Source organism: Melitaea cinxia, chromosome 22, assembly GCF_905220565.1.
Source record: "Melitaea cinxia chromosome 22, ilMelCinx1.1, whole genome shotgun sequence".
Lineage (NCBI taxonomy): Eukaryota > Metazoa > Arthropoda > Insecta > Lepidoptera > Nymphalidae > Melitaea > Melitaea cinxia.
In genome coordinates this window covers 11833033-11905121 of record NC_059415.1, presented here as the reverse complement: position 1 = coordinate 11905121, position 72089 = coordinate 11833033, and the positions used below count along the sequence as shown (strand labels likewise).

The window sequence follows — 72089 nt, the reverse complement described above, 5'->3', positions numbered from 1 at the left end:
AGTTCGATTATGAGCCTATATTGGTTTTGTGGAATCTGTGCCACATCAGCGACAAATACTGTTCAAAGAGACCCACTGAACACTGTTTGATATAACACGATTTACGCTTATTTAGATAAATAGGAACAAAAACGTTTTTCGCCATGTTTTTTTTTATTTGGTAAACAAAATCAATTCTTTTATGATTTGGTTGACGTAATAATTGTAGTGGTTTTCCAATCAAAATAAACCGACTTCAATTAACATCGACAAGTATAGTACAATACGCATTATTAGGCATAACTCCTAAATTACTCGTCAAAGATTTGACTCGCTCGAGTTTAAATGGTATCACATTTCAAGGACCAGTTTTTTAAGAAGGTATCAAAGTGCAATAAACCATCATCTATGTCTTCAAGATATGCAGGGTTTTTCATGATGTCATCTTTCACCTCAACACACACGATTTGTTTATTTAAAAATGGCCTGGCAAAAAACTGACGATATTTTGGTTGTAAATTACACGTTTCATCCACTCAGCTATTATCACGACATTTCTCTAAATTATCCAGAGATTGTTTGCCTTCCATGATTAATAGTCGACAAAAGACTTCCAAAACGTTTGTCTTCACACAATTCATTCAGGAAAGGGAAATCTCACGCAGTGTTTATGTTAATTTCATTTAAAAAAATCTAAGACCTCTCACATTAGGCGACGTTCCCCTCAATGATGAATGAGGCCGATAAGCGAGAAAATGGGAAAAGGCTGCAGTTTTTTTTCGACGAAATCTCGTTGATGTAAGCGTTACTAATTCATTGTTTTTAGGGTTCTGTATAGAGTATCGAGGTCAGGTCTCTTGCCCTAAAGAGTCAGAGGGTAAAAATTACAGATTCCTCAAGAATCTGTAATAAAAGTGTACTGAACCGAATCCAACTAAGCGTTCTACTAACGGGTAAGAACCCGCTGAAGTTTAATAAAAACTGCAATGCGAAAGAAAGAGATTTAATGACTTAACTGTTGTTATTGAATTGACTTCCACTGTTATTCTTCAATTTGTACTTTTACAAATGGTATGAATAAATAAATAGATAATATCTTCAAATTATAAATGTGTTTAATGCGTTATTTGTTTTGAACCGACTTCCAGAGAAGGAGGAGGTTCTCGATTCGATTGCAATTTTTTAATGATTTTCTTGGACTTTGGACCGTTTTTTATAATTTTTTTAATCGAATGGTGCTGCGTGTATTACTTGTCGATATAATTGAAGTTTTTTTTTTGTTTGCGAGCAAACACAATTATAGAAAATAAAGTATTTAGAATAAACTACTATACGGAATATCCTTTGTGCATTTAGCGTAGGCCTATTCGGAGTTGGCGCGTTTCTTTGTATTTGTCTTTGGATTTTCTTTCTGAATACTAAATTTGTAATAATCTGACAAATGGTTGTCCCGGTTACCGAGATCTGTTGTGCAGAAAAGAATTTTTAATCTATATTCTTTAATTTTATACTTTTACTTAAGGTATTTTTTATATATATTTTTTTTTTTATGTCACTAGGTCGGCAAACAAGCGTACGGCTCACCTGATGGTAAGCGATTACCGTAGCTTATAGACGCCTGCAACACCAGAAGCATTGCAAGCGCGTTACCGACCCAATCCCCAATCCCCCCAGGAGCTCTGGTCACCTTACTCACCAACAGGAACACAATACTGCTTGAAAACAGTATTATTTTGCTGTGGTCTTCTGTAAGGTTGAGGTACTACCCCAGTCGGGCTGCTCCATATTTTGAGCAGGAAATTCCTGCTGTGCCCTACCTCAGTTAATAAGATATTAAGAATATGTTTATATTTTCGAGGCATCATACCGATATTTTCAGAAAGTAAATAGTTTTTTGAAATATTTAAGTATCGTTAAAATTAATAAACAATCACTCTGGTGTAGTAGTGTGAGCAGTCGCCTAAAAAAAACGCGGTTTGCGGGTTCGATTACCGCTTGGGTTTTATATTTGTATTTGTACAAATATTTCTTTCCAGTTTGGGAATCTATTTTTGTGAGTCTCCTCACCGTGCCTCGGAGAGCACGTCAAGCTGTCTGTCTCGGTTGTTATCATGTAACTCAACTGAAGTGAGCTGATTTATACAATGCTACCTACGTTAATGTGATTTTTACCGATTTAGAATGTAGAGTCTGCGAAAAACTCATCAATTGCTCACATCGTGAGGATGTAAGTGTCATCATCAGTAGTATAGTTGAATAGTTACGGGTTTCTGTAAAGAGCTCACTATAGACGGCACTACGGTCGCTTAGACCGAATCATCATAAAAATTTCGATTTAGCGAGTGCATCGTTCCATAGCTTAATTGGCTAGAGCGCCGACACGGTCAGCCGGAGATGCAGGTTCGATCACCGCTGGAACAGTCGATTTTTGATATGGTATTAAAAATGTTTAGAATATCCTAACGTGTGGGTAACACAAAAATAAAATCGTACAAATTAAAGATTATATGTAAATATTTAAACTATTTACCAATATTTTAAATTGTCTTCAAACGTCGTCCTCGGCAGAGAGCCGCGTGGCATCGACGATGCTACGTTGCAGTTATTGCTTCTCGCACCACCATCTTGTCAATGCTCTATTTATAGTCAAGGAATACTTTTTAACAATAACTTTTAGATAATTGACTTTTGTTAATAAAGTTTTCGTGCCTTAGTTGTCGCTGAAAATAGCCGAAATACAGACTATGCCTAGTACGGCTACATATGCTAATCTCATTACTTTTAATATTGTTGCTACATTGTCATTGTAATAAAGGACACACACACACACACACACACATACATAGTATATTTTAATTCCAACAATAATCGATATTTAATATAGAACATTATTATATAAATTTATTATATAATTGTTGTTTTTTTTTTAATTTACGCATCACTATATGTAATAGTTAAGTTTTTTAGTAACAAGAAAAATACTAGCGAAATAAAATTTAATACTTATTTATGAAACTAGTTGTGATAGGTATTTATTCTGTGATATATTTTTTTGGATAAACGTAAAATAACAATTAAATTCAGAACCAAGAACAGATCAGGTCAAATTTTTAAAAATGTAACAGAATATATTATTTAAGTTTGGTAGAAATTAAATAAATAATTAAATTAAAACCTTAAAAAATTCGACGAGCCTATAGATAATTCCCTCATATCTATGCAAGAATGTCAGCAAGTGGGACAAAGCATTTTTCTCCGAAGCCGATAAATGAAATTTTCCGGTTGAATGTAAAAATAGCATTATATTAGTTTTAACGTTCCAATATGGCAATTATTTTGCTGTTTCTGGAATCTCTTATAGTTTTATTTTTTTTATTTTTATTTTATTTAAGTTAACTTCGAGAAGCTTAATTTTCAGAAGTTTAATTTGTTTCTATTCTTCATTAAATACTATAAAATTGTTTTGTCATGCTTTTTAACCGACGTTCAAAAAAGAGGAGGTTACTCAATTTGACGGTATATATAAATATATATTTTTATGTATGTTCGGGGATAACTTCGTCGTTTATGAACCGATTTTGATAATTCTTTTTTTGTTGGAAAGGAGATATCTTAGGTGTGGTACCATGATAAGGAAACCAGGATCTGATGATGGGATCCCAGAGTAATCGAGGGAAACTGTCGAAAATCCGCATAACTTTATACTGAGTGTACCGATTTTGATGATTTTTAATTTAATCGAAATCGAAAGGCGATGTTTATCATGTAGTCACATTTAAATTTCATCGAGATCTGATTACAACTATTGGAGTAATCTTTGATAATGCGTATTTACTTGACTATGTTTTCGTCTACCTACGTTTTTATTTCTTGTCGATGTAAATGAAGTCAGTTTTTTTTCGTTTGCTGGCAAACACAATTATTAATATTTTGTTTCAATGTGTTTGTTTTACGTCGCTATTTTTATGTTATTTCGCTTTTTTATATCTTAAATTACTGTATTAAGCAGAAATGTATTTTTTATGGTTAGGTAAAGTTCATATTAATATATTTTTAATTAGTAATTCTTACAATAGCTATTGAGTCCAAATTATTCAATTGTCAAAATCAATTACATCATACCAACGAAGCAAGATGGCTATAAATCGAATGATCATAATTTGACCGCAGGCCAGCAATCAGAGATAAGGCATAATCTAATATAGCCTACTTCATTATACCGCACATATTAACAGGGCTTTCGTTATCTGGAAACATGGGATTATTTGGAATATCGAGATTATATATAATATCTTTTATTAGTTTCTTTTCTGCTGAATATTCCTTTACATTAATTATGTGTCTTCAAGTAAAAAAACGAACGATTTTGGAAGTTTTGTTTGTCTGTCTTTCTTTTTGTCCGATCTAATCTTCAGGATGGCTGAAATGATTCTTGTAGGATTATCACTAGAAGATAGAGGAGGTTGTGGGGCAACATATACAGTACTTTTTAACCCGGAAATACCCGCAAAATCGCGATTTACGAGGGAAAAACAGTGTTTACCGCGCCCGAATACTTACCGTCCAGATATATATATGAAATAACCACGTTTTCTATTAAATACGACAATTTTTTCAAGCATATTTGTACATCTCTACTGACATTATAAAGCTAAAAAGTTTGTTTGTTTGTTCAAACGCGTTAATCTCAGGAAATACTGGTTCGAATTTAAAAGTTATTTTTGTGTTAGATAGCCCATTTACCGAGAAAGCCTGTAGGCTATTTTTTACTAAGCCTATAGTTTTAATTAAAATTTAAACTTTAGCATTTAATCAATACATAGTGTATTGGTATCAAATCTTTAAAGCATCTTAATAACCATTATTTACACCCTTAGTTTGTTAAGTTGTAGGGTATGTTTATCATTAATTTCATTACCGTTCCTCGTGATAACCGCTGTAATATCTAAGACGGAGCAGAAATTCAGTTTCGTACGTGAGTGAAATTTAATAACAGCAGACGATGCTGGCATCCATACAATTTCCTATAGCTGTCACATTGGGTTCATGGTAAACAATGATTTTGGACTGCCTAAAATGTTAAAAGTTTAATAGAGTTTATAATGAGGTTTTAATAATGAGGTTTTGTAATTTCGTCAATAAATTTCAGGATAGATGAATGGACGGGGTTAAGTGGTTGATGGACGTGCGAACTTAAAGTACGCGGTTTTTAAGATCACGAACTTCGACGTCGGTGAAACACGTGAAGCTTACTCATTCTATATTGCGATGTCGTCGACAGAAGAAGCTTTGTGTTATTTAAGAATTGTATCGTATTACATTTTAAAAACCAAAAAAAGACGAAGTTCTGAAATAATTCATTTTGAGTTATTTCTCAATCAAAAGTAACAAAAATTACAAATACCTACACTACAAGCGTTGCGCGTCCCCGGACTGGCGATACATAACTGTGTTTGCTCGTAAACAAAAAAAAAAAAAACGACTTTAATTACATCGACCAGTAACACACCGTAGGTAGAGGAAAAAACAGTCAAGTAAATACGCATTATTAGATATAACCCAAAAACGACTCGTTAGATGGCAATCAAATTTAAATGGGACCACACGACATGCACGACCTTTTGATTAAAACAAAAATCATGGAAATCAGTCCACCCATTCAAAAGTTCTGAGGTAACATACATGCAGCATCGAATTGAGAACGTTCTCATAAAAATCCTCCTCGTTAAAAATGGCGGCTCGCGGCTCGCAGTGCTGCCACACGTACGAGCGGAGGCGGGTTACGAGCAAAATTTCAAACTTGTCGGATCGTCAACGAACTTACTCGGCGATTTTAAAGTACGTGTACTTAGGTTGACACACTAGCGAAAAAGGTCGTCGAGCCAGAAGTTCGCGGACTTACTCGCACGTCTATCACCCCTTGCTTATTCTTTTACTCCGTATTCGTTAAATAATTAATTTTGGAAAATGTTCTTTCTTATGATACCGGTGGTTCAGGCCTACAGGCTGAAACTTAGATTATTTAGAAAAAAACTGCAAAGACTCGATAAAAAGAGAGAGGCGGAGAGAGGTTTTACTCTAAAATTATATTTTTAGCTTTTTTTTTCACTTACAGAATTTTTTTATTTGTTTTTCTAAAAGAAACATTGAAGATGTTTCCATATACTGTTCGTAATAAATATACTTTATACTCAGTAAATTATTCAAATTTTATCTTTATTAGTTGAGCATATCTGAGATATTTTTAATTACAAAAAATGACCTTAATTTTGTAAGTAAATTTGAATTCCATTTTCTAGCAATTGCTTAAAAATTAAATATAAAAGCGAGATACAATAAACAAAAGATTAAATTCGAGGGCAATTGAGTTTCTAAATTAATTGAAACAAGCTCTTATTTGGGCAACGTTTTCCTTTCGAGTATTCTCAAAACGAATTGATCTCCGTATTTCGAGATCAAATGAGAAGTAGCGCGCCTCAAAGGGTTTCAGTTGAAAATTTCTAAAGGGTCCCTTGTGAACATTGACGTGTGTAAAGGTTGTGATGCTATGGCTCATTTCTGATAACCCAGTGATTAAATAAATAACTAAGTAAGTAATTTTTGTAATAATAATTGTGCTCACAAACGAAACGAAAAAAATTTACAAACGTAAAAACTAGTCGTCAAAACGATTTTTGAGGGTTTCATTCGATTTCGCTGGGGTTTTATCATCAGATTCTGGTTTGCAACAAAACAAACAAAATTTTTTTTATCAAAATCGGTTCATAAACGACGAAGTTATCCCTGAACATCATACTGAACGTTTTTGCAATACTTACGATAACGATGCAGCCTTTAACATCCCACTGCTGAGCTTCTTTTTTCATATAGGAGATGGATTGCAGATTTGATGCTTAATTTTGTCTAAATTTAATTAACACAAGTGCAAAATATGTTTTTAAAATTTTGACCATTCGAATTTAAAGGTTGCATAATTGACACACTGCACACAATTGTTGCTCTAGAAATACGCCCATAATTATTAAACGTGTGTCAAATTTTTTCGAATAAATTTAAAAAAATCTAAAGACGATATATATTACCGCTGAGTATAAAATGAAATTTGAAAAGAGTAACGTACATTTGAATCTGTGGTATTGGCAGTTAAGATTCACGTATTCATCTTAGAGCTTTTGTAACTTTTCCAAATTAAAAAAAAAAAAAATGGACACAAGGGAAAAAGGAAAAGTGGCCATCGCAAGCTCACTTGGCGAGTGACAGCGTTATTGAAGGCAATCGGGATGACGTGGTACGAGGCGAAGCGAAATGGTCAGAACCGAGAGCGAGGGACCATGGGGCCATAGCTGAGGTAGGACACAACAAGAATTTTCTGCTCAAAATATGGAGCAGCCCGACTGGGGTAGTATACCTTGACCTTTACAGAAGACCACAGCTAAATAATACTATTTTCAAGCAGTATTGTGTTCCTGTTGGTGAGTAAGGTGACCAGAACTCCTGGGCAGATTGGGGATAGGGTCGGCAACGCGCTTGCTATGGTTCTGGTGTTGCAGGCGTCTATAGGCTGCGGTAATCTCTTACCATCAGGTGAGCCGTATGCTTGTTTGCCGACCTAGTGATATAAAAGAAAAGAACATTAAGCCAAGTAAGTCAATAACTTTTCTGTGAATCATATCTACTAACAAAGTCAAATTTCTCTGTGTATCAAAACCTTATTTCTCACCTGAGCTCGCATGGATGGACACAAGTAAAATTCTTTGAAATCCACTGCAGGCTCGTACGGCTTTTAAACTCGTTAACAGTAATGAAATTACCACGTTTTAGGAGAAAATACAGTGATGTCGGAAGTTAGTTAACTAAGTTGTATATTTTAATTTAATTTTTTTTTTAACTGAGGTGGGGCAAAGCAGGAAATTTCCCGCTCAAAATATGGAGAAGTCCGACTCGGCTAGTAAATCGACCTTACAGAAGATCTGATTTATTTATTTTTACTTGTTAAATAATCTTTAAGTTATTTTAATTTATGCCTATTTATTTGGATTGTAATTGTTGATTTTACTGGCTGTTTTCAAGTATTTTTTTTACCGAGTCGTTGTATCTGTGAATGAAGTGTAGCTTATAATAAGACTCATTAAACAAATGTACATATATCATTGAATAATTTTTATTTTATGCTCTGTTATGCTGTTTCAATAAATAATCGTACCACTGTCATCTAAGGTTAATATAAAAAACAATATAATTTTAGAATATATTTATAAAATATATATTATAACAAAATTAAATAGTCGAGATGTTCATTGCGTTCAGTGAACTTATCAGGGAAACGTTTTACACTGAGCGCGCATTTGCGGTTCGATTGTCTAGTGATGTGCTAGCATAGATTTTATAGATCACGTCGATAACTTATGCAGAGAGTATACAATTTAAAAAGACAGAAAACAAGTATTATATTTTGATGATTTGCCGATTTTTTTATACCTCTAGTATGGCAAACAGGCATATATATACGATCGCGATACGCATATATATATATTCAATAGAAATATGTGACAAAATTGTCCTGAACTATAAAATATTTTATTTATTCTAGATGTCAACGATAAAAAAAAAAATATTTTCTTATTTTTATCCTTAAAGAATAAACTTATATAAGCTTCCCTAGTCAGGCTGCCTCGAATTCGAGCAAAATATTTCGTGCTGGGCACTATCTATGCCTTTTTATTTGTACTTTGACACACAATTATTTTAAATCAATTATGTTGTATACTGAAAATTAAATAAAATTAATAAAATAATTTGAAAATTAAAATAAAATAATAAAATAATTGAATATAAATATTTTCATGACATTTCAAGCAAGTAATGTTTTTAAGATTTCATGGTCATCATTAATACTTTGTTTTACTGTTTACTTACATCGCCAAAATATACATGATCTCAAAATAACAACCGCAACAAGTTCCATTTAAGTGGTAATAATAAAAGCAAGAGTATTTTTTGTATATTTTGTCAACTTATCGATAAATATGACATCAAGGACATCACTACAAGACAGTCAGTGCATAAGAGTCCGTTGGGGCATGTGATCGTTTTTGTCCCCCGGTATATTACGGATGCTGCAATTTTCCAAATTAGTTGATACATACAAATATTACGTATGTTCTGATGTCGTTGAATTCAAATACCTAAAAACTACCTATATTACCTACCTATCCTAACCTAACCTTCACTAATAATACTACCCTATCTATAGTATCATTAAGTACCGTTTTATGTAATTTATATTTTATTGAAGTGATGACTTAATGGTGTACTTATTAAAAACTTATATTTATTTCAAATTGCCGAAAAATATGATCTAAGATTCAAACTAGACACGACCTAGCGCAAAATTTTTGTTTGTCAGAACGGAGTTTGTATGAATTAAATTTAAAAAAAATGTATATTAAAAAAAATAAACGGAACAACATTTGCTTGGTCAGCTAGTAATATATACGTATTAAAAACTTTTATTTTAAAATTCTACTCACTTTCCCTGTGGTTCTATTCTTTCTTAAATAAAAGATACAACTAAAATATTCTTATATCATTCATATTTATATATAGTCTGTCATACGCCCACTGCGTTTGTGCTAAAAATAATTTCCAGTAAAACACTTGTACATGACAAACAGAGTTAACATTCTCAACTTTCTTGTCCCCCGAGGCTCTTACAGCGAATTTCGCGCTGCGGTCACCCTTTGATCACTATAAATGTAACAGAATAACTGTTTACCTCTTTGACTTTACTTGTAATATTGCTGTGATTAAATTTCTGTGAGAACTATTTTAATCACGGACCCGCGAGGCATTCCGTTGATGTGATTATTTAATCAAAAACAGGCGTTAAATACCGTGTGTGATTTAACAATGTTCGGATTAGTTTGACGTACGGGTATTAGAAATTTTTAGTCAAAAACAATATTAATAACCTGTAAAAAATTATCTAGCGAATAAAGCGGTATGAAAAGGATTAAATTTTTTTTCTATTAATCTGCTTTTGTGTGGTAGTGTCAGTCTATGGAATTAGAATTAAAAAAAAATAGTTGATGGACTCAAGTGAAATTTTCAAATTAATCCATATAAAAATTTGCGTGTATGTTATGTCTTTTTTTAAATAAATTTTTCATTTATTGTTGTAAAAACAAGCTAAATAAGAAGACTTAGCTGGGGCAGGGAATAGCACATATCCTGCTCTAAATCTGGAGTAATGCAACTGGGGAAGTGCTTCGACCTTACAGAAAATCACAGCTAGGTCTGGTTACCTTACTCACCAACAGGAACACAATACTAGTTGAAAACAGCATTATTTATCTGTGGTCTTCTGTAAATGTCGAGGTACTACCCCACTACAGGAAATTTCCTGCTGTACCCCACCTCAGTAAAAAGTGTTATAATTATCGTATAGTGAGGATTTATTATTCTTTGTTCAAAGTTTTAAATAACAAATAATAAAGTTTTTAAACGTAAGTTAACGTAGCACTAATTTGCAGCATTGTAGGTAGTCATTTAGAACTTTACAATTGTTTTAAGGAACGATTAATCGAATAAGTGTCCAATTACGTACAATTGCTTGTAAGAATTCAATAATATGTTTAGAAATAAAATTAAAGACTTTAACGGTGCCCTAAATGAAGGAGACACCGCCGGAGGAAATACAAAGATTTTACGTGACTGAAATTCAATACTATGGCTGCTACGTGTTAGGTCTTATATTTATATAGAAAAAAAAAGTATTTCGAAGGGATCGTTTTATTGTATTGTTGCGAATACATATAAAATAGCTTCGTCCTATCAATACTAATATTATATATTAAGATGAGTATATAATGAAGTGTTTTTAAGAAACTTTGTAAGTAAAGTAAGTGTAGTAAGTTTGCTGTGTGGTTACGGCATTAAGAATTTAGCCACCCCCTCTCTTCTCGTGGGTGTCGTAGGAGGCGACTAAGGGATAACACAGTTCCACTATCACGTTGTAACTAGAAAAGCTGACTGATGGCGGGATAACCATTCAACTGCTGGCTTTGAACTACACAGGCCGAAGACGGGTAGCAGCGTCTTTGGTGCGACAAAGCTAGTCCTACGATCACCAATCTGCCTGCCCAGCATGGTGACTATGGGCAAAACACATGAGTCCATTCCATTGTTGTGCGAACTTGTGGAGGCCTATGTCCAGCAGTGAAAGAAAGTGTTATCTCTTATTAGATTGAGAATATTAATGTTCTTACTACTTTTTAACCCACTTCCAAAAAAGGCAGAGAGTCTCAATTAAACTGTATTTTTTATCTATGTTACTTAAGAACTTTTTACTGGGTGGGCCGATTTCGATGATTCTTTTTTAATCGAAAGGCGATGATTATTATGTGGTCCCATTTATAATCAATCGAAATTCACCAACTGATTTTCGAGTTATATTTAATAATGCGTTTACTTGACTGTTTTTCGTCGACCTACGCCTACGTTGTATTACTTATCGATGAAATTGAAATCGGTTTTTTTTCGGTTGCAAGCAAACACAAGTATAATTTGATGTATTCTGGTCTTTTGCTCCTTAACTAAGGTAGGGCAAGGCAGGAACTATCCTGCTCAAATTCTGGAGCAGCCCGACCGGGGAAGTATCTCGATCTTACAGTAGATCACAGTTAAGTAATACTGCTTTCAAGCAGCGTTGTGTTCCTATGGTGGGTAAGGTGACCAGAGGTCATGAAAATTGCGGGTAGGATTGAAAGCACGCTTGCGATGCTTCTGGTGTTGCAGGTAGTTGGTTTAAGCCACGATAACCGCTTACCATCAAGTGAGCCGTACGCTTGTTTGCCGACCTAGTTGTATAAAAAAATCTTGTATTGTAGCTGAAAATTAAATTCCTGGCTAATTAAATCATACGATAATTAAAAGAGCATAAAATTATCTACTATTAAGGACAAGACAATGTCACGAGGTTAACTTTACGTAGGAGTATAATTATAACTTTTAATTAAATAACATTTTTGTAGCGTGTAACGTTGCTGAAATATCGGGAGTTTTAAAACAATGATAATCTGAAACAAGTACAACACTTTTACATACACTTTGACAGTGAATTCTGCAATGATATTAGGGTTTTTGGTTCCTTGCTCTAAAGGCCGGCAACGCAAATGCAATTCTTCTGATGTTGTAGATATGTATGGGCTGCGGTAGCTATTTAACATCAGATGGCTCCGTCTACTCGTTTGCCTCATTAATCAAAAAAAAAGAATGATCAGGTAAGCTTTCTTCTAGAAGAGAAGTAAAGCTAAATATATCCGGCTGTATCTCATAGATTCTCTTCGCGACCTAAGTTCGTGTACGTTCGTTGACCGTGTCTAATACGAATCTATTGAAAAAGGGAATCGTCAAACAACGTTAAAACTTCATTTCCTTTCCGAGATTTTATTTTATTCGATATGGCTTCTGTGACAATTATTTTTCGTAAATAAATAGAAAATATTTTTATTTTGGTAACGAAACTGGGTGGGTTTTTTTTTTAACCTTGAACTGTGAACCTCTAAAAAAATATATTATAGACAAACTTCAGATCATAGCAAGAACAGTAGACCACCCCTGCATGCAGACACTCGTGTGAGCCACGATGTTAATATCTGAACGACTAATTCACTTTAATGCTAAGTTACTCGGCGAATATGTAATACTTTGGTTATATTGATGCTTAAAATACTGTTATCGTGGGCCCACTTTGTTATATTATGAAAGTCAAAACAAAAAGTAGATCGCAAAAACTATTGTAATCCCAAGAAACATAGAAGTATAAATTACAAGGTTCTGATTGCCAATAATTTAAGTATCAAAATAGTTTATTTGAAATGTGGTGATATGCAAACTTATACTATTTGTACATATGGGATATTACCAATACAAACATCTTTAGAAAAAGGGAGTCTCGAACTCAACCCTCAGTAATCAAACTTTGCCCAAGTTTGGAAGAGATAGAAACAAAGTTAGCGAACAACGGGTGAAGTTGTTCATTTCGGCAAGTTTTTATCCCTTTATTGGCCTCCAATAAATTACCTGTCTATTTATTATTATATAGTTATTTGTTCTGCTATATTTTATTTTTGTTATAAGTTTTGGAAACAAATGTCAAGAGTAATTAGGTTACACGCAAAATTGTGCGTAGATGTAGTTATCTACGCAGACCTTTGTGAGTAGCTGTGAAATAAATTTAGCTGAGGCATTGCATAACAGGAAATATTGTGGGGAAATATCTCGACTTTAAAGAAGTTCACAGCTAAATAATACTGCCTTAAGCAGTGTTGTGTTCCTGTGGTGAGTGAGGTTACGCTAATAGGTTACGCTGATCGCTTACCATAAGGTGAGCCGTACGCTTGTTTGCCGTCCTATTTCTATTATATATTTAAAAAAAAATAACATTTAATTTTTTAAAAATCACTATGAACTCTTTGGTCGAATCGATAATGAAATTTAATTACAGTGATGTACAATATAATAAAAACATAATTTAAGTGTATAATATAATTGTGTTTGCTCACGAACTAAAAAAAAAACTTAAATATACATCGACAAGTAATATAGCGTAGACAGTCGAAAAATTAATAAATTAAATACTCGTTATTAGAGATAATTCAATAAATACAGATCTCAATCAAATTTTAATGGAACTACACGGCAAGCACAATATTTCGATGAAATAACGAATCATTAAAATCGGTACATTCGGTAAAAGGCTATGAGGTAACACACAACAAAAATGTTAGTATAATTGAGAGCCTCTATATTTTGGAACTTGGTTAAAAATAAATTATATAAGCGGTCAGACAGTTTCTAGCCGTGTTTCATGCATGTAAGCACACATTCAATGCTGTGCACAATTAATGCTACATTCATCCCTCGTGACTGTGCCCTTCAGATTTCCCTTGCGTGAAAAAAGATCTATTTGGATAAATAATGCTCATTCATTATTCTTAAGTCTGAAAGCGTAATTCCTTTGTTTCCAAATGAAAGAGATCGCTATCTATACTAATATTAAAAAGCTGAACAGTTTGTTTGTTTGGTTAAGCGCTAATATGAGGAATCACTGGTTCGAATTGATTTTTTTTGTATTAGATAGGCCATTTATCGAAAAAGGCTATAGGCTAATTCTTCCAAAGCAATAAGGTCGTCAGTTGTACTATGTCCATATGTATTTTTTCAATCATATTTGGTTGACTTTTGTAATATAGTCTACATTACAGTGTTAAAGAAACAAAAAAATAAATTTGAACGCGTTTAAGAACAGATAAAAAAATCACATAAGTCAAATACCGGTAAAAAATACCATATATGTCATTAATCTTACATTTTCATATATATTTTTTTTAAAAAAGCCTTGCCACTACGGTGACTATGTCACTCATGATAACACATTAAGGCGTTATTATAGATAATTTATATATATCCTTTATTACACTTAAAAAAGATACAAAATATCAATACGATGGCAGTGTCAAGGGCGAACTTATCTCTAAAAGAAATCTCTATCAGTTTACCCACGGGAGTGAATGATGGTGTTATCGCGGAGTATAGTAGTGTAAGAAAACAAAAAAAATGACGAATAATCTGTTATATAATATATACACTAAATAATAAGGAAATATGACTGTAAATGTATCACGCTATATAATAAATAAATTAAATAAATAATTATAGACATTGGTTACTCAATTCGACCGTATCTATAATATAAAAATGAGTCGCTGAATGTGTTGCTAAGCGCAAAACTCGAGAACGGTTGGACCGATTTCGCTAATTCTTTTTTTAAAATATTCCTTGAAGTACGAGGATGGTTCATACGGAGAGAAAAATTCTAAAAAAAAAATATTTAAATTTCCTGAAAAAGTCTAAAAACAACACTTTTCTATACTCCCATACAAAAGATTTGTGATAATACTTAAAAGTCAATTTGAACTTTAATACCATACGATAAAGTTTGTGTTAGGCGATACGAAGTTCGCCGGGTCAGCTAGTATATATATATATATTAATGTATGTTCGGGGATAACTTTGTCGTTTATGAACCGAATTTGATAATTCTTTTTTTGTCGGAAAGGAAATATCCCAGGTGTGGTACCATGATAAGGAAACCAGAATCTGATGATGGAATCCCCGAGAAATCGAGAGGAACCCTCGAAAACCGTAGTGACGACTAGTGCGTTTGTTAATTTTTTCGTCAACTTAATTGTATTACTTATCTATGTAATTGAAGTCGGTTTTTTTCGTTTGCGAGCAAACACTATTATTATTTTAAATTATAGTATTTAAAATATCGACGAAATTACTTCATTGCCTTTTACCTAACCATCTATCTTAAGATATACTGTTTACTATGAAATAAGTAATATAATTTTCTAACAAACGCCTATAATTAAAAATGTATTTAAAATATTATGACACAGGTTAAAACGAAAAAAAAATGTACACCAGAAAAATAATCAAATTCATTACAAAAACAAGAAAAAGTACAAAATACGACCTTATTGCATTGAGCAATTTCTTCCGGGAAAATTCCTATTAATTGTAGTTTATATAATATAAAAGTTTTAAGTCAATCTTAAGAACAGATCATCTCATAAATGGAAGTGAATGAATTTCCGTATATATAACGTCGCCGAATTACATTTCTGGCAATACAGAGATAAGGTAGCCGGAATCCAGAGGAAAAGTCGTCGTGGAATAATGACTTATTGGATACGGTATGATTCTTTACTGGCGGTGCAGTTTTCTGGTATATGACATGAATTCGTTTATAGCATGGTTATAGAGATGAGTTTTATATTAGGTCCTTACATATGAAATTGGCGTTTTGTCGTAGTGATTATTTTGATCTAAAATATTTCCTCTTTGGTTAAGAATTCCAAATTCAAATTTATACAGCTCTCAATCAAACTGAACAAATTTATCAGCATACTCATGCATTTGCGTTTCGAATACCCCAATTCATTTGTTTTTTCCTCTTTTGTTTTTCATCTTCGTCATTCAGTTTACAAAATGGAAAACTTGAAATATCGTGTTATTTACGAGTACGAGTTCCACCGTGGCACCTGTGCTGCAGAAACGGCTCGAAGGGTTAATGATGTGTATAGCTGCGGTGTCGCAAAAGAAAATCCAGTGAATTTTTGGTTTCATCGTTTTCGTTCTTGAAATTTCAACCTGCAGAACAAGCCCTGTGGACGGCCGAAGATCAAAGTTGATGATAAAGAATTGAAGGCTATTGTGTTAGTTAGCTGCAGGCTGCAGTGTTAGTGATAAAACTGTTTTAATCCACTTGAAGCAAATTAGGAAGGTAAAAAAGCTTGAAAGGTGGGTACCTCATGAATTAAGTGAAGCAAATCGACAAAAGCGCTTAGAATGCTGCGTTACATTACTCAGTCGGCACAAAAATGACGGAATTTTAAATCGAATCATTACATGCGATAAAAAGTGGATCATGTGCGATAATCGAAAGCGCTCATCGCAATGTCTGGACCCTGGCGAGTCAACAAAACGAAAATTGGCTCAAAAAAAGTTACTTGTGAGCGTTTGGTGAATTAGAGCTGGTGTCGTTCACTACAGCTTTCTTAAATGTGGCCAGACTATTACGGCAGATGTCTAGTCTCAGCAACTGCAAACCATGATGGAAAACTTAGCTGTTAAACAACTAGTTTGCAATATTTCTAATAGAATTAATTTCACGTTTTGTAGCCTCTACGATGATTGAATGGCTTTTACATTTTTGGCTCAGAGAATCGATATTATCTTCCAGTACAGGATGTTCTTCCTAATAAGAGCCGAGAGAGAGTGATCATTGAAGTAAAACTTCTTTACTCATGTTTGACTTGAGGAGTAAACTGGTGAATGCGTGACGAGAGCGTTACGAAAAGTGTGTATGGGCGAGGCGAACGGAAGTTGAAAGGGAGATATAAATTGCTGGGGATAGAAAGAGAGATACTTACGTTTCGTATATTACTGTAGGAGCTAAAAAAGATTTACTTCAGCCGTGTGGTCTAAGTCCAGTGGTGGACTGCGAAAGGCTGATGTGATGATGATGATGATGTGTGGTCTAAAGCACACTAGTTTTTTCTAAATAGACGTTACATAGCAATATCGATATCATTAAAGTCGTAAAAAGTAAATATTTTGTGTGAATTTGTTGCATTTAGTCCATATAAACCACATCCATTTAATTCAAGATTATATTAGCTCGAGTGTTCTTATCTGCCTTGGCCAAAAAGTCTGGACTCTTTTAGGTTACAAATGCGACCATTGATGTCATTGTGTTATTAATCTTATTGTCCCTTATTAACCTCTTACAAAATGAACGTTAATTATTGTCGACTGGATTCCCTGTAAATGAATACGATGTAATTGAAGTCGGATTTTCGTTTGTTTGCGAGGAAATCCATTAATAATAAATATGTAGTAGTGAAGTATTAATAGCCGCTCTGGTGTAGTGGTACGAGTAGACAGTGGGATGTTAGAGGTTGAATACGATTCCCTATGTTGCTTTGTTACGTCGAATTTACTGTATTGTATTTACTTTGATTATTAACAATTAGTTTTAAATCAGTTTATATACTCTCAGAAAATTTCATAAAACACGTTTGAAAATGAAAAGGTTTGAAATGATGAGAAAAATATGAAGTAAGGGATTAACAGAACAATGAGTTCTCTTTGAGTGTATATTAAGACTTTTATTAAATTTTATCGTGGAGTGTTGATAACAGATTGTAATAGAAGTGGCACGATTAATGATAATATGCGATGATTGAAAACAACTAATTATTGTTATTACAATAAGTTGCTTACCTTAGGAACTGGCGACCGAGCGTTTATATTAAAAAAATGACTTTTAATAACTTAATGCCTGTGGTATGATATTATGCAACTGACTAATAGCATTTTTTTTCGTTATAGATAAATGCATATATTACACTTAGACTTAGGGCGGGAAATACATTTAGAATTAGGGCAAGCACCCTTGGAGCCGAAACAGTTTCACTGCACACTGCGCCAAGGGGTAGTAAATTTTTCTTGATTATAAATGTATTATAATTTATTAAATAAAAAGATTAAAATATCTTTAATATCTTTAGCGATCTAAGATAGAGTCTGTTATGAGGATAATGTTATCAGTTCATCAGTTCAGCCTATTACAGTCCACTGCTGGACATAGGCCTCCCCAAGTTCGCGCCAGACATCCCGGTTCTCCGCAATTCTCATCCAGTCTACACCGGCAATTTTACAAAGAATAATAGAGAAAACTATATGAAGATTTAACGTTTTTTGCGTTTTTGCAGGTTTCTAAGAAGTTTCTCGTTCTGTGGGTGAACAGATCAGGATCGTCATTCGTATAACCGATTGCTAGTGCATTGAAAAATTTACTTCGTCGGAAGCGGACCGGTCCATTGTACGCTATTGTGGACTTTAGATCGGACATGGACTGAAATATGTTGCTGGATGAGATATCTATATTTTTTTACTGTGGTAAAAAAGTGTACCGTTTGCCTGATGGTGTACAGATACCGTTGCCTATGGATACTTGCAGCAGTAGATGATTTACTAGCGCGTTTACCGACCCTACCCTCGATTCTCCCCATCAGGTCCGGCTGAGATGCCTGCACCATCAGAAGCATGGAAAGCGCGGTGCCAACCCTACCCGCAATTTCCACAAAACCTCTGGTCACTTGCCACAGGAACACAGTACTGTTTGAAAGCAGATTAATTTTGCTGTGATCTTCTGTAAGTTTGAGATACTTTTTGGGTGTGGCTACTCGAGCTTTTGAGTAGAATATTAAGCCACGACCACGATCACCATTCAGCCTGTAAAACTGCTCAGCTGGGCATCATTTTCCATGCAGGAGAAGAAATGGAGCTTAATCCACCACGCTGCTCCACTGCAGGTTGGAGGATACATTTCCTACCATATTATGGAATATATCTAAAAATAATATGTTATTCATAAGTGATTGCTATCAGGTGTATATGATAACGACTGGAACCGTCAGTTTAACGCGCTCTCAGACGCATGATGACGGGAGATTCACCAGGACAGACGTCCAAACTGTTTTGTTGTTTGAGAATGTAGATAATTTTGTGATATTGGTTAGTAGTGTTATATATTGATTATTTTTAGATTGTATGCATATCAGACAGTTCCAGTTTCACTACATCACTGAGTTTGATGCGAGTCTCTAAGTCCTATTCAATGATGCTGACAAAGCACTACTTAAGAAGCATTGTAGAATATAACTTCCTGAGATATATTCTGTAAAGACCTGCGATTTATTTCGTGGACGTTGTATGTGAAGGGACGTTTGAATCAGTCTCGTCATTTTGAAGAAATAGATTTTCAAATATATTTATTTACTAGCTGTGCCCGCGTGGAATTTAACAAAAAAAGTAATTGTTTAGGTCACAAAGCTATAAAAAAAAATTATGTGATGTCATGGGACACCAGGTAGGAACGAAGTTCCTTTGGATAGCAGACAAGACAAGCAACACAATTTGAAAAAAAAAAACATGTTGAATTTTATGTATATTTTCTAGTTCATGATTTTTTTTTAATTTTGTTGATTGGTTTTTAATCTATCTATAATATATATAAACGCGAAAGGTCATTCATCACGAAATCTCCGAAACTATAACACCTACAAACTTGAAATTTGGCACGTAGGCTCCTTATAGGACGTAGACATCCGCTAAGAACGGATTTTACGAAACTCAACCCCTAAGGGGGTAAAATGGGGGTTGGAAGTTTGTATAAGAGTCCCATGTTTTTGAAGTAAGAGACTTGAAATTTAAAATGTATGCTCTATAGATGGTAACAAGGTGTCCAAATAATGTATCTTTAGAAATCAACTTCCTTTTGGGGTTAAAACGGGGGATGTTACGTTGACTCACTCATCACGAAATCTCCGAAACTATAATACTTACAAACTTGAAATTTAGCAGGTAGGCTCCTTATAGGGCGTAAACTACTGCTAAGAATGGATTTGACGAAACTCGACCCCTAAGGGGGTAAAACGGGGGTTGGAAGTTTGTATGAAAGTCCTATGTTTTAGAAGTAAAAGACTTGAAATTTAAAACGTATGCTCTATAGATGATGAAAAGGTGTCCAAATAATGTATCTTTAGAGATCAACTCCCTTTTGGGGTTAAAACGGGGGATGGTAGGTTGACTTATTCATCACGAAATCTCCGAAACTATAATACTTATAAACTTGAAATTTAGCAGATAGGCTCCTTATAGGGCGTAAACTACTTTTAAGAATGGATTTGACGAAACTCGACCCCTAAGAGGGTAAAACGGGGGTTGGAAGTTTGTATGAAACTCCTATATTTTTGAAGTAAGAGACTTGAAATTTAAAACGTATGCTCTATAGATGATGAAAAGGTGTCCAAATAATGTATCTTTAGAGATCAACTCCCTTATGGATTTGACGAAACTCGACCCCTAAGAGGGTAAAACGGGGGTTGGAAGTTTGTATGAAACTCCTATATTTTTGAAGTAAGAGACTTGAAATTTAAAATGTATGCTCTATAAATGGTGAAAAGGTGTCCAAATAATGTATCTTTAGAAATCAACTCCCTTTTGGAGTTAAAACGGGGGATGGTAGGTTGTACTCATCACGAAATCTCCGAAACTATAACAGCTACAAATTTGACATTTGGCAGGTAGGTTCCATATAAAGCGTAGTCATATGCTAAGAACTGATTTAACGTAACTCGACCCTTAAAGGGGTAAAACGGGGGTTGGAACTTTGTATGAAAGTCCTATGTTTTTGAAGTAAGAGATTTGAAATTTAAAATGTATGCTTTATAGATAGTAAAAAGGTATCCAAATAATGTATCTTTAGAAATCAACTCCTTTTTGGGGTTAAAACGGGGGATGGTAGATTGACTCACTCATTACGAAATCTCCGAAACTATAACAGTTATAAACTTAAAATTTGTCAGGTAGGTTTCTTATAAGGCGTAGACATCTGCTAAGAACTAATTTTACGAAACTCAACCCTTAAAAGGGTAAAACGGAGCTTGGAAGTTTGTATAAAAGTCTTATGTTTTTGAAGTAAGAGACTTGAAATTTAAAATGTATGCCGCGACATGGTGCGAAGGTGTCCAAATAATGCATCGTAATCTATATATAAAATCTAATATAAAAGAGAAAGATCACTGACTCACTCATCACGAGAACTCAAAAACTGCTGGATGGTCCATTCATCCAGGATGAACAAAGATGAAATTTGGCAGGGAGGTAGATTATAATTAATAGACGTCCGCTAAGAACGGATTTTGCGATATTTCAACGCTAAGGGGGTTTAATTGGGGTTGATAGTTTGTATGAAACTTATACAGCAGGGTCGGTTTAAAGCAAAATAACCGCGTTGCAACCCTATGTGTTCAAGAAACATTCATATTGATCACTTATAAGTAGTACAAAAAAATATATTTTTTACAATATCTAACCTTTACATTACTAGAATACTTTTTATTTACCCCTGTCGTCACGGAGTCACGGAAGAGAGTGCGTTACGCTATTCCGTGGCATATATAGTTACGTAGAACCATATTAAAAACTAAATTGCATGCAGTATATTTTAAACATATACACACTACAATACTATATTATTACTACATTATTTCATACCAGAATTCTGACGAATTCAACGAACCATATTGTTAAACGCGACGCCCGCTTCACGCGCACGTAGTTGCGGGCAACAGTTAGTGTATTATGAAACAAAGTCCCCAAAAGTGTATGTGATCGATTCCCTCAAAATCTACGGAACGGATTTTCATGCGGTTTCATCAATGGAGAGAGGGCTTCAAGAGGAAGGTTTACGGAACAGCTAAGCCGATTATGATGAGAGTTTCATTGGAAGTTTGCTGGAAAAACTTTGTGTCACACTGATTTCAACGCGGGCGAAGCCGCGGGCACAGCTAGTTAAATACATAAAAGTATTTAGGAAATTTAGTATTTTAGAAAATAACAAATACCGTAAAATAAAATTAATCAAAGAAAATAATAATAATAATTCAAAATATTAAGTGAAATAAAAAAACATATGGCTTTATTTATTTTTGTCGACAGTATAAAATTACATAAATAATTTAAAAACGTTTACTAGTAATATTTTAGTTTTACAAACGTCATATTTACATTACAACGTTATACAGTCGTGTGACTGATGTTACGTCACTTCCGTTATATATTTTTCTTACGGTTTTAGTATCACATTTTTTTCAGTTCGGTCGCCCAGCCAAATGTCAAGCCTGCCGTAAGGAACTTCGTTCCAATAAATTAATTTCTAAACTAAAAGTAGCCTAAGTTACTCATTACTACATTAGCTATCTGCCAGTGAAAGTCCCGTCAAAATCGGTTTAGCCGTTTCAAAGATTAGTCGGAACAAACAGATAGACAGACAGCCAGACAAAAATTGTAAAAAAAGTTATTTTTCTATATGGACGGTGTATGTATTTAGTAAAAAGCGGTTATTTTGATATTACAAACAGACACTCCAATTTTATTTATTTGTATAGATTTAAAACTGTATTGTAAATTTGTAGGTTTTCCTCTACCAAAAAGTGCCCAAAGTGGCTCAAAAAGTTTTTACTTCAATAACAATGTTTTAAAATTAAAACGTCTAATGCGTCTTATCACTAATAGTAATCTCTTACAGACAACCCCTGTCAATAGAGAAAATATTGATAACATGGCACAAGTATGTAGGTAAATATTATATATGTCTTTCGTATTGGGTATTAAATATAATGTTTTACAAAATTTAGTTGCTATAAATTTTTAATTTTTAGATGTTTTATTTTTTTATTGTCTTCATTCAGAAAATAAATCATTTTTAATATTGAGATTTTAGTCAATTGACGTTTTCTAAGTTATTATTTATATTTCAAGGTATATTTTATTGAGTAAATATTAATCGATAGTTCGCTGCGTTCGCGCAGCGGTCAGAGCACTGGTTTGTAGCTGTTGTTCTGTGGGTTGCGGGTTCGATCCCCGCACAAGACAACATTTGTATTGGCCATACAGATGTTGGCCGTGGTCTGGGTGTTTATGCAGTCACTCACCGTTGTTATCATGTACTTCCTGGCAGCGATCGTTGATCATAGTAGGAAATATAATGCCAATCCGCATTGGAGCAGCGTGGTGAATTAAGCTCTGATCCTTCTCCTACAAGGGGAAAGAGGCCTATTCCCAGCAATGGGATATTACAGGCTGAAGCGTAATCAATAGTTTCAACTTTTCGTGCGTGATCTGGGAAACATTAATAAAAGCAGAGATAAATATTAGAGTTATGAAATTAGAATAACACTAATTAGACAATAAACATCGAAATTAATAAATCTAATAAGGTTTGCGAAATCGAAGTAACCTCAGACGTGACAGCTAAATAGTGTTTTATTAAATATGTACTAGAGAAATATTAAATTATAATAAAAAAATTATAATAAATAAATAAATAATAAAAAAAACATGCTGGCGACAACATTAAGTTAAACGGCAAACAGTTGTTGTGCGTTTGACTTTGAACATCGGAACGTGACTTTGGAACCGTTATGAAGTAGGTATACAGATTTTTAGTAACTTTTTAGTATGGTAAGGTTTTTGAAATTAACGTGGTTTACACCTTATCATTATATCTTATAACAGAGCAGGAATAAGTATAATTATAATTACAATTATTTCTGTTGTAAAAAGAAATTAGCCAAAATCTATACATCTATACAAATAAATAAAATTGAAATGTCTGTTTATAATTTAAAAATAACAGCTTTTTATTAAATGCATATGGATGTATACACGGTACATATACGAAAATAACATTTTTTACAATTTTTGTCTGTCGGTCTAACTGTTTGTTCCGGCTAATCTCTGAAGGCTGAATCGATTTTGACGGGACTTTAACTGGCAGTTAATAGGCGTGTAATAAGGAGTAGCTTAGGCTAATTTTATTTTAAAAATTTATTTATTTTATAGCTGCGAACTCAACAATGACTTTTTTGTTAAATTAAACGCGGTCGAAGTCGCGGGCACAGCTAGTATGAAAAAAAAATCACGCTATGGCGAAACAGACTTATTAATTATTAAAGTAAATAATTGTGTTTGAGGTTGTGACTTCTATTACATCGACAAGTAATATCATGGTACCAAACTAGAGATATCTCCTTTCCAACAAAAAAAGAATTATCAAAATCGGTACATCCAGTAAAAAGTTATGCGGTATAATACAACGTAGGTCGACGAAAAATGCGTCAAGTAAAAACGCATTATTAGATATAGCTCGAAAAGTAGTTGTTAGATCTCAAATAAATTTAAATGGGACTAAATGACACACCACCATTCGATTAAAAAATTTTTGTCGAAATCGGTCCACCCAGTCAAAAGTTCTGAAGTAACATACATTAAAAAAAAAATAGAGTCGAAATCAGAACCTCCTCCTTTTTTGGAAGTCGGTTAAAAAAAACTAGTGTGCTTTAGACCACATGAATGGAGTAAAACTTCTTTAGTTGCCCCTACAGTAATATACAAAACGTAACTCTCTCTCTTTCTATCTTCACTAACTTATATCTCCCTCTCAACTTCCGTTCGCCTCGCTCGATCAAACTTTTTGTAACGCTCTCGTCCCGCATTCACCAGCTTCCTCCCTAAGTTAAGTATGCGTAAAGAAGATTTACTTCAAAAATATTATTAACGTCATACAGCTATTTGACACAACGCAGGAGATATTTATTCTGAGGGCTTTTGAATGTGAGGCATTTAAATATTAATTTGTCAGTCTAAACATTTTTTAATATCATGTCAAAAATCGACCGTTCCAGCGGGGATCGAACCTGCATCTCCGACTGACCGTGTCGGTGCATTGGACAATTAAGTTAATGAACGATGTACCCGCTAGATCGAAATTTTTGATATGATGATTTTTATTTTCGGTTTAAGCGACCGTGGCGCCGTCTATAGTGAGTTCTTTACAGAAACCCGTAACTATTCAAAGTTTCATATTACAATTAAAATCTTTGATAGGAGACGACACATTATTTTTGTGTTAACCACACATTAGGAAATTCTAAACATTTTTTTTAATATCATATCAAAAATCGACCGTTCCAGCGGGGATCGAACCTGCATCTCTGAGGATCGTGGTCAGCATCAGGGTTGCATCGGGAGCGGATAATTTGTCCACTCCACCGGTCCCTGTCCATGGCATCTCTTACGACAGTGTAGAACTCAGTGGTAGATGAGTTTTTGACTTAGTCTGTCCATCTTGTTGGTGAACAACCGATCTTTTACCCTCCGTGTTCCCAAACACACGTACCTGTAGGTACGTTTGTATTATTTTACTTAGATTTGGTTACTACTTAGATTTGGTTACTATCTAGAGTAATATTATAAAGCTGAACAGTTTGTTTGTTTGTTCGTTTAAATGCGCTTAATTTAGAAAGTAATGGTTCGAGTTAAAAAGTTATTTTTGTGTTAGATTGTCCGTTTACTGAGGAAGGCTATAGACTATTTTCCCCTCAATGAACGCGTGTGAAACCGCGGAGCACAGCTAGTTTCATTATAAACTAAAATAATCCAGTTCCAGAATAATCCGTCTGAGACGTACACACATTTGTAACATCTACATGCATAATGTAGCATTTCCTCGTGATTTCATAATCCCTCGGGTTACCGATTTCTTCTCGTTTGCTCAACGCGCTCTAATAAAGATGTATTGCTTTCTCTAGAATAACAAAATCATCATATCTTGCCGAGTTGGACGGAATTACTCGTATTCTCTGGCGTATTTGAAATGACGTTTTATTAAGCACGTTGATCGTATAGTGAGGATTACAATTACTTATACTTTTAAACCGACTTTAAAGAAAGGAATGTACTTTTGGAGTTTCCTCATTAAGAATCGATTTTCACATAAGACCCTCGGTAAGAAATAAGTATGAGGAGCAAAATCTATTGAACGAATGACTCGTTACGTTTCTCGTAATGCCATCTATCGGAAAGATAAACTACTAAGAAAAACTCAATAGGGTTCCGATAGACGACGACGTTTTTTAATAACGCCATCGATCGATCGATAGCTGGCGTTATTTGATTCGTTTATTTACCATTTGATATGGTATTAATCTTTTTCTCAGACTAGTAAGCCTTTTTGCGCCTTTTTAAACAGTCGATCTGAAGGAGACCCCAGTCGTGCGTCGGAGCTGACGTACACACTTTTTTATATTTTCTAAGACCGTAAGTCGACCATATTCTTTTTTTTTTAATCAAAAGCTGATGCTTGTCTTTTATTTCCATTTCAATTTGATCGAGGTCTGATGAATAGTTTTCGAGTACTCAGTAATCTCTCATAATGTGTATTTTAGTCTGTATACTTGATGTAAATTGAAATCAGTTTTTATGTTTAAGAACAAACACAATTATTTAAAAAAGGCTATTTATGCAAACATTTAGCACTTAATGCACCTGATATGACTGCTCTCAAGTTACCTTGTGTTCCTGTGGTGAGTAAAGTAGCCAGAGCTCCTGCGGAGAGCCGTGGTTAGGTTAGGTTGTAGGTTACCCCGAGGCGAGGTGGTGAATGCTAGTACGACCCCATCTCGCCCCATCCAGGCGGATGACTGCTCACACGTGGTGGTTTTTAGTCAGTAGGAGTCTGACATAACCTTCTGGCGCCACCGCGCTGTAGGGTATCCATGATGGATTTTCCCCACGTAAAAAAAAGGTTGTAGGTTACCACGTATCATCAGGCAGGACGTACTTTTATTTGATAAGCTAGTCGTAATAAACTTTTAGTTTATATTTGCCACTTACAAATCCAAATGGAGTAGTCTATCAATTGAGGCTCTAAGGCTAGTAAAGCCTATCAATATTGTACGTGCGAATTAAACTTCATCAGTGACAGCTGTCGTATGAGGTGACTAAAGGATAACACAGTTCCACTACCACCTTGGAACTTAAAAAGCCGACCGATGGCAGGATAACCATATAATTGCTGGCTTTGAAATACACAGGCCGAAGACGGGCAGCAGCGTCTTCGGTGCGACAAAGCCCGTACTGCGGTCACCAACCCGCCTGCCCAGTGTGGTGACTATGGGCAAAACACTTGAGTTCACGCCTTTTTCGGCGTGAGCTTATGGAGGCCTATGTCCAGCAGTGGACTATGATAGGCTGAAATGATGAAGATTATGAGTGACAGCTAAAACCGGCCTTCATGGTTGTTTGAGCGTTATATCTCTATTATTAACATTTCTGGTTATTTTATCAAGATGGAGGTTCCTGTTGTGCGGTTACTTGAGAGACGGAGTCGTTTAATTAAGCAACGTCAAGTTTGCGAGTAAATACAACTGTATGTGAATTCAATAGAAGCGTGTATTGTTTACCATGTATCGTATTGTATGGGGAAGTAAGTGCTCTTGTATTTTGGTTACAAGTGGTTTATATTCTAAAATTATAGCTGATATATGCGACGTTATCTGCGTTGCTGCATAAAAACCTTTTAACCTTACTTCGACAAAAAAAAATATGGATTTCAAAAAGAGAAGGATGTTCTCAATTTGATTGTACTTTTGATATGGTTTTTTAGTGTGTTAACTTAACTTTTACAGGTGTTCCGATTTTTATTATTCGTTTTTTAACCGACTTCAAAAGGAGGAGGTGATTTCTCAATTCGACCGTATATATTTTTTTAAATTAAAACTTCTATAGGCGCATGAGGGGTTAAATTTTTACGGATCAAACGCGTCACGCATCACGATTTTTTAAGCGTTCATACCACCTTGAATATACCGGTTCTCGTCCGATCACCGAAGTTAAGCAACGTCAGGCGCGGTCAGTACTTGGATGGGTGACCGCCCGGGAATACTGGGTGATTTTTTTTTCAATTCGTTTTTGTAATTTAGCTTTACATAAAAATTATAGATTACATTATTAAACTCTTTTTTTTTCTAGAATAGATACTTAGAGTAAAGCGTATTAAAGAAATTCGAGATACTAAAATAATGTCGACACCAGCAATATAATACTAACTCATAAAAGTGAACTTTACAATAAAGGATTATAAAAAGGAAAAACGTGATAGCTTTTATATTAATTAAGGAACTTATTTGAAATTTGGTATCTTTAATAGTTAATTTATTCATTAGGTAGAATTTCACAGTTTTTTATTACTCGAAATACGTCGAAAATTCGAGTTGCCGTAGTATAAATTGTTGGTGTCTGTGTAGTAAGTCTATAATCTAATATAATTTAACAAGATACATCATGTTTTTGCGGATAATTTATTCTTTCATGACATACAAAAGAATGAAACATTAAAGGACTTTTTTAAAACTTACAGAAAACGTCGTATAAAATTATATTTATAAATATATACAACGTTCACAGCTCGACAAAACAGAGCCACCTGGCGTGTTATATAGAAACTACAAAGGTTGTTAAATTAATATCGATAGTATTTAATTGCAAATTTATAACTAGATAGCGCCGCAACGGAAAACTAAACCTATTAAAACCTAAAGATTATTAAATTATTTTACATTAGTTTTTTTTTTCAATTAGTTCGCTAAAGAAGTTTCACTTCTGACATGTGTACTTTGTACGCACACAATTTTTTTTGTGTGTTCGCGGGTAACTTCGTCATTTGTGAAGAGATTTTGATGATTCTTTTTTTGTTGGAAAGGAGATATCCCAGGGGTGGTACCATGATAAGTAGACCAGGATATGATGATGGAATCCCAGAGAAATCAAGGTTAACCTTCGAAAATCGTAGTGGTGACTAATGCGTTTTTGATTTTGTTCGTCTACTTACGTTGTATTATATTACTTGTCTATGTAACTGAATCTGAATTTTTCGTTTGCGAGCAAACACAATTATTATTCGAAAGATAGTGCTTTTCGTGTGACAATCACCTAATTATCTACATTTAGTATTACTTATCTATGTAAATTGAAGACTGTTTTTAGTTTAAGAAAGAATACTATTATTTAAGGAGTAATAAATTCATATCTAGATGTTATATCAAGAAACTTACTCGGGATATTTTATGCTCCAGATTTAAAGAAAAAATCGTAACGTTACAACTCCATCAAGGTTCATGCAGTGGAAATTTCATAAATAGAGAGAGAAGAAAGAAATAGAAAAGAAATAGAAGAGTCTACAGATTCTACTAAAACGTACCTGATTTCTGAACTGAATTAGCCTTCAAACTCAACACTGCTGGACTTCAGCTCACCGTTTTAATCCAATGCGGGTTAATTTCGGTACCGTGAGCGTTGATAACTATCAGACATCTACACAACCAATCGAATCGATGGCTATATGACATACATCCAGATTAAAAATAAATTATTATTAAATCAAAAACAAATTCATATTTATTAAATTTACACAAATACAATCAGTTTTATATTGATGTACTGCGCGGTAAATTTTACACAACAGAAGATGACAGATAACACAGCTGTAAAGCAGTGTTGTGTTCCTGTTGTGATAAAAGGTGGCCAGAGGTCCAGGGTAGGGTGAGGGTCGGCAACACGTTGGCAGTGCTGCTATACTTACTGTATCTATAAGTTACGGTATCCACTTATCATTATGGAGAGCGTGTGCTTTTTGCCACATTTGTAATAAAAATAATACCTACACTGAGCCGTAATTCTACTTGCAACCGCCGGTGTTTAGGTTTATCACACAATTAGTTCTGAAAGAACAATAAAAAACACATATATTATTATATTCTATCCACGTAAATTAAAGTTCAGTCACATATACGTTTGCGTGTAATTTAAACAAGTAAAGAAACTTTCTAGACGGGCTTATTATGATAATTTTGCGCTGGAACTTTTTCGCTGATTCCAAAACGTTCCCAAAGTCTCTGCTCCCTTAATTTGCATGTATTTGCATTTAAATACAAGCACGAGAAGAAAAAATATCACAAGTGAGTATTTCCTTACATGTAGTGCTTAATTTATAAAATATCAATAATGTGGGAGACAGTCATTCAGAAAGAAAAAGCAAATTGGGCGCAGTGTTCCGAAGTTGGCAGCACTGTCGAGCAACTCGATCAAGACGGCGAGGCACACATCGTACAATTAAGTAGATATATATGAAAATCATCAAATCGAAGATTGTGACATAAACGAAGTTTTCGCCCAATTATCCCACCGTCCCCACCTACATGATGTATGACGACAGTAAGAATAACGCCTGTCTACTATATTAAATTGATGTAAATTTCTGAAACTGTCACTCCATTTCTATATTTTTGGGTGTCGAAGTAAAGTCAGATGTGTTCAGTAGCTTAGGCGGGTGAACTACGAACGCAGATGCTTTCTGTTCCAGGGATTGTAGTTCTGGACATTATGTATATATATTATAAGTGTATTAATTGTAGGCCCACGCGTATTTATAGAAAAAAATGTGTAGCTATTTTTTTTTATGTCACTAGGTTGGCAAACAAACGTACGGCTCACCTGATGGTAAGCGATTACCGTAGCTTATAGACACCTGCAACACCAGAAGCATCGCAAGCGCGTTGCCGACCCAATCCCCAATCCCCCCAGGAGCTCTGGTCACCTTACTCACCAATAGGAACACAATACTGCTTGAAAACAGTATTATTTTGCTGTGATCTTCTGTAAGGTCGAGGTACTACCCCAGTCGGGCTGCTCCATATTTTAGCAGGAAATTCCTGCTGTGCCTTACCTCAGTTAGCTATATCAGTCAAACGTTACTTTGAACACAAGCCTAGCCCGACTGGGGTAGTACCTCGACCTTACAGAAGATCACAGCAAAATAATACTGTTTTCAAGCAGTATTGTGTTCCTGTTGGTGAGTAAGGTGACCAGAGCTCCTGGGGGATTGGGGATTGGGTCGGCAACACGCTTGCGACGCTTCTGGTGTTGCAGGCGTCTATAAGCTACGGTAATCGCTTACCATCAGGTGAGCCGTATGCTTGTTTGCCAACCTTGTGACATAAAAAAAAATGCGGAACTGTTATCGCAGCACCAGAACCTTTTTCAAACGCGTACAATACACAGTATACAGCGGATTTGACATTAGCTATTTCTCTCGCAATTTCTATACTGACATTTATTAACGAAAAGTCTAAAAATAATTTAACGTACATGATCGAGGTTTTGACAACCGGGCATTAGATAAGCGTCTCAAAAACAATCTTACTTAATTTTAGATACCGAAATTAAATAGCTTTAATAGCACATAGCTAAATACTCGCCACAGGAACTCATCGGTGTGGTAAGTGGTAAGTTCTTATGACATAACTTTGGGGCATTATTATTTGGCTGTGATTTTCTGATTGCGATTTTATTCCTTGGGTATGTTTATAAACAAAACGTAATCTCTGCTTTGTTTACAATTTATCTCAATTATCAAAAAGTAGACTCTATAGACTTGCTTGTGTCTGGTACATATTACAGCAAAACTTGATCAAGCGAACTAACCACCTATATATTATTTTAGTCTGTTCTCACTGCTACTGTAGGAACGTGTTCTCTATCAATTAATAAATAAATATCAAATTATTTTGAATCAATGTGTTGATACGAATATCGATATGAGTGTGATAAAAAGTATATTCACAACATTACTTTTGTTGAGTGTAAACGTAGCATCAGAACAAGGTATACCAAGATTCAGTGATTTACCGTGCAATGGCACGGATGATGTTATGTCGTATTTCGATCCGGGATTGTCCGATGGATATACAGTCAAAATAAATAGGACGTTGAACAGTGGTACTCCTATAAAATTGAAATTTGACATGGATGCTTTGATAACGGTGGTAAGTTTAAATTCGAATCAGGTATTTTTTTTATTTGAAAATAGTAAAGTTGTAATCAGATCTCGATGAAATTTAAATGTAACCACATGAAAAACATCGTTTAAATTACAAACATTAAAATCGGTACACCCAATAAAAAGTTTTGCGGATTTTCGAGGGTTTACCTCGATTTCTCGGGGATCCCATCATCAGATCCTGGTTTCCTTATCATGGTACCATACTTTGGATATCTCCTTTACCTTATATATATATTAAAAATTGGTTCATAAACGACGAAGTTATCCCGAACATACTGATATATATATATGATTGAATTGAGTAACCTCCTTCTTTTTTGAAGTGGGTTAAAAAGATAAAATGCCTATCATTGCGGTTAGCAGAAGAGAATCGTGCTTCAACGTACTTAATTTAAAAATTACTTTTTCACTTGACATTATTTGTACTTTAATCAATTTTTATTCCAAAAGTGTAGCAGTATAAATTTTGTTTTCAAAATGACTGTGTCTCGTGGTTTTAATATTTCGATCTATTAGGGATGTTGGATTAAAAAATAGCCTAAGTATTATTCTAGATCTTCAACTATCTATTTTTTAAGTTTCATTACAATCAGTTGGTCAGTTTTTGTGTTAGAGAGTAGCAAAAACCTATCAACTCTCACAAAATTTGCATGCTTAAGATTAGTAGGGTAGTGATCGTTTTTTTTCTTTATGTGATGCGGAGTATTATTATTATTTTTTATTCTAATTTTCAATTAAAATTTAAATCAAGTAGAAATAAATATAAACGAGCGCTTATAATAATAAATACGCAAGGCGATATTAATAACTTGTCTGCTGTTATGACCTTTAGTTTGTGATGATAAAACCGGATTTAAAACGTACATTTTTTACATAAATCATTACCATTATTATTCATTCTTTATCATATTATTTGTAAATAGCAAAGATCCTTCACATACATGTATAGTTATATAACAACGTATTAATTTGTAAATAAAAAAAAAATATGTCCAATCATCTCTAATATGACAATCATTTATTCGAATTTTAATTTAAGTTTTTTTTGTTATAGTGAAACAACTTTTTTGGATTTTATTGTGGTTTCATCATTACAGCCTAAACAGTCCACTGCTGTACATAGGCCTCCACAAGTTTACGCCAAAAATAACGTGAACTCATGTTTTGCCCATAGTCACCACGCTGGGCAGGCGGGTTGGTGACCGCAGTACGTGCTTTGTCGCACCGAAGACGCTGCTGCCCGTCTTCGGCCTGTGTATTTCAAAGCCAGCAGTTGGATGGTTATCTCGCCATCGGTCGGCTTCTTAAGTTCCAAGGAGGTTGTGGAACCTTGTTATCCCTTAGTCGCCTCTTACGACACCTACGGGAAGAGAGGGGGTGGCTAAATTCTTTAGTGCCGTAGCCATATAGTTATTGCGGTTTAAAAGTGTTTTAGATGCCCGACGTTTCGGATACTTTACAGCAACCACTATCACGAGAGGACTCTCTTCCGAAGGCTTAGAAATTGTTTGTAGCAAATGTGGTTTAATTAAATTCTCACGTCTTTAAAAATATCACCATACTTAAAGGTGGCTTATAATTTTTTTTATACATATATTGACTTATGGTATATTATTTTCGTCAGGACAACTCCACCGCAAGGTTGGTTGATTTAGGTAACAATGACTTTAAACTAGTACTCTTGCAAGACACTGATTTATTTGGATTCAATATTAAAGGACAATTCCTCTTATTACCACCTTACATAATAAGTCTCAAAATTAAGGGAGTGGAAAATTGTGCAAAACCTAATTTTGTAAGTATAAACGAAATATCTATAAGATTAATATCTTTACGCGTATCAGCTTATATATGCCTGTGGGCTTGTGTTATTTTCTCCTTTGTTCTAGAAAAAATGGAGGCATAGACTGTATCACTTTTCCTTCCTACAAAAACACACGATGTCATGTTACAAATCAAATCAGATGATCTAAATAAAGATAATAGATAGATAAATATGCCTGCTCAAAATATGGAGCAGCCCTCGCAGGGTGGTACCTCAACCTTACAGAAGATCACAGCTAAATAATAAATAATACTGTTTTCAAGCAGTGTTGTGTTCCTGTGGTATATAAGGTGAACCTGGGCTCCTGGGGGGAATTGGGGATGGGATTGACAACGCGCTTGTGATACTTCTGGCGCTGCAGGCGTCTGTAAGCTAGGGTAATCGCTTACCATCAGGTGTGCCGTACGCTCGTTTGCCGACCTAGTTGTATAAAAAAAGTCAATAGTTGTTACCATATTAATCATCAGGGTTATTTCGAAAGACATCCAGTTGGTGCTGAAAAAAGACCAGAAGTACCGAATCTATTTTGTGGGAAACGTAAAGCAATCAATCAATTGATAGTTAACGGAGTAGAGTCAAAACCTGGCACCTGGCCGTGGCACGTCGCGATATACAGATTAGAACGGGCTACTTTGAGGTACATCTGTGGAGGAACATTAGTTTCAAATTTATTTATTTTGACTGGTAAGAGTTGATTTTTAAACGGTTTTATTTAGCTCACCCAGTTTGTTTTATTATTTTTTATTATTTATTCTTGGGTCAAATTTAGTAATTCAAATTTCACCCTCTTCCTGTCAACCGATTAATCTGAAATTTTGTATACACTTTGGATTTTGGTGACAATACAATTATGTTTATTCATTATCATTATAAATTCAAGATGGCCGCCGCTACAAAATGGCGGATAATTTATGTTTTATTAATCCCATTAATATGGGTATCAAATGAAAGGGCTCAACAAGCAGAATACAATATACTATAAAAAATTGAAATCTAAGATGGCGGCCGCTACAAAATGGTGGATAACGTAGGTTTTATCAATCCCATCAATATGGGTATCAAATGAAAGGGCTCAACAAGCAAAATACAATATACTATAAAAAATTGAAATACAAGATGGCGGCCGCTACAAAATGGCGGATAACGTAGGTTTTATCGATCCCATCAATATGGGTATCAAATGAAAGTGCTCAACCAGTATAATCAACGTACTATATAAAATTAAAATCCAAGATGGCGGCCTCTACAAAATGGCGGATAACTTAGGTTTTATCAATCCCATCAACATGGGTATCAAATGAAAGGTCTCAACAAGTAGAATACAATTTACTATGCAAAATTGAAATCTAAGCTGGCCGCCGCTACCAAATGTCTGATAACAATTTTTTATCAATCCCACCAATATGGGTATCAAATAAAAGGGCTTGACAAGAAGAATACAGTGCACTATAGTGCCTACGCAACCTCAATATTTAAGATGGGCCTTGCAATAATGAAGCACTAAATGAATTAAACAGAATGCGAAATAAAAACTAAAAACTAGAAAATAAAAATAGGTAAAAAAACTTTTTAAGTGAAACGGTTTTATGTTAAACATACATTGCAATGTTTAAGATAAATGTACTAAAAACCAAAAAATTATAAAATAGATACAGTCGTGGGAATTATAAACATATGCATAGACTAGACTAAAATAAAACCGTGGGGCACGTCAATTGTCTACAAATTATCGACTTAATGTGCGATAGAAGAATCGTTTAATTCGTCGTTAAAATAGGCAGTTGGCCCGCAGACGGTGAGGAAATTACTTACTATTTTCTTGCTCATGGAAATTCCAATAGTTATAGACTCCATGTAAATAAAAGAGATGTTTCAACTAGTTTATCGTTGGACATTCACACTGCTGGCTGGCGAGGAATCGTTTCACTGCTCGTAGTTTGTCTTTAATCGATAAAACATATGATAAAAGTACTACTCGCTCACCACTATGAAACCCTAAAACTCGCTTATAATCGAGCTTGCTAGCTTGTTTCCACATTCTAGCCCTACTTATCACACGTCCATCGTTGTCGGTTGAACAACTGCCTAATTATAGTGTAACATTACAAAACAAACATTTTAATCAACGATTGTACACAATTGACGTGCCCCACGGTTTATTTTAGTCTAGTCTATGCATATGTTTATAATTCCCACGACTGTATCTATTTTATTATTTTTTGGTTTTTAGTACATTTATCTTAAACATTGCAATGTATGTTTAACATAAAACCGTTTAACTTAAAAAGTTTTTTTACCTATTTTTATTAGAAAATATTATTAAAGCTGACATAGGCCTCCACAAGTTCGCGCCAAAAATGGCTTGAACTCATCTGTGTTGCCCATAGTCACCACACTGGGCAGGCGGGTTGGTGACCGCAGGGCTGGCTTTGTCGCACCGAAGACACTTCTGCCCGTCTTCGATTGGCTTTTAAAGTTCTAAGGTGATAGTGGAACTATGTTATCCCTTTGTTGCCTCTTACGACACCCACGAGAAGAGAGGTGTGGCTATATTCTTTACTGCCGTAGCCACACAGAGCAATTCTCTGATACCGACTAAATAATGTAACAGGTTGTTGTTTTTCAGCTGCTCATTGTGTGACGATTAAGGGCGCTGCTGTTTTACCAGAAATTTTAGGTATCAGTCTAGGGAAACATAATTTACTCGGAGGAGATTTAGATTCTCAAGAAAAACAGGTTTGTTAAAAGATACAACATAATTAGTGTCTGTATTGAGAAAGAAATCAACGCTTTTCTTAATAAATGGTAGCAGGTGACTGATAATGATGGGAATTGATAGGACATTGTTTCATATTTTTGAGTTAGCAATGTATGATGTATAGTCAAATGTCTACAGATTGGCTCTGGCATGAAAACATAGTATAAATGTGTATATCACATAAAATCATAATTGAAATAGCTTTATACAAATAGATTTATTTTTTCTTTTAAAAGTAAAATTTTAATTATTTTTAAAAGTGAAACTACCGATTCAGAATATAGATTCTGCAGAGAAAAATCATCAAGATACTCCGCAGTTACTCTACAACTACTAAATGACCGTGTTCTAATACAAAATTGGTAATATCTTGCATGAAATACCGTGTCAAGAATTCCACATTTATCATTTATGTAACCCTGCACCGAATAATAATCTCTAGCTAATAATTTCTTTTTAATATAAAGTAACAATAACAATGCTCGGTAGTAGTTGCAGGGTAAAAAGCTTAATATAAACGTTCTATTCGACAATTTTAAGGTACACCAAGTTATTGTCCACGAAAAGTTTGCGCACACAACACTTGACAATGATATTGCGTTGTTGAAATTAAAATCTTCAGTTAAATATAATACGGTCATACAGCCTGCGTGTATATGGTTTGATAAGGCAGAAGGAAAACTACCTACCGGAGATGTTCTCGGTACCGTAAGTATATTTTTTTAAGTAAACAGAACTAAAATTTAATATAGTAAGGAAATTTAAAAGACAGGTAAAAATCTAACTAGCCAAATTTCGACGAAATAACTGAAAGTCAAGTAATTAAACAAAGAAATATCTTTAACAGACACATGATCGTGCTGTGTGGCTACGGCACTAAAGAATTTAGCCACCCCCTCTCTTCCCGTGGATGTCGTAAGAGGCAACTAAGGGATAACAAGGTTCCACAACCACCTTGGAACTTAAGAAGCCGACCGATGGCGGGATAACCATCCAACTGCTGGTTTTGAAATACACAGGCCGAAGACGGGCAGCAGCGTCTTCGGTGCGACAAAGCCAGTACTGCGGTCACCAACCCGCCTGCCCAGCGTGGTGACTATGGGCAAAACACATGAGTTCACGTTATTTTTGGCGTAAACTTGTGGAGGCCTATGTCCAGCAGTGGACTGTATAGGCTGTAATGATGATCGTCTGTTCTTAAGGTAAGCAACTTCATGTATGTGTTATAGGTAATAGCCGACTGCTACAAATACATTATTATTTTTTCGATAAACATACATAATATAAATAATAACGAATGATGACGCGCTGGCGCAGCGGTCACAGCACTGGCTGTTGTGCTGGCAGTCGAGAGTATGATTTTCGATCAGGACAGATATTTGTATTGGGCATATAGATGTCTGTCGTGGTTTGGGCGTTTGTGCTTGTGTATTGTGTGTACACAGGAGAAAATCCTACTAATGCAATTTAATAATTGTATATATATTATATATAATATATATACAATTAATAAATTCCTGATCACTATTACACCTACATAATAAACTTTTATAGCTTGCTATGTTACATATACAAAGATATATCACCAAATAAGCTCAACAATGTAAATGATATTTCAAGGTAACAGGCTGGGGCTTCGATCAAACGGAATCTCTTTCAACCGTACTTCGTGAAGCTACAATGCCAATTGTGCCAGACTTGGACTGTATCAGGACTAAGCCGTTATTCTACTCCGTTGTCTTGAATGGCAAAAAGTTCTGCGCTGGGTATCGGAATGGTGATTATTTTTACCACTTGTGTGGAAATCAAGCATAGGATTCTCCTGGTAGTGAGGCGTTACCGAGTTTCTGGATGTTTGCACCACTTGATAAGTTCATTTTTTTTAATTTATTTTTTGTTGGTAGTACTGTTCGTTTATTTAATTTTTTAAATGTATAAATATGTTTTGTACATCTTAAAGTTTAATGGTAGATAAGGCTGGTATAGCTTTAAATCGTAGTATCAGACAATCGTAGTATTAACATTTTATATTAACAGAATGTAGACAATCAAAGATCACATGAAAAGTTGGAAGTGGCAAGCACAAAACTACTTTTAAATTTTTAAATACATAATATTTAAGCATTTTTAAATGTTGAACTAGTTTTGATTTCTTTAATATCTCCAAAAATTTGATTTATTTTACCGCAATTAGTTCTTAGGGTGTATAACATATTCTAATTTTTAAAATTATTTAATTTAAAAAACTAAAAAATTATAACTGTATTTTTTTTTTAATTTTCAGGAACCGCGGCTTGTAATGGCGACAGCGGTGGAGGATTCCATGTATACGTACCATATGAAGACAGTCCATTTGTAAAGAGATACGTTAAAGGCGCCTGGTACATCAGGGGCATTGTATCCCTCAGTGTTGTTAGACAGGACACCTCGCTTTGTGATCCAAATGAATACGTTGTTTTCACAGATATAGCAACTTACAGCGACTGGATTTACGATCATATGGAATAGCTAACTGTTAAAAATATTATAAAGTGTGTGTATAGTCAGCAACTGGAGTTTACTCGTAAAAAATTACCGAGATATTTAAATATTAAAAAGTTCTACTCAATTATAATTTAAAAAAATCGAATTTAGACTTCATATTATTTACTTTCTGTCAATTGTAAAATCTACCATACTATCATACTTATGAAGATCTCCACATATACATATAAATGGACATGAAAATTTACAAATGCAGTCAAAATAGTTCAGCCTTTTCGAGTTATTTCCAAGAAGTTGCCTCTCAAAATATCGCATTCAGTAAACATTTAAATATTTCCTCTGATAAGTGGTGAAAATGAAATTGTCCTTGCCGAACTTTCAGTTTTTGAACAGTAATTCAAATTTTCGGAAAAAATTCTGAACGTCGGAATGTTCAAAGCGCAAAGTTCTCATTGAAACGACGGACAGCCACGTTTTGTTGACTTTTTCAACATTGATTGAATGAACACGAGTCGTTTTCGTTTGGTTGTGTCGTGTTTTTTAATGTTCATGAAGTTTCCCGGAAAATTTAGCGAACATTAACTATATGTTGAATTAGTAAAAGTTGATATGTTATGTTATTTTTTATTTACATTTAAATATTTTTTAAATAAAATAAACATAAATTAAAGAGTCATGGATATGAAAACTTATAAAATAGTAGATATTTTTAATTCGTCAGCAAACAAATTTAAACTTAAATTTCTTAAGTTAATGGTTAGTATAGGTATTTAGTTCAACTATCATATCTTAATACTAACATTAAGATATATTTTGAAATGAGATGTCAATAACTTTTGGACCACTTGTCACACATACCCCCCTCGTTTTTCGATCCCTCCCCTCTTAACGTGTGATGTAATCTGTCGACGATGAAGATTCAGCCTGTAACATCCTAGTGCTATATGTGCCTCTTTCTCTGCGTAGGAGAGGGATCGGAGCTGAATACCACTTGCTACTCAACTGCGAGTTGGCGGATATATTCCCTAAAATGAGTAGCGATCACTATCATACCAACATGTGCAAAGAAACGATAAATTTCACTAATTCATTTTAAAATTATCTGGTTTGAAATTCGAACAGCTTTCAATTTTTGGATGCACACGACGAAAATAATACCATCAATATACCAAGGTTTGATCTGATTCGGCATTCTAAATTTGAATCTGGCTAGACGATTGGTTACCGTTCCCGAATTGAATATTTAGATGACAATTCAAAAACTTTACATTCCATTGTTGGCTTTATTTGATGTTCAATTCTCTCGAACCGTAATTGATAGTTTCGCACCAGCAATGTATATTATGTAAATGTAAATATCAGTTTATAAAGTAATACGTGGTAAAGGTTTGTGAACTCGTTAGTGTGTATTGTCAACATAATATGATAAAACCTTAGAGTAACAATAATTAAGGAATTGTTAGAAATCATTTATCTATATAAAGATAGCGTATTTTTAGGTATTTTTAATGGTATACAAAGATAATAATGTTTTAAAAGTTTTTGTTTTAAAATGTCAACTCTTAGTTTTTATGGTAAAAATTTTAAAACGCGCGGTACGTTTCCAATAACATTAATCAATCAGCTATTGATGGAATAACTATATTTTAATACTCCTTTTAATAATCTTAGTACACTTATTCACAAACTTTATTAAATAATAAACTCTTAAGTTAATTTTTTCACTAAAAATATTTTTAAAATATGCACAAACTTGAATTAGAATTTACTGTAATTTATTCCCATTTCATACCATTTCTAAAAAAAAATCTTATCTAAGGTAAAAACTCTCTATACAATATAAAACAATACATATCACGGAGGTTAACTAATGTACATGACCGTTTAGAAATAAAAATGTTCTATTTTTAAATATTGTTTGATATAAACGTAGAGCCACAGATACTATAATTATATAGATAAGCAGTACAACCCGAAGTGTATTTTTAAAATATCAATTGAATCCTTATCATTACAATCATTACAGCCTATACAGTCCACTGCTGGACATAGGCCTCCACAAGTTTACGCCAAAAATAACGTGAACTCATTTGTTTTGCCCATAGTCACCACGCTGGGCAGGCGTGTTGGTGACCGCAGTACTGGCTTTGTCGCACCGAAGACGCTGCGGCCCGTCTTCGGCCTGTGTATTTCAAAGCCAGCAGTTGGATGGTTATCCCGCCATCGGTCGGCTTCTTAAGTTCCAAGGTGGTTGTGGAACCTTGTTATCCCTTAGTCGCCTCTTACGACACCCACGGGAAGAGAGGGGGTGGCTAAATTCTTTAATGGAATCCTTAATTTTGTTAAAATTGATGGTGCTCTATTTTTAAAGTTTAGTTGATATGAGCATAGAACCACAGCTAAAATATATTATTATTAGAATTACGATATCAATTGTATTCTATTTTCAAAAAAAATAAATCATTGTGAGGGATTTGGTTTTAAATATTTTAAATTATTATCCGATATAAATGTAGAAAAATGTAGAATAAAAAAGTGTATGTGTGCAATTCACATACAGCAAAGTGAAACTTCTGAAAAGTAACCTACGGAAGATTTTTTTCTCTGTGTCCTATCTTATTCTCTCCAACATTTATGTTTTTAACTGACTTCACAAAAAAAGGAGGTTACTCAATTCGACCCTATATATATAATGCATGCTCGGGTATAATAACTTCTTCGTTTATGAACCGAATTTTTTTTTGTTGGAAAGGGCGGTGGGAAAAAATCGAGGGAGAACCCTCGAAAACCGTAGTCAACGACTAGTGCATTTGTTAATTTTTTTTCGTTTATTTACGTTGTATTAATTGTCGATGTAATTGAAGTCGATTTTTTTCGTTTGCTGGCAAACATAATTATTTCTTTATCGTGACGCATTTTCGTTTTATGAAATTTCAAATCATAACGATTCTAAAGAAGTTTCACTTCAAAAAATGCCTGTCAGTTTGTTGTCTTTGGATTATTATTTAAAAAATACAGATCAACTACAATATCCATTGCATTCGATTTTTTATTTTTCAATCAAAATCCTTTTTTCATTTCAACAATCATTTGTCTGTGTGTTCTATTTTTAAATATAATTCGATATTGTAGTAGAACCTCCGTTTTATTTATTATTTTGTAGGTCGGAAAACAATTTGACGGCCTACTTGATGGTAAGCGGTTATCAATAGTATTTAGACGCTTGCAACACCAGAAGAATCGCAAGCGCGATGCCGACTCCCGACCCTCCCCAGTAGCCGTAGCAGAACACAACTCTACATAAGAGTATTATTCGGCTAACTTAATACAAATATATAAAATAAATTGGACATTTGATAGCATATCCTTTTTCATTTAAAATATAGAACATATAAAACCGTCCCAGTCAATCGATTTGATCAACCTAACGATCCATTTCTAAAGTAGGTTTTATTTCAAATTCGGTCGCCTGAAATCAGTGTATTTGTATTCGTATTTGAATATCTGATCACAAGGGAAGGTTGATTTTCTATATAATCGAGGTACCTTTGACCCGTATAGATTTTACGTTTGATAAATATTTAGAAACTTCTAGAATCGCACCGGCGCGGCGTTTATCAATCTCTGTTAGGTTAGGAGTATCAATTTTTAAGAATTGTGTCAATCCTCTTTTCAAAGGCGTCCATTTATCTCTTCATAGTTGTTCAGTTTGTCGTACAGAAAAATAAATAAAAATAAAAGTCGAGTTGAAGTTTGGATTTTCTTCTAATTTTTTGTACATAAACTCGTATTTACTGTACTACTTAATAAATAAGAAATTGGAATATCATCATCGTAGATAGTCATAGAAATAGTCAATGAAATCCACGTTATTATTTTATTAGGGTTAGGTTATGTCAAAATGTTTTTTTTTTTTAAATATAACTAGGTCGGCACAAGCGTACGGCTCAAGTCTCTAAGTGATTACCGTAGCTTATAGACGTCTGCAACACAAGAAGCATCGCAAGCGCGTTCACTAACACTCCCCTGGTCATCTTATTCACCAACAGGAACAAGCCCTGGTCACCTCACTCACCAACAGGCACACAACACTGCTTGAAAACAGTATTATTTAGCTGTGATCTTCTGTAAGGTCAAGGTACTACCCCAGTTGGTCTGCTCCATATTTTGAGCAGGAAGTTTCCTGCTGTGCCCTACTCATATGTGGTTAGCTCTCGCTCAGATTTTAATTGTATTACACGACAAGCATCATCAAATATATCATCAAAAACAGCCAATAAAAAAAAAACATGAATTAAAAAATAAACAGTCAAATTATTTTCAATTTCCTCCTCATTTTATTGAAATCGGTTAAAAATAATTCTTATCAATATATTGAAACTAAAAAATTTGATAGTTTATTTAAACGTGCTAATCTCAGGTAGTAATGGTTTGAATTTAAAAAAAAATATATTTTTGTGTTGGAAAGCCCATTTACTGAGGAAGGCCATAGACTTTTTCCTCAAATTAACATGTATGAAACCGTCGGATATAGGCAGCCATAGATATAGCTATGTTAAAAATATTTTAATTTTTATATCTTTTATAACTTTTATACAGTGTCTTTGTATCTGAGAAGCGCAATTTAAACCAAAGCACAAAAGGAAGTAGACATGAGATTACAGTACTTAAGCACGCAAAGTTTTCAGTTTCATTGAGTTGTTACAAAATTTTAATATCTCCACTCCGACTAGATCTTTTTCGGGATTAGCCCTTGTTTAAAGTTTTTTTGCAGCGTGGAAGCTTTATTATTTTTTATAATAAAGTTATGGTTCTAAATTTGTTTTACCTAAATCACAGACATTAAGTTTTTTACTTTAGGAAACAGATGACCGACCGTGTGTGTATGTCAAACTATATTTTGAAATTATTAACTTTTCGTATGCCTTGTTGTTTCCATGATTTGTCTGTTCCGTTTAACGAATTTAAAAAAAAGTTATGTCACACAGTGATGAAAGTAGCACACCCATTGATCGAATTTTTAAAACCGATCTAGAGATCGTTTTTGAGTTCATCAAGTAAGCAAACTACCCTCTTACCACACCAAAACTCTTTCATAGATTATCATTATTATAAAAAATTATAGCAATAATAATTTATATGAAATGTGAGATTTTTCACTGAACTCATAATTTAAATAAACACACAAGGAAACGCGTTCGAATACTCTTATTTTACTTTTAAAATATACGCGAGGATAAATTGAGTGCTTGGTTCTGACACAGGAGTCATTTCGCGGGAGTTTTATACCCTGTGCTTTATCACGAGCTAACGCGAGGAGCTACCATCGAAACTCGATTACATTAGTTTAAATTATTTGGAAAAAATATTCTTTTCATAATTTTTTATCCCTTCTTTGTTTAGATTTATAAGTTAACGAAGATATGTAGCTCTGATAATACTGTATGCAATAATTTTCTTGCCTTAGAGTAACTGTTTCATATTCCGAATTATAACTTATCTTCTCTAAGTTAGTCCAGTCTTACGATTACGCTTCAGCCTGTGATATCTCACTACTGTGCATAAGCCTCTTTCCCCATGTAGGACAAGGATCAGAGCTTAATCCACCACGCTGCTCCAATGCGGGTTGGCGGATATATTCCCTAATATGGGTAACGATCGCTATCAGGTGTACACGATAACAACCGGGACCGACGGCTTAACGTGCTCTCCGAGGCACAGTGGGGAGACCCACAACGACTGCACAAACACCCAGACCACAGCAAACACCTGTATGGCCAATACAAATGTTTGTGATCTGCGGGGATCGAACCCGCAACCGCCAGCGCAACAGGTACAATCCATGGCTGTGACCGTTGCGCCAACGCGGCGTCCAGTCCAGTCTATTGCAGTCCACTGCTTGACTTAGGCTTCCCAAGTTCACACCAGAAGTCAATCCTCATCCAGCCTACACCGGTTAATGTAACGACATTAATCGTCGGTCCAGCGGGTCGAAGGGCGTCCCATTCTGTGTTTACCAAGGCGCGGTCTCCTCAAGACTTTTGTCTTCAATTATTGCGGAATTATCGAAGTAATCTTCTCTACTCCAGAACAATTTACTGTCTAAAAGTTTAATTTAATATCAAAAATATACATCATTGTTCGACTTCGTGAACAACTAGTAGACTTCCAAGAGGACATTTCAGGATAAAATCTGTGAATCAATTTTGTGTATACTAAAATAAATAAGAACAATATATAACCGTATACGGAACCTGTAATATATGGTATACTGAGATCTTCAGAAACAAATTTAAAAATATGTACTTTGCTTAATTAAGTTAAGGATTTACATGACGCATTAGTAATACAAGATGTAGAGGTCAAGTTTCATAGTTACACTTAATCAGTAGCTTATGCCGTCCAAAATTATAAAAAAAAAACAAAAATTAAAATCACAAATCACTTCGTACAAATAAATTTCAAAGACACATTTGAATCTAGATTTTACAAATCAAAACTATATCTGTGCCTATTAAATTAATTAAAGTTTATGAAGCTACCATATCCGGAATATAGATACTGCTAAGAAGAATCAGCAAAAAGTTCCACATTTACTTTTCATAAAAAAAAAAACAAACATAGGTCGAAAAGCAAGCATCTGATGGTAAGCGTTTACCGTATCTTATAGACGCCTGCAACATCAAATCCTACCCCCATGGGGTACCCCTACTACCCCCTAAGTAGTACTACTCCCTCCCAGGAACTTACATTACAGTGCTCGAGAGCAGTAACATTTATCTGTGATCTTCTGTAAGGACGAAGTAATTCCCCAGTTGTGCTACTCCAGATGTAGAGCAGGATGTACCCTACCCCAGTTAGTCTTGTCTTTTATGAAATACACCACCACTGAACCCTGATATGTTTAGGATTAAGAATATCTTTAACCGGATAATACACACATAAGCTAAAAAATTATTTTAATATGAAAAAATAAAAATGAAAGACTGTTACTCGTATTTCAGTACCAAAGAGGATTTACACACTGATCGACTCCCTCAATTATGTGCAGACTGTGGTAATCAGGTGGAGTTGTTCTACCATTAAAAACTAACTTACAAGAAAACGATACTAAGCGCTAATTCATACTTAAATATTCATAAATAATTAATATAGATGTGTTTGTGTATGTAGTATGCGTGTGCATGTACATGTGATAGCCTAATTTTTATTTTTCTTAAGTTTTTCTGTCAGATCGTAATCTAGGAGTTTAAACCATGGCGATAATTTTATGTCTACATTTACGAAGTGTCAGTGCATCTAGATCTAGAGATTTATTGATGTTACTGCCCGCGATTTCGTCCACGTGGCATTAAAAAAAAATTGGTTATTTCGCAGATTTACAAAATTAATAAATTTCTAAAGTAAAAGTAATAGTAGTCTAAAGTAAAGCAAAATAAAAGCAGTAATAAAAGTAAAGTAACACACTAAATAACTCTTTATTACATCAGCTATCTGCCAGTGAAAGTCTCGTCAAAATCGGTCCAGCCGTTTCAGATATTAGCCGGGACAAATGGACAGAAAAAAATTTGTAAAAAAATATTATTTTGGTATATGTACCACACAGTATGTGTACACATACATCTATATGCATTTATTAAAAGGCGGTTATTTTAATATTACAAACAGACAGTTAATTTTTTTTTATTTGTATAGATTATGCAAAAATGATGACACATATCCATAGTGACAGTGGAACTGTGTGTGAGTATGTTTTCTCCTAAAAACATTATGGTTACTTCTCTTCGTTAAATTGATTTTATTGTAATCTGAAGAGATATGCTTTTTAAAATTGTATGTTATGTGTTATGTTTGTATGAATTTAAAGTTTTTTGACTGATAATATTTCCGATGGTGTGTTGAGTTTTGGTTTTTTTTAAAATACATAACCTTCAGACGTACTCTCTCAGCTCTCTTCAACAGTATTAAATGAGTGTTACGGATTATGTTATACATCCAAATGATTGATAAAAACTTTGTATCATTAAACAGTTATATGTTAAAATAGTTGTATAAAAATTGTTCACGTTATTTCATCGTATAATTTTTGAAAAAATTAAAGTATGTGCTTCAATTCGAAGCAGAAACTTTGATGAAATAAAACACATTTTAAAAAAATCTCTCGTTCTGAAAAATTTGATAGCAGCGCTTCTGAAGTGGATTCTTATTTCAATTTATTTATACGTATTTGAGTATTTGTTAACACTATTAAATGTGTGCAATTTATGCTAAATATTTAATATTTAATTCATATTAATATACTATTATTATGTCTATTTTTTTAATAGTTTGGTTTAGTCACGACACTCACTGTTGCAGTTACAGTTGCGGGTTCGATCCTCGCTCAAAAGAAATACTAGTATTTGTGTTGGCAATATAGATGTTCGTCGTAGTCTGAGCGTTTGTACTTGTGTATTGTGTGCGTTTTCGAATTTCGACCTCAAACTCAGGAACTAAACATTTTTCCAGGATGAAGGGGTAACCTATGTAGCTAGCATAGCTTGCCTAGCTATGCCAAATTTCACGGCATTCGACAATCGTTCAAATCGTTGAGCCGTAAAATTGGAACAAAGAAACAAACAAACTCACCTTCAATTTTAAAATATTACTGGCTACTAGCTAAATGAAATTTGAAAAATGCCTAATTTTGTAAATTTTCAATATATCGTCGTGATTCTATCGCTAATATTATTAATTGATATCATTAGATATTTTTCTCTACGTTCATAGGAAAGTCGCTAGGGCGACGGTTGCACTCGTAACGTTTTTCCGCTATCCCTTGAGAACTATGTATTTTTCCGAATTAAAATGTAGCCTATAAAGTATTTGCATGTCATCGCGATCCGTTAAGCCGTTGAGCCGTGAAAGTGAACAAACAAAGTAACAAACTCACTTCACATTTATAATATTAGTATTGATACACACACAAAAAAAATCTATACCAAATCATCACCTATTTATATTTCGCTTAGACACTATACATTAGAAAGAGATAGTGATTCATTTTAAGATGCTTGACAGGGCGAAAAAAATCACATTTCTTCGAGGCTAACCATAAATAATATACGACGAAGGGCCTGAAAATGAAAAATGATCTGAGGGAAAGAATTTCGTAAAGGACCAACTTAAGATTGACGTTATTTTAAAATGTTGTTTTGTAAATTATTCTCTATAAGAAAGATAACATCGCAGTTTTAAGTTCTAAAAGCACGGTAGTCATTTCTTGATAATTTTTAACCAACTGAAAAAGGAGATAATTTTATGCAATTAATTTGATTTTAAAGAATATTTAATCAATAAATAAAAAAATGAAAATTAGTGAATGTCATGTGGACTTAAAATGTTCGTTGACCTTGTCAACACTATATCATACTATCGGCAAATTGATAGTAAATTTTATACTTAGCAAGCTTGGCCGTCTATAATTTTCTTTATCATTTATTCTGAGACTGGTTAAGTAAGTGAGTGAGGGACAGGAGACCCTTTATTATAAGCGTTAGATCATTTTTATCTTTGATTGCAATTAATTTAAATATGTTACAAATATTATCTTCAGTACTTGAAAAACTTGCACCGTCATCGTCATCCTGAAAGTAAATATTTTACGATTTGGAATCTGGTGGTTTCTCCGAACTATTTCGGAAATTTTTGAATTTTTAGTAGAATCAGTGAGTTGAAGTGGCAGTAGGCTATTTTTTTTAATATATAGACTAGCGTTTGACTGCGATCTCACCTGATGGTAAGTGAAGATGCAGCCTAAGGTGTTATGCGCTTGCCTAGAAGATGCCTATTCACTCTTGATTTAAAGATACCCAAGTTATAGTTAGTTGGATAAACGGAAGCCGGAAGGGCATTCCAAATTTATGCGGTGCGTATTAGCGTAGTGCTATATTTCGTATAGGAACAAGGAAGCAAAGCGCTTAGTGGCGAGCACATGGTAGTAAACGCAGTATTGGTCGTCCTCCGTGTATCATGTCCAACAGCGGACGGTGAAAGGCTGAAGTGATCTTATATACATAGAGATTCTCTTAATTCTACTATTTCGAGTCGGTATATTACTAGTTTTTTAACGCTATTCACAATATTTCTCAGAAAAGAAATCATTAATCGGGAATCGGGGAACAAGATATAGTAATAATATAGTCTGTGTTGGTATCAAATTTTAAAATAATATGAAATGTCCATCTGTCTATTTCTTACGCTTTAAGCTAGAAATGTATTGTAAAATCTATATGTAACTAGTTTCATTTAATCAACTCTTTATTGTTAATGAGTACCTTGGACGGTAAGTGTAACATTTTGATAATATAGAGGACGAATTTCATATAATATCTATATGTGATAGCTTGTTATTAGCTTTTTTTTTATTCATATTCTGTATGAGGTATAGTTATAATAAGCTGTAAGCTATCCAAATAAAAAAAAAAAAAAAATAAAATAAAAATTAGATTTACGATATCTCAGATAGAGGTCAAAGGTTGATGTGTAAGTTTTGATACTAAGACAAATCACTAGCCGTATTTACGTAACGGGGAAAAACCAAGCTAATTTACTTAAAACTTATTTGTTATATTTTGCAATATACATCTAGCTTTATATGATGTAGTTAAAGTATTGAGATATACTGAAGTAAACTAAATTCAAAAAATTGAAGTATTTGTATGTCTCTTTGAACGAGATATTAATAGGATGAAATGGACAGTTCTTCAAGAGTAAATTTTTGTATCAGAAAAACCGTTTATAAAGAATAAAATAGGAAATGGAACGATGTACCCGTACGGTTCTAAGTGACCGTGGCGCCGTCTATAGTGAGTTCTTTTACAGAAACCCGTAACTATTCAAAGTTTCATATTACAATGAAAATCTTATGACAGGAAACGACACCATGCTATTTTTATGATTTTAATTTTGTGTTACCCACACATAGGAAATTCAAAACATTTTTTAATATCGTATCAAAAATCGACCGCTTAAATAAATAGCTTAATTGGTTAGAGCACCGATACGGTTAGTCGGAGATGCAGGTTCGATCCCCGCTGGAATGGTCTGCTGTCATAAGAAGCAGCAATGCTATGCGTGTCAAAGTATTCATCCGTTTACTATTTGTCAGTTTGTCTAAAATTTCTGTAACGCTGTGAGCAATAATTACGTGTTTTGAATCCGATCTGTTAAGGAAAATTGTTTATTAGGTAATCAGTTTTGAGATCTGTCAAAACGTGATAAGTGCTATTTTTACTTGTTCCTCACCAACTTTACTTAAAATAATACCAATGTATAATTTTTTAAGCGCGAATAGGTATTTTTTGGAAAAGAAAATATTTAAAATAATTTGGAGAACAAAAGGTCACGGTGCACACAGCGCTTGACAGCGCTTAGTACAAAGATAAATAGAAAGTAGTAAAAACGCTCACGTCCTCCCCGCGATACGGTAGAATATTATCACTATTATTAAATAAGAAATTGGTAGTAGTTGTAAGTATATTATTACTATTATTATATAAGAAACAACAAATTTCATCACGACGAAAGATAGCATATGCCCTAACAATGACATCCCTAGATTTTACCACCACATATCATATTTCTTCAAAAAACAAGACAACACATCAATATAATACTGGGCAAAATATATAAGAAATAAATTAATAACGAATATTTACGACAATTTTGATCAAAATATAAGAATTTACAAAAAAAACTTTACTAGAATTTTAAATATAAAATAATTGGGAAGACGCAAAAAATCCTCGCCAATCAAGTACTAAACATGAGCGTCTGTTGATAGCTCTGATACTAATCTTAGTGTTTATTTAACCCCGCTTAAGTTCACTAGTTTGTGCTCTTGAGAATCACTAACTGGTACAAAAGCATTAGTTATCATTTATTGAGACATTAGTGAGCGTCAAAATGATTTTAACAAAGGGAAGTGCTTTGATAATAATGATCCTATTGGTAAATTCAAATGCAGAAGTTATAGATTTGGCTGGAAGCATTACCAGTTACCCACTATTTGTAGACAGGCCGTGCAACGACACGACTGATATAATATCATCATACTCCCCCGGTTTGACTGATGGATACAAAATCACCATAAATAGACCTTTGAATAAACGTACTTCAATAAAAATAAAGTTTGACATGGACTCTTTGATAACTGTGGTAAGTGCTGATTTTGATTTGTTTCAATGTTACATTGGTAATATTATTTACGGTTTTAAACGAAATTCAGTTACAGAAGATTTATTTTCTATTGATGTAATTGTGAATGTTCCCAAACAAAAATAAAAACGTCAATTTACATTGACAAGTATTGTAAAACAATAAAAATTATTAGCGATATATCAAAAACAGCTAATCACATCTCACTCAAATTAAAGTAGGACCAAATGAAAAGCACTAGTTTCCAAAACAAAATCAAAATCAAAAACAGCTTTATTAAAAAGACTCCAAGAGCACTTTCGAATCGTCATTTTACAAATTAAAACTTTAAAAATTAATTATTATATTTGTAGAAGTAAAGCTATCACCGCTTCGGAATGTAGATTCTGCAGAGAAGAATCGGCGAGAAACTCCGCAGTTACTCTTTTGAAAAATAATATATAAACTGTGTTTTAGTACAAAATTAGTAAGATGTTGCATAAAATACAGCGTCACTAAGTCCACACATAGTCTTTATCAACTATGTAATTCTGCACCGAGTAATAAGCTTTATCTATTACTATTTTTTTAAATAAAAAAGAAAATCAAAATTGGTACACCCAATGAAGCGTGGTTACATGATTATAATATTATATTATTATATATTTATTAATTACATTATGTGGTTATACCTCCTATTTGAAGTCAGTTAACAAGATCTGGAAACCACTTAATGACTTTTAATATATGCCTTCTAGTGATCGATATGCAATTTTTGCAAATCATAAATTAATTAATCTAAAAAATGGGGTAAATAACTTGCTATGGAAAAACCCTCATAGTCTTATGTTATCGATATAAAACCGGATTTGAAGATATTTTAGGTTTTTATTGATTACTTATCTTTGTATCTCTTTTTTTTATTGCTTTTAAGTGATCTGAGTGTTCGATTCTGGTTTATAATTGTGTTTTAATTCAATCGTCTTTATCAAAAGCAATGTTGTTATTTAGTACATAACCTGCCATCACGAACATTTTCAATTTAATCTACTATTTACCAACTACATTTTAAAATACATGTTAGATTGTTCGAGAACTTATAGGACCTTAATTATTTATAACAAAAGTATTTCTTGTCAGATTGCATTTAACTATTGTTGGAAATGCTCAACTTCCTCATCAGACTATGTATTTTATTCATATATTTTATTAGACATATACACTGCGCAATAAAAGATAGTAGGTATACAAGCGTAAGGCCCCTGCAACAGCAGATACGTTGTAAACGTGTTGCCGACCATACACTTGACACTCCTTTGAAACTCTGGCCATCTTGCATACAGTAAAAATAACAAACACTGTTTATGGGTTGTTTATTAATTATGTGAGGCTTGAAAGGGGAAGGGGGCGGAATCACATCACGAATTATCACAAAGATGGAAAGTATCTAACGCGTATTTTTTTAAACAAAAAATAAATACTTGCGTACTTGATGCTTGTCGAAAATTTGTATCACGATGATTAAGTTTTCATTAATCTGTAAATTTCAATTTAGATTGCATAAAAAAATTCACGTGATTTTTAGATATGGAGGTGAAGGGGGTGCTCTATAACCTTACCAAATGTCACAATTTAAAAAAACATCAATGGACGACGTAGAGAGTAATGTTAAAAAGTTACTTTTATTTCCTAAATAATTATATAAGAAAATATTATCTACTATGTAAATAAAGCTTCCCTTATCTATATTCGCATGTAATTAAAATACGTAAAAAAAATTACCGAGGTCAATTATGTATATAAACATGTGGGAAAAAATAAAAATTGTATCAAGCTGTTTTTGTTCTACACTAATATAAAAAATTAATATTTGATATGTACCAATTTAGGATTGTCATCATATTATATTTTCCAGCAGTGGGGAGACCTACAAGGACAGATAACCGAATTGGAAAGAAACATTTGTACTAATATCCACCCATAACGGGAACCGAACCCACAAATCATCGGTGTTTTAGGTGTTTGCACGCACTACTGCACCAGAGCTGTTATTGATTCTTATGTTAATGGGAGCTAGTGTTTTTTGTCTGGTCACATTTAATATTGATCCCTATCGGACGCTATCCATAATAACACGTATTTAATTGATTATTATTTTTATTATCACCGTTTTATTACTTCTCGATGTAGGTGTGGGTAGGGTCGGCAACGCGCTTGTGATGCTCGTAGTATTGCAGGCGTCTATAGGCTACGGTAATCGCTTGCCATCAGCCGTACGTTTGTTTGCCGACCTAGTGTGTAAAAGAAAAAAAAATTGGTTGCCTGTTAAGTTGGTTTACGGACGATAGTTTAACGTGACAACGTCGTAACAAATCATCTCCTCGGACGCATAGGCCAATCGATTGGAAGAGCGTAGCGGGACAATGAGTCATCCTTTTTCGTGCATGCACCGGCGTTCATCGATGTATTAGATGTTGTCGCGTCAAACTAAAAAACTTTCGCTAAACGCTTTGTTTTTATTCCAGAATAATACCATCGCGAGGTTGGTCAATTTGGGTAACAATGCTTTCAAATTAGTTTTACTACAAGATACTGATAAATTGGAATTTGAAATTAAAGGAGAATATGTTTTATTACCACCATATATAATGAGTATTAAGATAGATGGCGAGGAAAACTGCCAGAAACCTGACAATGTAAGTAAAATAGAAAACGTATGATTCAGCCTATAACATTCTACTGCTGGGCATAAGCCTTTCTTCATGTATCAAAGGGTTCAGCCTGATCAGATATATTCTTTACTAAGAGTACCGACCGTTCATCACTTCAGCCTATTGCAGTCCACTACTGGAAATAGGCCTCCACAAGTTCGCGTCGAAAATGGCGTGAACTCATGTGTCCCATAGTCACCACGCTGGGCAGGCGGGTTGGTGACTGCAGGCTGGCTTTGTCGCACCGAAGACGCTGCTACCGTCTTCGGCCTGTGTATTTCAAAACCAGCAGTTGGATGGTTATCCCGCAACCGGTTGGCTTTATAAGTTCCTACGGGAAGGGAGGGAGTGGCTATATTCTTTAATGCCGTAGCCACACAGCAGCAACGACCGTTATCAGATATCTATGGTAATATTTAGGATCAAAAGATTTATTTTCAGCAAATATTTGTCCAATCATTATTTTATCCATCTCGAGCGAGAATTGAATCCACAACCACCGGTGTAAAGGCGCCTACATGGTATACGCATACAAAATATTGATAGATACATCAAATTTGTTAATTTAAAATCTGTTAACTATTTTGTATTTAATTATGTCATCATCATTATATCAACGTGAAAGAAAATACATGTATTTATATGTCAATGTATATGTCAAGACTGATGTATAAATATGTTGTATAAATATAAAAAGAAAGATAATACCAAACATTTCATTTTATTTTTAAATATATTGTGAATTATTTTTACTTGCTATAATTTTCGATGTATTTTGACTAGCCTGTTGGCGTAGTTTGTGCCCTGCTTTTTGTTCCGCGGGTAGTGGGTTCGATTCTCGCCTGAGTCTGGGTGTAATATTTGTATGATATTTATCAAAAAAATATGTAGTTATCACATTCGTCTGCTACCTATAACACAAGCATTAAGTTGCTTACCATAGGAACAGACGACCGTCTGTGTATGTTATAATTATTATAATTATTATTTATTTATTTATTCATCTGTCTGTATCAAATTTACATAACAAAGTAAAACGTGAATTTTCAATCAACGTTTATTATATAACATTTACCCGTTACAGACATTTGATAATTACATATTAATACGAACTGTATTGATCTGACTTCTTCTGACCTGATTCTGATCTGTCTTGACTGTATTGAATTATCAAATATCTGTATTACTGTAATGTGGAGAACTAAATTTGCATTATGCGTGTTTTTTGTTATTTTGTAAAAAAAAAAGTCAGACCGTAAAACTTACCACAAAAACTCCGTTCACGAATATTTTTGTTGACGTACAGAGCTATTTCCTCCGACGTCCAGTGGGCGTTGAAAAAAGACCAGATGTACCGAATCTATTCTGTGGGAAACGTAAAGCCTTCAATCAACTAATTGTCAGCGGAACAGAGTCGAAGCCTGGCGACTGGCCGTGGCATGTAGCGATATTCAGACTCGAACGCGCTGCGTTAAAGTACATATGTGGAGGGACGTTGCTTTCAAATTTATTTGTTTTAACTGGTAAATTCTTTTTATATTTATACAGAGCTCTTGGGGGAAATTGGGGATAGGGTCGGCATCGTGCTTGCGATGCTTCTGGTATTGCAGACGTCTATAAGCTACGGTAATTGCTTCCCATTAGGAGAGCCGTACACTTGTTTGCCGATCTAGTTAAATATTAAAAAAAAAAACGAATCATAACTACTACAACCTTCTTTATATTTCAGTTGGGGTCAGAGGTCTTTTGATATTTTTTTTGATATCTATACTATAATTTTATTTTAAGGTTATAATTTTATAGTTAAAATTTTAAGGTTGCCTGGAAGAGATTGCTTTTAAGCAATAAGGCCGCCTTTTGTACATTTTTTTTTTCTACAAATTATGGCTAATGTTGCTTGTTTATTTTATTTGTTTGGTGTACAATAAAGTGTAAAATAAATAAATAAGTTTATGAAGCTGGAGAGTTTGTTTGTTTAAACGTACTAATATCAGGAACTACTGGTTCGAATTGAAAAACCATTTTTTTGGTTTATGTTCCATTTATCGAGGAAGGCTATAGGCTATATTATATTTTAAACACACATTAACGCACCTTCCCGTATTATTTATCACTATCTAAGATTTTTTTTTTTTTTTTTTTGTGTTACCCACATTAGGAATTCTAAACATTTTTGAATATCATATCAAAAATTGACCGCTCCAGCGGGGTTCGAACCCGCGCCTCCGACATACCGTGTCGGCGCTCTAGCCAATTAAGCTATGGAACGATATACCAGCCAGAGCGAAATTCTTGATATGATGATTTCTATTTTCGGTTTAAGCGAACCGTGGCGCCGTCTATAGTACATTTTTGATATGATATTCAAAAATGTTTAGAATTCCTAATGTGGGTAACACAAAAAAATAAAATCTTAGATATTAAAAATAGCACGGTGTCGTCTCCTGTCAAAGATTTTCATTGTAATATGAAACTTTGAATAGTTACGGGTTTCTGTAAAGAGCTCACTATAGACGGCGCCACGGTTCGCTTAAACCGAAAATAGAAATCATCATATCAAGAATTTCGCTCTGGCTGGTATATCGTTCCATAGCTTAATTGGCTAGAGCGCCGACACGGTATGTCGGAGGCGCGGGTTCGAACCCCGCTGGAGCGGTCAATTTTTGATATGATATTCAAAAATATTTATCACTAGTCAACTGTTACGGCCGAAACCAAGTTAGGCAGTGTGACCATTAGATCTAATCGAAATAACGACATATTTTATTTTTTAATTTTATTTTTATTTTATTTGAATATTTCCAGCTGCTCATTGTGTTACAATTAACGGTGCAGCTGTTCTGCCAGACATATTGGGTGTCAACGTAGGAAAACATAATTTGATTGGTGGAGACGCTTCTTCCCAAGAAAGAGGGGTTCGTATTAGTGTTTTTGTTTCACCTACCATTTCCCCGGAGACAAACTGGGGTCTGCTTAGGCTATTCTCGATTGTTTAGTGATTATTGACCTAAAAATAATTTTATTTTATATACAAATAGGTCAAAAAACGATGGTGAGCAATTAACCGTCTGGAAATATTGCAAATGTATTGCTACTCGTAAACCTATTCCCGACCTTTTCCAGGAGCTCTGGCTACCTTACTCACCAGAGCATTTTTTGAAAGCAGTATTATTTAGCTGTAGTCTTCTGTAAGGTTGAGGTACTTCCCCAGGCGGACTGCACCAAATTTTGAGCAGGATAGATCCCGCTTTGCCCTATCTTAGTACGTAGTTTTAAATCATGTAAATCCTAACAAATATATACTAGCAGTACCCATGCGAATAATTCGCACTAAATAATTAAAATTTTTACCAACCGGCAATCATGTTGACGTTGTTTCAAAATTAAAGCCGTCATATATATAATTATAATAATAAATTAATTTACAAAATACAAAATCAATAATAAATTTTTTAGTTGTTGTTTAATTTTAATAATAAATTAATTTACAAAAAACAAAAGCAATAATAAATTTTTTAGTTGTTGTCTAATTTTAATAATAAATTAATTTACAAAAAACAAAAGCAATAATAAATTTTTTAGTTGTTGTCGCCGGTAGAACAATCAATTATCTATAAAATGATATATAATTTATGTGGATTAGCTGTGAGTTTTTTTCTAAAAAAGGAAGGCAAACATCTTAACCTTAGCGTATTTATATTTGTGATTTTTCTGTTCTAAGGTGTACGAAGTAATCGTCCATGAAGAGTTTGTGCGCAAATCACTCGACAACGACATTGCCTTGTTGAAGATGAAGAGCCCGGTTGAATTTAATCCAAACGTTCAACCGGCTTGTATATGGTTTGATAAACTGAAAGAAAAAATATCATCTGATAAGATTCTTGGAACTGTGAGTATCATTTATAAAGAAACAAATGTTGTTGATTTCTTGACAATATACTCGTAGTTGCATCGTTCACATAAAGAAAATTAATTCGCTTTTCTATTTACCCCACTACAATCAGAGCACGTGGAGTTTATATTTGATTATATGATACTCAGGTTTTTTACTATATATTATCTGTTCTGGCATAAACACTTGATAACACATGAAAAAATACAATAACATAAATCTTTATATTTTGTCACCAAATTATTTAAACAGACAAAATTTCCCTCATTCACTCACTCACTTCAGCCTATCGCAGTCCACTGTTGGATATAGGCCTCCCCAAGTTCGCGCCAAACATCCCGGTTTTCCGCAATCCTCATCCAGCCTACACCGGCAATATTACGTAGATCGTCGGTCCAACGGGCCGGAGGAAGTCCCACACTGCGTTTGCCAAGACGCAGAGTGGGACGAGAGGTGCCAAGACAAAATTTACTTAAAAGTAATTAATTACGTATAAGCTTTCAATTACTTAAATAAACGCTAATACTTCTTTCTTGAAAACGTTAATTGGAAAACAAAAAAGTATTTCAAATTAATATTTACCAAACTTAATAGGTAACAGGCTGGGGCTTCGATCAGTCGGAATCTCTTTCAACCGTTCTTCGAGAAGCTACAATGCCAATAGTAGGAGACTTAGATTGTATCAGGAGCAAACCGCATTTCTACTCCGTAATACTGAATGGTAAAAAATTCTGCGCAGGAAATCGCAACGGTAAGTTGTATACAAAAAATAAATTCATCAAAATGTGACTGCCTCATCTTTTAAAACTCAATGTTCAAACAACAAAAAATGTTTTTAAGTAAGGAGAAAGTTAAAGCTTGATTTGCGCCCTTTATTGTAATTTCACTGAGGTAGGGCACAGCAGGAATTTCCTGTTCGAAATATGGAGCAGCCCGACTGGGGTAGTACCTCGACCTTACAGAAGATCACAGCAAAATGATACTGTTTTCAAGCAGTATTGTGTTCCTGTTGGTGAGTAAGGTGACCAGAGCTTCTGGGGGATTGGGGATTGGGTCAGCAACGCGCTTGCGATGCTTCTGGTGTTGCAGGTGTCTATAAGCCGCTAAGTAATCGCTTACCATCAGGTGAGCCGTACGCTCGTTTGCTGACCTAGTGACATAAAAAAAAAGCTGATGTTTATCAGATTTTCGCCAAGATACTCTTATTTCTTGACAATGCCTTTCTTTGTCACAGATGAAATCAATAATCTTGAGAGACAAACGCAATTGTCACCACCGTTCCAATTCTTATCACACTCCGCGATTCCATCTTCTTTCCTAATTGATCGTTACAGCCATTTTACTCTATCATACCACGTGTAGTGTTCCTGTGATGTATAACGTGATCAGAGCTTCTGGAGCGGGAGGGTGGGGGTAGGGTCGGCAACGCGCTTGCGATGCTTCTAGGCTTGCAGTGTATATAAGTTACGATAATCACTTACCATCAAGTGAGTCGTACGCTTGTTTGTCGACCTAGTTATATGTTAAAAAAAAACCTGTTCTAGCTTTTTTAGTACTGACGTTCCCTAATTCACGATTTGTTAGTATTTGCATAAAAATCCTATATTTTTTTCAGGAACCTCAGCGTGCAATGGTGACAGCGGCGGTGGGTTTTTCGTTTACGTTCCATATGAAGACAGCCACTTTATCAAATATAAGCTTAAAGGCTCCTGGTACATTCGGGGCATTGTGTCCCTTAGTGTCGCCTTGCAAGACACAGCCCTTTGTGACCCATTTGAGTACGTCGTGTTCACCGATATAGAATCATATACCGACTGGATTTATGATCACATGGATTAATGTAGGGTATTATAATAAACAAAAGAGTGTGTGAGAAGTCAAGAGTTTACTCCTTAATAACGATTTTCATGATATTTAGAAATGTATTTGTCTGTCTCGCAAATGACGTCACGTGATAAAACTCTCAGGGCAGGTCGCGTCACTGATTAGCGTTACTCTTTCACACGATTTCACTCCTCATATTTTTGAAGTAAAAATTCTTTACGCACGCTTGACTTAGGGAGTAAGTTGGTGAATGCGTGACGGTATGAGCGTTACGAAAAGTGTGATCGGGCGAGGTGAGCGGAAGTTGAGAGGGAGATATATGTTAGTGAAGATAGAAAGAGAGAGAATTACGTTTCGTATATTACTGTAGGGGCAATTAAGGAAGTTTTACTTCAGTCGTGTGGTCTAAATAAATAAAATAAAAAATAAAAAAAATAAAAATGAAAATAAAAATGTTTATTACTCAGACAACAAAGGGTCCATAATTGTTAGTAAAAATAAAAGATGAAAGCTTAATAACTAATGTTAGTACTTAATAACTAAAAGTGACCTTGTAATGTCACACAAGTGCCTGAGTAGTGGAAAGTCCCCGCTATCGGCGATGACCCTTAAGACATTGTTGCGACTGCCGCGCATTCGCCTTAAAAGTGAGCTAGCCTTTTTGCGCAGAATGGCCGGGAAACTGTCGACCCCTGCGTGCGCGACCTGCGTGCGCGGTCTAAAGTACACTTGTTTTTTTTTCATACCACGTGCCTAAAATCGTTTCATAAGGAGTAAAATCCACTTGTATTACTTTGTTGATGTTGTTTTTAAGTAAAAAAAAAAAACGTATTAAATAAAACATATTATAAACGTTTATTCAAGCGTGGGAAGGGAATATTTATATGTTTAAAATTAATTATTCTGAGTTACCGATATTTCGCCGGTATAGCATCAAAGTTACAGGTACTCACTGTATTGCAATTCATACACCCCATATATTATTCTCGATTCGTGTTTAAATGTGCTTTAAAATATTAAAACCTGTGTCCTGCGGTGTCACTTGCATTAATTTGGAGGAAAAAATTTAACAATCTTTGTGTTTGCTGTTTATGTTTGTTTTTTAACTTACTAAATCGTGTTGTCTGGAAGAAATCGCTCTTAGTGATAAGACCGCCTTTGTACATCTTTCTTCGTATGTATCCCTTTTGTAACGTTTCTTTGTAGTGTGCAATAAAGAGTATTTATTATTATTATTATTACATCTATTTTTAATTATACTCATTTGTATTTCAATTTGTATACATAATATTTTAATAATACTAGTGTTACATTTCTTTATGTGCATCTTGTGACAACTTAAAATGTTGCGCATTTAAGCTTAACAACTGTAGTACCTATAGTTTTTATGTGAAAATTGTAATATAGCAACTACTGTTTGCCTAAATGAAATAAATAAATAAATAACAAAATTTTTTAATAAATTATTTTTTCAATTTGAATCAGTAGTTTCTGAAATTAGCGCTTTAAGACAAATCAAGAAATTCTACAGCTTTATAATATTAGCATGGACGGAAATAAACAGTGTCACAAAATTTAGTTCGTATTAAAATTAATTAAAAAAAATTCGTTAGTCGTTTTATTTTTAACAGTTATTGAATATGTAGTAAAAGTAAAAAAAAAGACAAAAGAAAGAAATATTATGATTTTATTTCTTTTTTTTCCATTTTCCCACATCAATACAAAATTTTAACAACAATTGGGCAGCAACTGGCTACCTTATCGCGACTATAGCGATCTCTTGATTTTTGCACCTTTACTTTCAACTTCTGGTTTTTTCAAAAAAAAAAATCATCGCTATCCTGTGTCTTGTAATTTTTATATGTTGTAAAATAAAATACATATATACCATTTACTCAGTAATGTCTCACTGCTACTGCTACACTGCTATGTACGAAAAGGATTGGAGATTAATCCACCAAACTGCTCCAATGCGGGTTGGCGGAAATATTCCCAACTAAGTACGATCGCTATCAAGTATTTATGATAACAATTGTTAGCTTTACGTGCTCTCCGAGGCACGGTGGGGAGACTCACAAGGACAGACATACCAAACTGGAAAGAGATATTTTTAAATAAAAATGTATATCCCGAGCAGGAACCGAACCCGCAAATTGTTTTTGATTGTAGCCGATAACACGGCACGCGCACTACTACACCAGAGCGCCTGTATGATACGTAAGCTTAAGCTGACTCAAGTTACGCTGTCCTGTCACAACTGTCAAATACAAGAACTGTCATCATACGCGCTAAGTTCAAATAGTCATGAACTGTTCATCTAATTTTTCGATTTTATGCGCAACCTTATTAAATTTTAATTTCGTTATAACCTTCCACAAAGTATTAGAAAACTTTTAAAAAAAGATGAACGAAATCATTAAGTCGTTTTCAAGTTATGGCGTGACCAAGGGCTGATATACATTAGTAATAAGTGTAGATTAAAAAAAATCTCAGAGAAACATACGTTACACGCAGACTCGGTGTCAATAACTCCGTGAGCAGTAAGCTGGAAAGGGCATCACAACAAACTGTACCAACAAACTAATCTTTTAAAGAAATATTTAAAACTCATTTTTATCTCTGTCATCTGAAGTTTTGAAAATTTTATTAAAATGAGCAATTTAAATAAATTATATTAGTTCTTAAATAATGTGATTCAGAGATTCCCGTATTATGTTGACGTAAAAAAAAATATGACGTTATTTAATAAACTTGTTAATGTCCAGAGAAAAATAGAACTTATGATGTTTTAATAAATCACAAAATTAATTAATTACAACATAAAATATTTTCCTTAAGAGAATTGATTCAAAACAAGTATTACTTGTTCAGAACGTTGCAGACATTTAGTCAAATCGACAATTGGAAGAACGACTGGCTTCTTTAAAATGCACGATATTCCTACTTTTTATGACAGAATTATGATCATTTTTGATAAAATCTCCTTCACATACAATACAATAAAAATAAAAATATATAAATTATCATTAAAATGGAAAAATATAATCACAAACGTATTATAATTCGATATGAGTCAAAATGGTAAATACGTGCTTTAACACGTTTCTCAAACTATCTGTACAGTGACGATGTATTAAAATAGTACCGACCTATACCGCGACGATCAAGCTCGTATCACATTTATTTATTTTAATAAAAATGTACAAAACAAATACAACTATTAAACAATATGAATGAAAACAATATTTTAGACCTAACATGTCATGTACGCGTGAATTTGTTGTGAGAACAGTGTTAAATTTCAATAATGAAACTTTTTTATCAATATTTTTTGATAACAATATGTTTTTTGATAAAAGTGAATTCCATAAAGTTCTATAGGAGTGTACGTCCAAAAAAAGTGTTCGAAATAGCACCGTGCCCTGACAATAGTGATATTGTTTCGCGTTTCGAAAGTGGCTTGAAAAATGGTTACAATATAACGATTAAGAAAACACTTTCTGTTACAACGGAATTGCGTTTATCATTCGATTCAGAAGCTGCTGTCTTATTGGTGAGTATAAAGATAAACGAACATTTCTTTTTATCATTATTTAATCCTCTCTATTTCTTCAAACGAGCCTTTTAAATAAAATACGAAACTATTAGGCTGGTCATCTGATGTCAATAAAAAACACCCACTAATGTTTTACAAGATATTGCTTGTTTTGATTTTCTGGATGGTTTTCATGCAAATGTTTTAACTTCACAAGTTTAGTTATATCTACACACACGTACGTATTGTTAATAATACTTTTAATAAACCATGTTATATTAGCCGTCCGTATGTTGTATAATATAAATCTGGACATTTTATATAAATCAACTTGGTTTTCCCCGTTATGTGAAGATAGGTTACTATACATGAATTCGCCTTACTATCTACAGTACGAGTAACACATCAACCTTTGACCTTTATCAGTGATAACGTTAGCACGGTTTTTTATGGAATTCACTATTAGTATTACTGTATTTTCTTCTCGTCGTCCAAGATTCTCGTTGATAAGGAAAGGTTGCCAATTCGGGAGTAGCTTTGGCAACGCGTTTGTACCCGCTTACCACCAGGTGGGAAGAACGCTTGTTGCCGACTTAGACTGATATAAAAAAGGTTTTCCCAACTTTCCTTATCAGTTATAATATTTCACAGCTCAGCTTAGCTATAAGTGCGCTTATGCTTTCTTCATTGATTTTAAATAAGGCCTTGTGTTGTCATTATTGTTACTATATATTACTTTTTTTTTGCAAAAACACATTTGAATCTTTCGTATTTGTAAAAAATACACATAGTTATAATATTGGCGCATTTAACAAAAAATATTTTACGCTTGCTTATTCTAAGATCCCCGAGTAAGTTTTAAATAGAAAAAGCGCTATTTGTAAACCTACTCTAACAAAATAGAAAAATTAATAACCAACATTCGTAAGTCTTTTACCTTAATAGTGATCAATAGGAGACAAAAAAATAAACATGTACACACTTACAGTTCAGCCATACGCAGTCCACTGACCGCGAACATAGGCCTTCTCAAGCTGTATCAAGCATTTCGGTTTTCCACTATGCTCATCTAGACATCGCTAGCGAACTGACATAGATCGTAGCTACAGCGGCCGGGAGGCACAGTGCATACAGCCATTGGTGACAACACACGTGACCAGCTCACTGTCACTTATACACGCAATATTTACTTTCAGGGCGACGGTGCAAGATTTTCAAGTACTGAAGATAATGTTTATAACATATTTAAATTAATTGTAACTAAAGAAAAAAATGATATTACGTTTATTATAAAAGGATTTCCTGCCCCTCACTCGCCGCCTTACTTAACTAGTCTCAAAATTAACGATGAAGAAAATTGCAGACGACCGAATTTGGTAAGTATTAGCTTTAGATCGATTTTGTTGACAAAAAAAAAAGAACTTAAATATAAAGATCCCACGAAAATTGTGAATATTTGTTTTTATTTAATGAAATGATTTTTAAAATGAAATTTAATACTAAAACTATTCAAAAACGGAATATTTACCATGTTTTTTGTTTTCATTTTGCGGAGCTCGATATTCCGACATTAATTACGAATGTCTTATTTTACTTTATTATTACGAGACTGCTAAAGCCGTCAAAATCTACCCGCAAATTTCAGTTTTTTTGAATAGTCTTAGTAATAAAAGTAACCATGTTAAAATAAATTATATGAAATTTAATGTATGAAATTCTGTTCTTTTCATTAGGGTTTTTTCAATAGTCACTGTCAATTAATTTAATTCTATTTTCCAGAATATAAAGTCAAATTATCAAAGTTTTAGTACCTTAGGAGTATATAAGTTGTTTATTATCTACTATTTTCACAAACTTTTACTATAGTATTCAAATATCATTTTTTCAGACATATTTCGAAGAATTTCCAGTTGGAGTAACGAAACGCAGAAACGTTCCCGATCGGTTCTGCGGTAAACGCAAGGTTCTGCACACTGAACTCATAGTCAGCGGAGTTAGCACGAAGGCAGGAGACTGGCCGTGGCATGTTGCGATATACCGGCAGGAGAGATCAACGTTGAAGTATATATGTGGAGGAACTCTTATATCCAAACATATTGTTTTAACAGGTACTAAACGGTTAGGAGAGAATTATTTAAAGTCTCAAATTTATCTTCCTACTAAATAACTGGTCGGAGACACTGTCTCATTAAAATTATTCTTTAAAATTAAATAAATACAGGGTACCAAATCATTTAGAATTTTTTTTTGTCATAAACATGAATCGAGACATTAATCTTCTATGAGACTACAAAATTGTTCGGATACGGATCTAAGAAATGTGCCCTATATTTGGTTGTTTGACATGTCGGACATATCTCAAGCCTTATTGTTACCCTTTTACCATCAGCTGCCCATTGCACTACGTTAAACGGAGTTCCAGTTCTGCCAGATATTTTGGGCGTATTTGCAGGGAAATATTACCTGTTCCGAAGCGATATTACCACCCAAGAATTACAGGTCATTATTTTAAATATAATATTTTTTAAAAATTTTAGAATATTATAAATTTTAAATTTTATAATTAGAATAATTCCTTCTTTTTGAAGCTATACCCGGCTACGGCAGCGGCCATGGTAACGGTGGGGTAGAGGGTGCTAAGAATCACCGGGGTACGGGAGGCTGCCATAGAAAAATATTCCTGGCTACGTATAATGGACGCACGCTACGGTTGGACCATCACCTCACCGAACTTGAGGTAGAACTTAGTCACATTAAGTGGAGCATACTGGGGTTGTCTGAAGTCCGAAGAGAGGGAGAGGACACGATGATCCTGGACTCCGGGCACTTGTTCTACTTCCGTGAAGGTGATGGGCTTTCCCAAGGTGGCGTCGGTTTTCTGGTTCACAAGACTCTCACTAACAACGTTGTGGAAGTCAGTAGTGTGTCGACCCGGGTAGCGTACCTTGTACTTAAGCTCACCGACAGGTACTCCCTGAAAGTGATACAGGTATATGCGCCGACCTCGGCACACTCTGACGATGAAGTCGAAGCCTTGTATGAAGATATTACAAGGGCCATACATGGCACTACTTCGACCTTCTACAGCGTTGTTATGGGAGACTTCAACGCTAAAGTGGGAGTACAAGGCCGCGACGGATCGAGCATCGGACCACACGGATTGGGGCACAGGAATCACAGGGGGCAGACGCTTGTCAACTTCCTCGAATCGGAGGGGCTCTTCTTGATGAACTCATTTTTTGAGAAGAAGCCCCAAAGGAGGTGGACATGGCAAAGCCCCGATACTGTGACGAGGAACGAGATAGATTTCATCATAGCGGATAAAAGGCATATATTCAGAGATGTCTCAGTGGTTAACAGGTTTAACACCGGCAGCGACCACCGGCTAGTACGGGGCACTCTGAATATATGTCTCCGAAAGGAGCGGACCCGCTTGATGAAATCTACTCTCCGACCTACGCTGCCCCAAATACTATGTGGCTCCGAGCAGTTTCAGTTGGAACTCCAAAACCGATTCGATTCGCTGGAAACTACTAGCGACGTGGACGAGATAACCGACAACGTGGTGAAGACGGTGTGTACACTGGGTCGCAGGCACTTTCCACCAACAAAGCCAACGAAGCAGTCCAAACTTTCTCCCGAAGCCTTGGATCTGATGCGGCAGAGGCGCGAGTTGCCGGCTGCTTCGCCAGAACAGAGGGCTCTTTCCAAGAGGGTACGGAAAATTATTCGCCGAGACCTCCGCTGCTCAAATACGAGAGAGGTTGCTACTCTGATTGAGCAGAATAGGGGGTCCAAAGTTTTCCAAAGACCATTGGGGAGAAGCCCTCTTGCGAAGCTTAAAACAGCAGATGGCAGAACCGTCTGCTCTCGCCCTCAGGTCCGAGAAGAGGTTGAGAATTTTTATGGACAGCTGTACTCGTCGAGCGCACGCAAGCCTGCGACTTGGGACACCGAAGATCCACGGGCACCATTGTTGCGCCATTATTCGGAGTGTATCCCGGACTTCGAAGAGGATGAGATTGGTGCAGCGCTCGGGCAGCTTAAAAACGGAAGGGCCCCGGGGGATGACGGAGTTACCACTGAACTCCTTAAAGCCGCAGGGCGACCTGTCCTGAAAGCCTTGGCAAGACTATTTAACGCCGTCATCCACCGAGGTACCACGCCGGAGGCGTGGTCCAGGAGTGTGGTGGTGCTGTTCTTTAAGAGAGGCGATAAGTCTCTGTTAAAGAATTACAGACCGATCTCACTTCTGAGCCACGTCTATAAGCTATTTTCGAGGGTTGTTACGAATCGTCTCGCCAGAAGACTCGACGAATTCCAACCACCAGAGCAGGCTGGGTTTCGAAATGGCTACAGCACCGTGGACCACATCCATACTGTTCGGCAGATTATCCAAAAGACGGAAGAATATAATCAACCGCTGTGTATGGCATTAGTGGACTACGAGAAAGCCTTCGACTCCGTCGAGACCTGGGCTGTCCTGGACTCTCTGCAGAGATGTCATATCGACTGGCGATATATCGAGGTACTAAAATCTATGTACGATGCGACGACGATGACCGTTCATGTCAATGACCAAAGAACAAGACCTATTTCCCTCCGGCGCGGGGTAAGACAGGGGGATGTAATATCACCGAAACTGTTTACCACTGCGCTAGAGGATGTTTTTAAGACCTTGGATTGGGGGGAACGGGGCATCAACGTCAACGGTGAATTCATCTCTCACCTTCGTTTCGCCGACGATATTGTCATCTTTGCGGAGACGCTGGATGAGTTAGGCCAAATGCTGGCCGGCCTAAACGAGTCCTCCCGACGTGTCGGTCTCTGTATGAACTTGGATAAGACGAAAGTTATGTTTAACAACCAAGTCATACCGATACCGGTATCGGTCGATGGTACCCTTCTCGAAGTTGTTCAGGATTATATTTACCTAGGCCATACTATCCAACTAGGCCGCAACAACTTCGAGAAGGAGGCCGATAGGAGGATTCGGTTGGGCTGGGCGGCGTTTGGCAGACTCCGTCGAGTCTTCACTTCGAAGATTCCGCAATGCTTGAAGACAAAAGTTTTCGAGCAATGCGTCCTGCCTGTGTTAACATACGGAGCCGAGACGTGGACACTGACCAAGGGACTGGTCCACAAGTTTAAAGTCGCTCAACGTGCAATGGAACGGGCTATGCTTGGGGTCTCTCTCAAAGACAGGATTAGAAATGAGACTATCCGCGAGAGAACGAAAGTAACCGACATAGCCCACAGAATTAGCAAGTTGAAGTGGCAGTGGGCTGGTCATCTGTGTCGCAGGACCGATGGCCGTTGGAGTAGACGGGTCCTAGAGTGGAGACCGCGTCTTGGCAAACGCAGTGTGGGACGTCCTCCGGCCCGTTGGACCGACGATCTACGTAAGATTGCCGGTGTAGGCTGGATGAGGATTGCGGAAGACCGGGATGTGTGGCGCGAACTTGGGGAGGCCTATGTCCAGCAGTGGACTGCGATAGGCTGAAGTGTGAAGCTATACTTCTTCTACCGCGTTAGGGAAAAATGATGAGAGTAAATTTATACGATCATCATTAATCATCGTCTCAAAAAACCGAACCCCCGAAGTTAGCTTTTCAACAAAGAAGAAGTTAGCAACGTGAAGTTAGCTAGCCAATTAAGTATAACTTCTTACGTGCTTACCACTACACCACTACACACCCACTTTTTTTCTTTCCTTAAAAAAAGATTAAGTTTAATTCAAAATTTAAAGCTATTTATTTTTATACTCTGTGTAAAAAAATAAACTTTTTAAAATAACGGATCTGAGAAGATAATAAAAAGAAGGAAATATAATTTTCCACCAACTATTATTCTAGGTCCACCAAGTGATAGTCCATGACGAATACAGTCACACAACTCTTAAGAATGATATATCGTTGTTGAAATTAAGAACTGAAGTTATTTTCAACAATTACGTACAGCCTGCTTGTCTGTGGTACGACGAGGCTTATGACAAACTCACTTCGTTTGATATCTTTGGAACGGTAAGTTTTTAAATATGATATATACAAAATGCCAGTATAAAGTATAAACTTTTCGCTCAACTATATAGCCAGTTAAGAATCCTGATCGGGTCCAAAAACATACTAAAATGCAATCAAATATGCTCAGACGTACGGTACAGTACGGCCAAATCCAAATTATCATACGTGAGAACAGAAAACGTGACCATCAATGCATCAGTGGATTGTTTGAGCTTGTTAACACATCATCATTTGATGCCATCATTGTTAAAACTCTTATCGTAAATAATATCTGGAAGAAAATCAGCTAAATAGACATACTATGTGAAGCGAATACCGACGGTACCAAGGATCGTTAGTTTTTTGAGTCTATACGACTTATAACCTAAATATATGTATTAGTATAGCTTTACGAATAAATTCCAATTATTTTCTGCAATCATTAAAAGATGCACGCAAATACTTTTGATCAATTTCAGGTGGTTGGGTGGGGTTTCGACCGAACGGACTCCTTAACTACGTCAATCCATGCAGCTACAATCCCATTGATTCCTAACTTATCGTGTATTTTAAGTAATCCAATTTTCTATTCGAATGCCATAAAAGATGGGAAGAAATTCTGCGCTGGATACAATAACGGTAAGCGTAATATTTGTGTGAATATATAATTAAAAAGTTTTATTGATTTTTTTCTGTATTAATCTGATGGCCGACAAGCGCACGGTCTACCTGATGGTAAATGGATACGGTAACCTTTGGACACCTCCACACGTTGCCCTAACCCCTTATGGCTAACTTACTCACCACAGAAACACAGCACTACTTGAAAGTAGTCCTATTTAGCTGTACTCTTCTGTAAAGTTACATCCCTAGATTGGAGCAGGATATTTTTCTGTACCTTACTTTCAGATAATCGCTACAATTTAGAGGTTCTCAAACATCAATTTTACTTGTTTGTCATTTGTCAGACATTTTCAAACCTTACAGGTACATCGGCTTGCAACGGCGACAGCGGTGGGGGTTTCATGGTCTTCTTACCTGATGATTTAACTGATAACACCAAAAAGACGCCAGGTGCTTGGTATGTCAGAGGGATCGTCTCCGAGAGTTTGTCAAGACAAGATGCTCCGATTTGTGATCCGTATTCATATACGGTATTTACTGATGTGTCTCAATACTTGAACTGGATTAAAAACAATGTTGGGACTTAAATTTATGGTTTCCTTCAACAAAGTGCATTTTTAGGTGTATGGTGGTTCTAAGTGCTAAGGTTAAACGGACTTTCTAAGTTATTTCCACATTAATGAGTATTGAAATGGACTACGAATAGTTTGAATTATTAATAATCAAGTAATTCTAATAAAATATTTAAGTACTGTTTTTATATTTATCATTTATATGTTCTGTATATTTCTACTATAATGGTAAATTTTAAAAAAAAAACCTACTTGAGTATTTTTTACGTCTCTAAAACAAACAGATGATTTACACATAAATGTCCCACAGTAAAACGAAAGTTCTGTGTCGAAGGTCCAGAAACACACATCAAATCAAACATACCCGCGACGCATATTTACTGAACAACTAATGTAACAATTGTGTTTCAACCGACTTCAATTATGTCGTCAAGTAACACAACGTAGGTAGACGAAAAAATATTCAAGTAATTACGCATTATTAGATATAATTCGAAAAGTACTTGTTAGATCATAATTAAATTATAATAGAGACAATGTCGCAGGTATTAGTTAGTATGACGTAAAATTAGTTAAGTATAAACTACCATTAATAATCTTTAAATGATACATTTTTATTTGTCGTTACTATGTAGAATATATTGAGTCATTTTGTTTTTTAACTGTTAAGGATTTAAAAAAAATATTTGTAGCGTAATTATATAATTAAATTATAATAGGAGTATGCTAAGATAAGGTTTCAGCGCCTGGTATAAAAAATATGCAATATATGTATATAAATACAACGCACGAAGGAAATGTTCTTTATGATTAGTGTTTTGTTGTAGTGGTTCCATTTTATCAATAACTTTATTTTTAATTCCTTTTTATCTGCAGTAAAGTTAGGGAAATTAAGCAAAAAATAAGTCTGGAGTCCTATGATATTCGATTGCAATTAAGCGTTAAAAAATCACATATATTGCGAACTCATGCTAACTTACTATATTGCATGCATGCATTCAGCCTGTATCATCTCACCGCTGGGCATAGGCCTCTTTTTCCACATAGGAGAAGGATTGGAGCTTAATCAACCACGCTGCTCCACTGCGGGTTGGTGGATATTTGTCCCTACTATGAGTAACGATCGATATCAGTTATTTATGATAACAACTTGGACCGATGGCTTTACGTGCTCTCCGAGGCACGGTGGGGTAACCCACGAGGACAGAGATCCAAAGCGGAAAGGAATATTTATACAAATACAAATAGCCATCCCGAGTGAGATTCGAACCCGCAAACCGTCGGTGTTTTAGACGACAACTAGCACCATTATACCAGAGCAGTTGTCAAAACCACCATATTGAATTAAATAATAAATAAATATCATATAACATTCACACACGGACATCTGTTCCTATGATAAGTAACTTAATGCTTATGTTACAAGTAACAGCCGACTGTTAATACTATTTTTTTTGATAAACATACATATAAATAATACATCTTATATATAAAAATGAATCGCAAAATGTGTTGCTAAGCGCAAAACTCGAGAACGGTTGGACCGATTTCGCTAATTCTTTTTTTAAAATGTTCCTTGAAGTACGAGGATGGTTCTTACGGAGAGAAAAATTCAAAAAAAAAATATAAAATTTCCTGAAAAAGTCTAAAAACAACACTTTTCTATACTCCCATACAAAAGATTTGTGATAATACTTAAAAGTCAATTTGAACTTTAATACCATACGATAAAGTTTGTGTTAGGCGATACGAAGTTCGCCGGGTCATCTAGTATAGAAATAAATATATATATTACACCCAGACTCGGACGGAAATCGAACCCGC

General features: G+C 34.7%; 3 protein-coding genes and 1 pseudogene across 3 annotated transcripts; all 4 read left to right on the top strand.

Moving 5' to 3' along the window:
- The first annotated feature begins 27803 nt into the window (after positions 1-27803).
- On the top strand, positions 27804-27922 carry LOC123664851 (annotated as a pseudogene).
- Positions 27923-30024: 2102 nt separating this feature from the next.
- Positions 30025-39543, top strand: LOC123664626 (chymotrypsin-C-like). Its single transcript, XM_045599145.1, has 8 exons — positions 30025-30136; positions 31672-31844; positions 33486-33656; positions 34154-34370; positions 36313-36422; positions 36985-37152; positions 38065-38221; positions 38729-39543. The coding sequence occupies exons 1-8, from the start codon at positions 30025-30027 to the stop codon at positions 38950-38952; spliced, it is 1332 nt and encodes a 443-aa protein (XP_045455101.1). The 3' UTR covers positions 38953-39543.
- An 11331-nt stretch (positions 39544-50874) lies between these two features.
- Positions 50875-59584, top strand: LOC123664625 (chymotrypsin-C-like). Its single transcript, XM_045599144.1, has 7 exons — positions 50875-51126; positions 53631-53801; positions 55123-55339; positions 56622-56731; positions 57538-57705; positions 58303-58459; positions 59324-59584. The coding sequence occupies exons 1-7, from the start codon at positions 50875-50877 to the stop codon at positions 59545-59547; spliced, it is 1299 nt and encodes a 432-aa protein (XP_045455100.1). The 3' UTR covers positions 59548-59584.
- Positions 59585-62824: 3240 nt separating this feature from the next.
- LOC123664472 (serine protease 48-like) lies at positions 62825-70449 on the top strand. The gene is made up of 7 exons (XM_045599012.1): positions 62825-63085; positions 64264-64443; positions 64956-65175; positions 65457-65566; positions 68923-69090; positions 69549-69708; positions 70057-70449. The coding sequence occupies exons 1-7, from the start codon at positions 62840-62842 to the stop codon at positions 70278-70280; spliced, it is 1308 nt and encodes a 435-aa protein (XP_045454968.1). The 5' UTR covers positions 62825-62839; the 3' UTR covers positions 70281-70449.
- The last annotated feature ends 1640 nt before the right edge of the window (positions 70450-72089 follow it).

Coding starts and splice junctions, on each gene's coding strand:
- LOC123664626 (XM_045599145.1), top strand. CDS start 30,025: ATGTGGGAGACAGTCATTCAGAAAGAAAAAGCAAATTGGGCGCAGTGT. Junction 30,137..31,671: donor GGCACACATCGTACAATTAA/GTAGATATATAT, acceptor GTGTAAACGTAG/CATCAGAACAAGGTATACCA. Junction 31,845..33,485: donor TGGATGCTTTGATAACGGTG/GTAAGTTTAAAT, acceptor TATTTTCGTCAG/GACAACTCCACCGCAAGGTT.
- LOC123664625 (XM_045599144.1), top strand. CDS start 50,875: ATGATTTTAACAAAGGGAAGTGCTTTGATAATAATGATCCTATTGGTA. Junction 51,127..53,630: donor TGGACTCTTTGATAACTGTG/GTAAGTGCTGAT, acceptor TTTTTATTCCAG/AATAATACCATCGCGAGGTT. Junction 55,340..56,621: donor AAATTTATTTGTTTTAACTG/GTAAATTCTTTT, acceptor GAATATTTCCAG/CTGCTCATTGTGTTACAATT.
- LOC123664472 (XM_045599012.1), top strand. CDS start 62,840: ATGAAACTTTTTTATCAATATTTTTTGATAACAATATGTTTTTTGATA. Junction 64,444..64,955: donor ATTGCAGACGACCGAATTTG/GTAAGTATTAGC, acceptor TCATTTTTTCAG/ACATATTTCGAAGAATTTCC. Junction 69,091..69,548: donor CGTTTGATATCTTTGGAACG/GTAAGTTTTTAA, acceptor GATCAATTTCAG/GTGGTTGGGTGGGGTTTCGA.